The 72,089-nt window shown below is 39.5% G+C and overlaps 1 protein-coding gene and 1 pseudogene across 2 annotated transcripts; one reads left to right on the top strand and one right to left on the bottom strand.

Moving 5' to 3' along the window:
• Window positions 1-5,316: 5,316 nt before the first annotated feature.
• Window positions 5,317-6,675, top strand: LOC100999529 (annotated as a pseudogene). Its single transcript, XR_002520289.2, has one exon. The product of XR_002520289.2 is annotated as a prostate tumor-overexpressed gene 1 protein pseudogene (transcript).
• A 19,926-nt stretch (window positions 6,676-26,601) lies between these two features.
• LRRC58 (leucine rich repeat containing 58) lies at window positions 26,602-45,717 on the bottom strand. Its single transcript, XM_009200060.1, has 4 exons — window positions 45,099-45,717; window positions 31,344-31,472; window positions 30,382-30,659; window positions 26,602-26,987 (listed from the first exon to the last, which is right to left on the bottom strand). Exons 1-4 carry the CDS (start codon window positions 45,596-45,598, stop codon window positions 26,779-26,781), a joined length of 1,116 nt encoding a protein of 371 aa, XP_009198324.1. The 5' UTR covers window positions 45,599-45,717; the 3' UTR covers window positions 26,602-26,778.
• Between the last annotated feature and the right edge of the window lie 26,372 nt (window positions 45,718-72,089).

Genomic DNA, 72,089 nt, shown 5'->3' on the forward strand with positions numbered 1-72,089 from the left:
AATTTTTCACTATTAGAAACAACCTTGCAATAAACATGACTATAGCTAAATCTTGCATGCATGCTTACAATTTTTTCCTTAAGATGAATTCCTAGATATCAAATTGCCCCCTTAAGGAGTATGTATATTAAAAATAATAACTTTTATTGTTTTCTTCTTATTACAGAAATAATACCTGGTTGGGTAATCCTAGATTAGAAAATATAGATAGGCAAGAAAATGAAACGTGCATTACTTTACCACCCAGAGATAACCACTGGTAATATTGTGGAGGTGATCATTCATAACCTATACTGTTTGTATACTTTTTTTACATGAATGCAAATACAGAACACATGTTGCTTTAAACTGCCTGTAATCAGTGTATTTTTATATCTGTTATCATTTAAAATATCTGCATAGTCTTATATCTTATAAATGTACCAAAATTTATTTGCACAGTCCTTATTGCTGAGCATTTAGTTTGTTAATGTACGTACTTTGAAAACTTCTCAGGTTGTTAATGTACGTACTTTGAGAACTTTTCAGGTGAGTGCTGTACACATGGAGGGAATCGTCTCACTGTTAAGGAGCCCAGAACAAAAGGCTCCTGCCTCTTTATAGACCTGAGAGACAGGGGGAGAAGGTCTAGGAGTAGAAAGGTACTGAGTCAAAGTGGGAAAAAGTGCCTCAGCAAAGCCCCCAGTAAGGAGGGCGGTGAATGAAGGCACCAGGGCCAGGATTGTGAATAGGCATGGCTGGTTGGGGTGGGGAGAAGAAGGGTTGAGTTCTTGACTGCAACTCCCTTCACAAAGCTACAATGCACTGACAGTGCAAGTGTGGTATGGGGAGGCAGCTTCTCCTCAATCAGGCCTGCCAGACAAAGCCCAGTAATTGCTTATGATCAGGCCTGAAAGATCACACATAGGATTTTGACCTGGAGCTGGACTCCTTAATAAATAATAACAAATTGCCAAGACTTGTTCAGTCTCCCTCCCTACCAGAGTACACAACAGTGCCAGTAGAAATGGAAATGTGTCAGGGATCCCAGAGAAAAGACTAAAATGATTTCTTTTGGGGTGTGTAAACTGACAACTGAGGGCAGGTCAAAGAGTTCCAACATGACTGGGCAACTGAATGAGCCTCAGCGTATCCTAAGCAGGCTGAGCCAAGTCTGGTGTAATCTCCTTTCAGGAGATGAGACTGAGTCATTGCCATTTATCTCCTCTGAGGCCTCTACTTCTGGAGTGAATCCTAAGCACATATTGTACAAATGCTTGATTCTGCTCTATGACCTCAGAAAGTTATGATAAATTTCCTGAATCTTTATTTTTCCTTAATAAATTGTCTATTTTAGTTTGTATTTCTTGAGTTTCCTTTAAACCCTTTTGATATTTGCAGTTTGCACTATTTCACAGTCTGTTATCCACTGTGTGTACTGCTTGCGTTAAATTTTCCAGCTCTGGGTTGCCTCCGTTACACTTTCCACGATTTCATAAACTGTCATCACATTTCCTTTCTATCTTTATTGTTTTGGCTTGACCTTTTCTTTTTTAACCCATAAGATAGGTGATTCTCAAGCCCTTTGACCATATGTGGACCTTCCTGAGTTCTATTAAATTATTGTTACTGGCCAGGTGTGGTGGCTCATGCTTATAATCTCAACACTTTGGGAGGCCAAGGAGGGCAGATTGCCTGAGCTCAGGAGTTTGAGACCAGCCTGGACAACATGGCAAAACCCATCTCTGGAAAAAAAACCAAACAACAACAACAACAAAAAAAACAGCTGGGTGTGGTGGTGCATGCCTGTAGTCCCAGCTACTTGGGGGGCTGAGGCAGGAGGATAACTTGAGCCTGGGGGGTCATTGCTGCAGAGAGCTGAGATTGCACCACTGCACTCCAGGCTGGGTGACAAAGTGAGACACCATCTCTGTAAGAAAAATAAAATAAAATAATTATTACTACTACTACTATTACTACTATTATTATTTTAATTATCTATCATAGGGAAGCACTCTTGTAGGTTCTCAGAGAGGGACAAAAAGTTGAATAACTTACAACCCTTGATGAAACTATTAACTTCCCTTGGCCTATAGAAGTAGCCTATCAGGCCAAGTCTTTAGAACAGAGATATCAAAGAACATTCCAGAAGGACAGTCCATTTGCTAATTCACAGAGTTGCTCAAGTCTTTAGTAATGAGCATGAATGGAAATTAATTTTCTTAACCCTTTGTGTCATAGAACTAGACTCTCCCCAAAGGTAGGGGTGACTGGACCTCACAGTCCCAACTTCTGCCTAGAGATTCTCCTTCCCTATGAGTTCTAACACCAACTACCAGAGTTAGGCCAAACTGCCCTCACTTCAGGCAGTATCTGCTAGTTTAAGGTCCCCAGGTAACCCTCACCTCTGACCAGTTGGCTACAAAGAATTCAGGAAAGCACTCTACTTACAATCACAGTTGTATTATAGAAAAAGGACACAAATGCACGTCTCCTTTATTCTTGCAATCCCACAGTTAAGAATTGAGACTACAGATGTAATAGCTAATATATGACAAATTGTATTTTCAAGGATGGTATTTGTAATAGAAAAACCAAATGTAGCAAAAAAAAAAAAAAAGCCACAGAAAAACTGAAAAAAAATAACACAATAGGATACCTGTTAAATTATCTCATAATCACGCATTTAAAAACAATGAAAAGAATGAGATAGAGCTGTGTGTGTTGACATAGAAACAGCTCCAAAATATTTTATTAAATGTAAAAAGCAAGAGGCGACACAATGTGTATAAATCTTTAAAAATGAAAACTGCCTGTGTAAATACAAAACAGCACACACATATATATTAATTGCTGGAAGCATCCACAAGAAACTTGAATAATTTCCTTAGGAAAGAACGACTGGGAGACCTTCAGTTTTCATTTGATACCTTTAGAAAATATTTGCATTTGTTACTAAGGGCATATAATTTTGTTAATGGAAAAAGTAAATAGGTTGCACACCAATGTGAATGTGCTTAATGCCACTGAACCGGACACTTAAAAATGGTTAAAATGGTAAATTTGAGGTTATGTATATTTTTCCATTTAATTTTTTTAGTAAACAAATATATGTAAATTTATTTTAAATAAAAGAAATATCAAGAGGGGAATCAAGAAGTCACGGGAACAGAGTGTCTGAGTGCGTGAGAAGCTGCAGGGTGGCAGTAGAAACAGGCTCAAGGCTCTGCCTGTTGACTCCCTGAAGGCGATTTGCGTAGGAGGCCTACCTAGGCTTGGGTTCAGAAAGGAGCCAGGACATGCATATTTGTCTGAAACAGGTTGGGGAGGGGAACCTGGTAATGTTTTATTTCTATTCAAGCTGTTGATTAGACTCTGCACTGTGTGAAATTAGAGAGCAGGAGGATTTATTGGGCAGTGTGACCAGTTTTCTACCTGAGTAACCAAGGTCGGACTTGTACAGATCCTATATAAAACCTGAGATGGATTCTTCTTGGTAGTTGAGAAACTGTCCTAGACTCATGGACTCCTTGAATATCAGAGCTGAAAAGAACCTTGGGGAGGTTCTCCTTTTACTTGAAGACACAGGACCAAGGAATGACTTGTACTGGTCCAAGTCACATGGATGGTACGTGACTAAGCCAGGATTGTAACTCGGGTCTCCAGGCAAATACTGTTTTTCTAAAAAAAAAAAAAAAAAAAAAAAAAAAAAAGGCGACACCACCAGCAATGTTCTAGGCATGGCTTCATTACCTTCACTCAGTTTCTCTTCCTGTTAACTGCCCAACTGCTTCTCAAATACCAAAGTCTGGGTATTTGGTCATTATTCTTTAGACACATTGCAGGGTTCCAGTTGCTAATATCTTATCTAGGATGATTGTGCCTGTACTCTATGTGTGAGGTTAATCTATAATTTTCTGGTAGTGTACTACTATATTTCACTGATTCCATGATGCATATTTTTTTCACATTTTAACATCTCTGAAATCAGGATAAGGCGGATGATTGCCGTTGGCCAGGGCCGTCATGACAGTTATCATCACCTGTGCCTGTACCTGTGCCTGTGTGAACTTGCCTGGAACCTTCCATTGACACCTGCTGGCAATAACAAGAAAGCTACAGCATCAAAACTTGCCAACGGAATGTCAGAAGTTTGGAAAAAATCACAGAGACGATAATGGACGCTTCTTTTGGAAAAGGTCATATTACTCATGATTTTTGGTGCAGAGAACAGTATTACATAGAGAAACGCTGACATCAGCAGCTTTGACTTGAAAAGTGATCCAAAAGAACAAAACTCTGAGCATGAAGCTATTTCCTTTTTTATAAATGCAGAAGAATGAGGTCGGGCGTTTTGGCTCACGCCTGTAATCCCAGCACTTTGGGAGGCCGAGGCGGGCGCATCACCCGAGACCAGGGGTTCGAGACCAGCCTGGCCAACATGATGAAACCCCGTCTCTGCTTAAAATACAAAAAAAAAAAAAAAAAAAAAAAAAATTAGCCAGACGTGGTGGCACATTCCTGTAATCCCAGCTGAGGCAAGAGAATTGCTTGAACTGGGAGGCACAGGTTGCAGTAAGCCGAGAACATGCCACTGCACTCCAGCCTGGATGACGGGAGTGAGACTGTTTCAAAAAAATAAAAAAATAAAAAATGCTGAGGAATGATAGATGTTCAAAAATCTCTTAAAATAAGCCCAAAGCAGGGCGCGGTGGCTCACGCCTGTAATCCCAGGCAGGCGGATCATGAGGTCAGGAGATCGAGACCATCCTGTCTAACACGGTGAAATCCCGTCTCCACTAAAAATACAAAAAATTAGCAGGGCGTGGTGGCGGGTGCCTGTAGTCCCAGCTACTCGGGAGGCTGAGGCAGGAGAATGGCGTGAACCCGGGAGGTGGAGCTTGCAGTGAGCGGAGATTGCGCCACTGCACTCCAGCCTGGGCGACAGAGCGCGACTCTGTCTCAAAAAAAGCCCAAAGCAGTGCTTTCGGTAAACTTAAAAATAAATATTCTAAGTGCTAAGAAGTGTAATGGTACATAATGTGAATTTTATAATCATTGGCAGATTAGATGAACTATGTTAACTATATTAATATTAAACTATGAAATGAATCGAGGAAAGTCCCTTTTTTTTTTCTAGGCCTTGACCATTTAAAATAACATTATAATTCAGTAAAAGTTGCAGTGGTTGGGTCGCGGCTACCGCTCTCCGGCGGCGCGTCTCCCACGCTTGGTACGGCTCAGCCCGTCTGCCCCGAAGCCGCGAGCCCGCAGCCCCCTGTGTGGCCCGCGGCAGCTCCCCGCCCGCTCGCCGCTCGCCCCTCGCCCGCGCCGGCCATGGTCAGTCCGCGCCGGGCCCCGTACCGCTCTGGAGCCAGGGGCCCCCTAGGGGGTCACGGCTGCCCCGCGCGGCCCCTCGCAGTGCGCGCTGTCCGCTAGCGCTCCTGGCCGGCCAGCCCCCGAGGCCCGCAGCCTCTGCAGCTCCGGGCCTGCTCGGCCCCTCCCATGAAAAGTGCCCGGGTCTTCGGGGCGCTGGGTGCCACCGGTCCCTCCTCACCTGGGCTCACCCTCAGGGGTCTGACCGTGAGTGAGCACCGGCTCAGCAACAAGCTGCTGGCCTGGAGCGGCGTCCTCGAGTGACAGGAGAAGCGCAGACTCTACTCCGACTCCACTGTAAAGTTGAAGCGCGCCCTGCTCTGCCAAGCCTATGTGAACCTGGAGACCAACCAGTGGCAGCTGAAGCTGATCATGCAGCTGATCCCGCAGCAGCTGATGGCCACGCTGAGACCCCTGTTGCTTGCTCAACAGGCTCTGCCGCATCATGAGCAACGGCTTCGCGGGCTGCATGTCCTTTCCCCACATCTCCCCCTACAAGATGTGCGTGCTCATGTTCCTGTACTCTTCCAGGACGAAGATCTTCATGGGCTTCATCCCCTACGACCAGAGCGGCTTCGTCAGCGCCATCCGGCAGGTCATCACTACCCACAAGCAGGCAGTGGGACCTGGTGGTGTCAACTCAGGCCCAGTCAACAACAAGTTCCTGGCGTGGAGCGGCGTCATGGAGTGGCAGGAACCCAGGCCTGATCCCAACAGTCGGTCCAAGAGGTGGCTGCGGTCCCACGTCTACGTGAACCAGGGGAGATCCTGGGGACCGAGCAGTGGCCGAGGAAGCTGTACATGCAGCTCATTCCGCAGCAGCTGCTGACCACCCTGGTGCTGCTGTTGCAGAACTAGCGCCTGGTGCACTTCCACTTCACCAAGGACCTGGAGACGCTGAAGAGCCTGTGCCGGATCATGGACAATGGCTTCGCCGGGTGAGTGCACTTTTCCTACAAAGCGTCGTGCGAGATCCGTGTGCTCATGCTCCTGTACTCCTCTGAGACGAAAATCTTCATCGGCCTCATCCCCCAGGGCAACTTCCTCGATGGCATACTGCAAGTCATTGCCAACCAGTGCAGGTCCTGCAGTGGAACCTGGAACAGGAGCAGCAGCAGCAAGGAATGGGGGGTAGTGGCTACCCTGGATGGGCCCCTTCAGGAGTCACAGACTAGGCCCCCGCAGAGACTGGTGACACGCTTCTGAGCAGGGGCCCCGGGGAACTTCGACTGCCCAGCAACATGGAGGATGGCGTCCTGGGGCCTCCAAGGACGGTCTTCACCACTGTACGTTTCCCCAGTAAAGCCTTTTAAAAACCAAGAAAAAAAGAATTCAGTAAAAAGTCAACTAACACTCAGCTGTGAACCCATGTAATCGTGGGATCTTTCCCAATGCAAGACTTTTAAGGACAATTCCAAACTTTTCTGTGCTAATTGATCTATTTATACCATCCTTATTTCAGAGTCAATTTTGGTAATTTGTATTTTTACTAGGAAATCAGCTATTTTCTTTAGGATTCCAGTTTGTTGCCATGGGTTTCTCTTATTATAATTTTAATTTCTCCTCATTTGTAGTTTTCTACAGAATTCTTAATTTTATTCCTTTTGCTCAGTCTTTTTTCTTAATCAGAATAGATCTTTTTCATCTTTTGCAAAGGATTTTGTATTTATTTGTCCATTCTACTGTTTTCTATTAAATTAATTTTAGCTTTTGTCTTTATAAATCCTCTTTCTAATTTTTATTTTTATTTTTATTTTTTTTTGAGACAGAGTCTCACTGTCGCCCAGGCTGGAGTGCAGTGGTGCGATCTCGGCTCACTGCAACCTGCGCGTCCCAGGTTCAAGTGATTCTTCTGCCTCAGCCTCCAGAGTAGCTGGGACTGCAGGCGCCCACCACCATGCCCAGCTAATTTTTGTATTTTTTTTTTTAGTAGAGATGGAGTTTCACCATGTTGGCCAGGGTGGCCTCAAACTCTTCACCTTGTAATCTGCCCACCTCGGCCTCTCAAAGTGCTGGGATTACAGGCATGAGCCACTGTGCCCGGCCGTCTTTCTAATTTTTAAAAATTGACTTTGTTGCTCTTTTTTTAAAATTTCTTGAAATGAAATCTAACATTTTTTTATATTATTTTATGAAAAAATTAAGGTACACATTTTCTTCTGAGTAATTTCCACTGTGTCATTTGGATTTTGGTAAAAAGTCTTCTCTTTTTCGTTGCTCTATAGATATTTTATAACTTAAAACATTTTTTTCTGTGTATGGTTTCTTGCTATCTTTACATTATTTGTTTTCAATCTGTTGGCTTGAAATCAAGGAATGTGGTTTTTAGAGTCTGTTAAGGTTTTCTTCTTGGTCAAATATGACTGACTTTTGTAAATATTCTATCGGTACGAAAACATGTTTTCTTGTTGTTCGAGGGATGTTAGATCTTACACATAGATACCACATCATTTATTAATTGTATTATTTAATTCCTATGCCATCCCACATTTGCTATATACCAAATTTATCCAATTCTGAAAAAAAAATTTAAGTTTTCCAATATAATTTAATCAAATTTTTCTTGTATTTCTTACAGGTTTTGCTTCATATATTTAGCTATTATGTTGTTTCATATCTGCACTTATACATTCTCAGTCTGTGATTATCTAGACATATTTCATCTATATATGTCTTTATATTGACTTATTTGTTCTACATTTTGTTGCTCACTACTGAAGCAGTGTTGTTTGTCTGGGGTAATACTCGAGGTTCATTGCCTCACACCAAAGAAATCAAGGAAACAGACTAACAAGGAGTGAGTTTAAGAGTGAAAGTTTAATAGGCAAAAGAGAAAAGCTCCCTTGTGCAGCGGGAGGGGGTTCCAAATGGATCTCCTGGTACCTGGCAAGATGCGGCTGGTTTTACAGATGGGCTTGAGAAAGTGGTGTCTGATGTACATAGGGTGCAGAGAATTGGTTGGACCAGTGTGCCATTTGCATAGCATCCGAAGAGGCTGGCCACTGCACCCTAATCTTTTATTATGCAAATGAGTTTTCTACCTAGCTGGCACCATGTTCCCTGTTTCTTTACTGCACATGTGGTGACAAAGAAAATGGAAGATGGAGCTTCCATGTTGAACATGCCTGGCCCCCAGGTAGCCTTTTCCTCTTGACACAGCTGCCATCATTCACCTGTGCAAGCTTCCAGCTTGTTTATCTATGTCTGCAGCTCGATTTTACTGGCTGCTGTTTGTTAGAAAAGAAATGGTTTTGAGTGAAGCCTCACTGAGGACTCTCTTACCCTCACTAACTGCCTAAATAATTTCTTTTCAGCTCCTGTATCACTACCATTTCTTCCCTTCTTTATCATCTTGTAGTTTCTCTTATGGTTAATCTATCACCTGGCTAGAGCCACTTCTTAAGTATTTTCTTAAGGTGGGAAAATGTAGGCATTAGTCTTTGACTTCTTACATACCTACAAATAATTTCTTCCTATCACTCTGACAACTAAATGATTCTTTGGTTGGTCAATAAATTCTTGAGTTGGAGTCCATGCATTTCAGAAGTCTGCAGATATTCCACTAACTTCCAGCTGCTGCTGATGCACAAGAGGTCTGATTCGGTTTGCATTATAATTAATAAGGCAATTTATTTTTTCTGAGTGGAAAAGTTTGTAAAGACTTCTTTTTTTCCTTGGAGTTCCAGAATCTTTCCAGGGTATTGCTAAGGGTGTGTGTATGTGTGAATTTATCAATCCAGCCTGGAGCCTGGAACTTGGTGAATCCATTCAATCTGTAGATTCAAGTATTTCTTGGTCCAAAAATTTTTCTCCTTTCTTATGTTGCCTTTCCTTCTATGTGCCTTTTTCCCCATCTGGATCTCCCAATATAATATACTAAATTTCTTGGATCTATCCTCAAAATGTCATATCCTTTCTCTCACGATTTTAATTGCTTTTGTGAACCCAGAAAATCTGAGACAGGTCTCAGTTAATTTAGAAAGTTTATTTTGCCAAAGTTGAGGATGTGCCATGACACAGCCTCAGGAAGTCCTGGTGACACGTGCCCACAGTGGTCAGGGTAAAGGTTGGTTTCATACATTTGGGAAGACATGAGACATCAATCAATGTAGTTAAGAAGTACATTGGTTCAGTCTGAAAAAGCAGGACAACTTGAACTAAAGGCAGGAAGCAGGGAGGGAGCTTCCAGGTCACAGATAGGTGATACACAAATAGTTACACTCTTTTGAGTTTCTGATCAGCCTTTCCAAAGGAGGTAAGTCAGATATGCATCTATCTCAGTGAGCAGAGGAGTGACCTTGAATAAAATGGGAGGCAGGTTTGCCCTAAGCGGTTTCCAGCTTGAGTTTTCCTTAGTGATTTTGGGGGCCCAAGATATTTTCCTTTCACATTTCCCCCTTTTCCTTTTTAAAAATCTTTTGGAGAAAGCATTTTACAAGAAAACGGTCTCTGGTCTCAGGTTTCATCTGATCTCTCATGGCTAGGACAGTTTATTCCTAGCTGGGTAGTCCCAAAAGCTCATTTTTAGCAGGTTGTGAAGTCTCATGTCCTGTGAAGAGAAAATAGCAGGGAGGAAGAGAGAAAAAATAAAATAATCATCCTAGAAAAATCGGTATTGGCCATATTACTCTGAAGTCCATACATTAGTAGGCAGCTATGAAAGTGGCTTATGTATGTAAATAGTTTGCTGTTATTTTCTTCTGAAGTTCAAGTTGTCTGGCTTCAGTTCACAGGGTCTTAAGAAAGCACAGCTTAGTGTTCAGTGACTCCGAATTAGGAAAAACGGAAAAAAGAAGGAAAAAAATTGAAAGCATTATTTTGAAGACTTGTAGCCAAGAAAAATTGGAATTCAGTCTGAACTGTAGAGAATATTATAAATTGAAAAAAAATTAGGCAAGACTAGAATCTAACAATAGGTCTACTGAAGTTTTGAAACACAATTTTTCTCTCTCCAGTTTCCCATTTTTACTGAAGACAAATCATGGTAGGACTGGTTTTTTTTATTATTATTATACTTGGCTAATTATTTGTATACAGTGCAGGAAGAATAATTAGTTTTTACATAGGCCTTTAAATTGGCTTTGATGGAACTTTGTTCCATAGGAGGAATCTCAGATAAGACTTTTTAAAGCTGAGCCTAGCCATGGATTTGTGCCATAAAATAGCTATGATTTGGGTGAATTTTCTCTCCTCTTGAGGTTCCAAGATAAACCTGGGATTCTGCACCTGTCAGAAAGTGACATTCTTTACTTACCACAGGTCAGACTCCCTGTACAGGGCCTGTGTACACAAAATATGAGAACAGTTTTTTCAAGGGCTTTATTGGCTCCATAAGTTAAGTTTGATTCCTTAAAGGAAAGCACACCATTCCAGTCAAAGCCTTAGTAAAATAACCAGTTTCTCTAATTGTGGCCTATTGCAAAAGAAAACAGATTCTTATTGTACTTATTCAAATAACTATAATGCCATAAATTAAGAATACTCACAGAATAGTTTCCAAATTCTGGAGAAATCAGGTAGAGAGAAACAAATATGCTCCAAATTTTGTTCACAGGAGTATACTTTACTCAATTGTTAAAAGCTGTAAATAGCTTAAAAGAAAAGTTTTAACTATGCAAAACACACTTTCAGCAATGTTTTAAGCAAAAGGTCAAAAAGATTACTTCAGTTTTCTATTGGTTCAGTTAATTCAGTTAACTCCTCTTCTGTTTGATAGTCATGAACATTTCAGCTATCCATGAGAGTTCTGAAAGTTTTTTCCTTTATTCCAATGTCACAATTTCCAAAGTCATCAGAAAACTTGCATTTAAGTGCACCTGTTAGAGTCCTATAGCTGATTATAAACCAACCTTTTAAAGAAGATTTAAAACAAGACAAAACAAGACAATTGTCTGTGAATGAAAAAAATGTTTTAAGGCAGCCATAGTTAAAAGACACAATTGGTCACACACAGTGGCTCATGCCTGTAATCCCAGCACTTTGGGAGGGCAAGGTGGGCGGATCACCTGAGGTCGGGAGTCCGAGACCAGCCTCACCAACATGGAGAAACCCCATCTCTACTAAAAACACAAAATTAGCCAGGCATGGTGGCACATGCCTGTAATCCCAGCTACTCAGGAGGCTGAGGCAGGATAATCACTTGAACCTGGGAGGCGGAGGTTGCAGTGAGTCGAGATTGCACTGTTGCACTCCAGCCTCGGCAACAAGAGCAAAACTCTGTCTCAAAAAAAAAGACACAATTGACAAGGAAATTTGTTACCTCTGTGGCACAAAATAATTTTAACATAACAATTATGATTATTACTGATAATGTACACTAAGTTGTATCAGAATTACAGGAGTTTCCCATAATTTTGGAACACATACCAATAACATATTTATACAAACACAGTCCAAGAAAACCAAATGCCATTTCATATTTGACAATGCTTCCTATATAATTTTTATACCAAATAAGCCAAATTATGTCATTTTTGGACTTTAGAGAAACTAATATTGTAAAGGATTAATTAGGTTAGAAAAAGACATAATTTATAGTTTGATTTTGGAAAGTTTGTCAAATATAAAAGGTTTAAAACTCTTGATATTACAAAATAAGATTACAGGTCACTGTAAAGTCATTTATTTAACCAACATGATAATTCAAGCATTTTAAAAAAAGCGAAAAACTTCATTCTTTGAGAGAGGAGACTTAATTGTCTAAATAAGAAGCCCTAATAAAAATAGCATGAAGCCAATTATATTTGTTTTTCAAAATTTTGTAAACAATCTATAAAATTTAATCTTGATTATAAAATATAACTTCAATAAGCTTTTTATAACCTTTATTAAGAAGTTGGTTAATGCTTCAAAAAAACCTTGTTAATCTGACACAGGGGTCCATATACTGGTTTTGTATCAGTGTGCCTTTGACATTAGTCATTAATTTATAGAGAAACTGAACTTATTATATCTTTCAAAATTGGCCCTTACAATCTTACTCGCTCACCTCTTCTGTGATAGTTCCTGGGCCTTGAGGAGTTGAATAGCTTTAATTTCTTGCCCTGTGTCTCAGGAATGCAGTTTGTTTTGACTGGCATCTTCTATGGGGCCTGAAGATGAGGCTTTAATTGCTGTCAGTGTTTAAGATTTAGCAGGACTTGGTGTCCTTTTTCAGACCCAGGAGTTAAAGCCCTGTAACTCAGTGTTATAAGGACTTTAAAAGCACATACAGGAAAATACATGGATATAATAACCTTTGTTTTAAAAAAAATTTATCTCAATTTTTTTCCCTAAGCCAACCAAAACTTAATAATAATATGAGAACTTGATTATATAAAAGTTTTTGGTGTTTTTTTTTAATATATAAATCCTCTTATTGTGACTTACACTGACTGTTCATGACATGGTCGGACTTTCTGATTTGTTCTGAACATCCCTTCTTTTTAAACAACCAGTTATTTTATTTTAGGACTAAACTTACCATACAAGATTATTTGTTATATAAAATTATTTCTCTTTAAGCATTTTTACCTAAAATAAATAAATAAATAAATAAATATCACAGCTGGGCACGATGACTCACACCTGTAATCCCAGCACTTTGGGAGGCCGAGGCGGGCAGATCACAAGGTCAGGAGTTTGAGATGAGCCTGACCAACATGGTGAAACCCTGTTGGTACTAAAACTACAAAAATTAGCTGGGTGTGGTGGCACATGCCTGTAGTCCCAGCTACTCAGGAGTATGAGGCGGAAGAATCGCTTGAACCCGGGAGGTGAAGGTTGCAGTGAGCTGAGATCATGCTACCACACTCTAGCCTGGGCAACAGAGTGAGACTCCATCTCAAAAAAATTAAAAAAAAAAGCATCTTTATTTTTATAACTTTCTTTACATCTTTTTAAATTCCTGGTTCCTTTCCTCTTGTTTTATCCATAACCTTTAATAAGCTTTGAATTAGACAAAACTTCTTCACCTTTTTTTTAAAAAAAGGATATACTTTTCCTTTAGCAAGAGTGTTTTCCTACTATATATATATATGTTGGAAAATACCCAAATAATGAAATATCTATTCTCTAAGTTTATATTCTAAATTACGACTAGTTTGTCTATAAGTATTTATCCCCATTATATTTACCTAATTGTTTTAATTGTTTACCTGGATTATTTATGAAAACTGTGATAGTCATGATTTAAAGTTATTAAACTACCATTGCAAAATTATAACTGAGACAGTGAAGAAAAGATTTGACCTAACTGACTCCATATTGCTCTTAACCTCCAAGTTTTTCTTGTTTATTGCTGGGCATAGGTCAAACTAACTTTGGGAAGACCTTAGTTTATAGCTTAGCTTTGAAACAAAGATAACAGTCCTTTCCCAAAACAAATCTTATTGTCTGTGAACCCAGACTGTCTAAAGCCACAGGGTTAGATGTTATCGTAATCTTACTAAATTCAAGATGCAGCTATTTTCATTAAACCCTTATCAATGTCTTATTTATTAAAAATTACACAAGCGAAGATCATTCTGTTTTGGGCTGGGTATACAGTTTTGTAACCCTTATGCCAAATTTTGACACCTTATAGTATTTGGCAGGGATAATTATGAAATTGCTGGATTAATAAATGCAAACAAAAATGTATGCTGGGCAATTCTTAAGACACTTCTAATATTACTTTACCAATAATTTTAAAGGTAACTTGTTTATTAAAGATTTTACTTAAGTTACATAAGCTTGAAAAAGCATTTGATTAGTCTTTTTTTAGTACCTAATTTAAGCACTTTTTTTTAAAGCTAGTTAGAGCTTTTCATATATTTTTAGTAGTGAAACATTCTGTACACAACATATAAATACATATAAAAACATATTAGGTATGCCGATGAAAGTGCATTTTATAGATTTATAAAGACACCCCAACCCCCCTGCCTTTTCTTTCCTATCTTAGACTTTCAGATTCTTAAAACCCTGTTTCACAACCCTAGCCAGTTGTCAACTAAATAGCCTTAAATTTGCACATTAAAGGAAACAACTCAGGTGAAAATTAAACAGCAAAATATACATCATAAAGTACAGAGAGGAAAAAGTCTGGTGGGGCTAGAAGAAGACACGTTTATTTTAATTTGAGCCAAATTAAACATAAAATTAAACTACACTCTCTTAAAAACCCAAGAGTAGCGTCTGTTGCAATAACTATTTTAGAAAACAAACAAACAAACAAATCAGGTGAAAACAGAATTCGGTCAACTGAGAAAAATAAAAAACGAAAAAGACAACTTTGGCTCCAAAGAAAGACAAGGTCTTGGGAGAGAAAAACAAAAAAACCCCAAAACCATGAAGGCCTTTCAAATACAAACACGCACACATGCACACACTCATCTTGGATGTTAGTCTTTTAATTAAGCTGGCTTTTAACCATTGAGCTCCTTTAAAAAAAATTTTTTTTTAATCTTACTACCATATTTCAGCTAGGACAAAATGCTGCTAAACTAACAATGATCACACAAATTACACAATTTCTGAGGGCTCTAAGTAGCAGAAATTAACACCAGCTGGTTGTTAAATGCTAACTACAGTCCTTTAAAAGGAATTTGCAAGACAGAATCCCAAACCAGCTTTTTACCTAGCGATGGGTCTCAGGTTGTAGGCTGCTCTCTACCATCCTAGAAGCAGAAAAAAACAAAACAAAACAAAACCCATCTCTGTTGGAAGTGAACTCAAACTCCATAAAGGAGTTACCTGCTTTCCATCATCATGGAAGCAGGAAAACTTGCCTTCCTGTTGGAAGAAAGTAAAACTCCAATAAAAGAGGAGTTGTACAGCAAAATAAACTTTAGATCTCTACCAAATTTTGGGAGATCAGAGATTCTCTGGAAAGGGTGCTCTCAGACCTCAGCAAATTTTCCTATTGGTTTGAGCCATAAAGTTAGCTCATGCTGGTACCAAGCACCGACAGATATGTCAAAGGTCAGGGGCATCTTCACTCAGAATCCCCCCGTGGTTACCAAAATGTGAGCCCAGAAAATCTGAGACAGGTCTCAGTTAATTTAGAAAGTTTATTTTGCCAAAGTTGAGGATGTGCCATGACACAGCCTCAGGAAGTCCTGGTGACACGTGCCCACAGTGGTCAGGGCAAAGGTTGCTTTCATACATTTGGGGAGACATGAGACATCAATCAATGTAGGTAAGAAATACATTGGTTCAGTCTGGAAAGGCAGGACAACTTGAACTAAAGGCAGGAAGCAGGGAGGGAGCTTCCAGGTCACAGATAGGTGACACACAAATAGTTACATTTTTCTGAGTTTCTGATTAGCCTTTCCAAAGGAGGTAAGTCAGATATGCATCTATCTCAGTGAGCAGATGAGTGACTTTGAATAAAATGGGAGGCAGGTTTGCCCTAAGCAGTTTCCAGCTTGAGTTTTCCTTAGTGATTTTGGGGGCCCAAGATATTTTCCTTTTACATTTTATATCTTTCCTCCTTGTTCTAAGCTATTTTCCCCATTTGATCGTCTAGCCCACTGATTTGGGTCTCAACAGTGATCATCTCCCTTCACTGATGTAAGGAATTTTAAGTTGGAAAATCTTTTATTTCTTTTTTTTTCCATTAGATATTAATATATTGTTTTTTCTTTTGTTGACTCAGTCGGGCTCAGGATTTGTTGTGGAGTATCCTGAGAAGCAGGAGTCATAGTAAGGGAGGAGACCACCCCTCATATTGTCTTATGCCTAATTTCTGCCTCCAAAGAAAAAAGAAGTAAAAACTAAAAGGCAGAAATGAAATCCACAGGCAGACAGCCCGGCACCATGCCCTGGACCTAGTAGTTAAAAATCAACTCCTGACTTAACTGCTTGTGTTATCTACAGATTCCAGACATTGCATGGAAAAGCATCGTGAAAATCCCTGTCCTGTTCTGTTCCGTTCTGATTCCCAGTGCATGTAGCCCCCAGTCACATACCCTCTGCTTGCTCAATCGATCACGACCCTCTCACTCAGACCCCCTTAGAGTTGTAAGCCCTTAAAAGGGACAGGAATTGCTCATTTGGGGAGCTTGGTTTTTTGAGATGTAAGTCTGCTGACGCTCCCAGCTGAATAAAGCCCTTTCCTTCCTCAACTAGGTGTCTGAGGGGTTTTGTCTGCTGCTCGTCCTACTACAATAGATGTGATGGAAGGCAAAGTGGTCTCCTCTGTTTGAACTCATTGTGTAGAGATAAGCTTCAGTCTTCTACTGAAGCTGGGAGGAAGACACCTGGCTCCCTGCTCTTCGTAAATCCTCTCAGAGGTAGGGAGAACAAGGGCCACCATTCAGTTCCTTTTGTCTTTTTAGAACCAGAAGTCACATATTCATGTGGGGGTGAAATCAACCTTTACCCTTAGGATCCGTAAGATCTCAGAGAGCCAAGTTTTCCCTGGATCTACTGGTTTGTTCTTGCCCTGATTTCCAGTGATGGTGTATGTTGTAGGCTTTGGTGGGGGATCCTGGTACCCTTTCCTCTAGGACTGATTGAAAGCCCACAGCCTTATATTTATTCATAAATCCACAGGTCTTAGCTGTCTTTTGATTAAAGATTGGAGTCACTAATTGGAGGGAAGGAAACTATGTTTAAATTGCTGTCTTCTTAGTGTTCAAGTTCTCAACTACTTACTAAGCCCTTGGAAGACAAGACTGCTTCTTGTGTCCTCTATGTTTAATTCTGTCACTTATACATCATTATCATAATAAAAAAGAGGAAAAGAAGATTAAAAAAAGGCAGAGTGAGAGGGGGCAGAAAATAAGAGAAGAAGAAGAAAATGCAGGAAATCAATATAACAGTACCAAAAATCTTCAGTGATGCTGCTGTCTTTTAAAGATTGGTTTTTAGTACCAAGGGATTTCCTTTAATCAACATCTGCATCTAACATGACTTTCTAACCTTTCTAACAGCGTAGTTTTATTGGGTTGTGCACCTGTAGGGCTTGTATTTCTGGATCTGTTAGCATATGATTACTTCATCTTGTCTTGGTTCTCACTGTTACATAATAAAAGAGATTAGATGTGGACCTGGGGCTAAAGGACATGTACAGAAAATCATCTCCATCAGGGTAACAGGCTCATTAATTTTATGTACAATGACCAAACATCAATCTTTGGTCATACTTTCTGTGTGTAGTATGTATGTGTGTAGTATGTGCTCATGGGACTGCATAAATGATTTGGTTTTATCTTAATGTAAATATTGGTTTGACCCAGTTCAAGTTCCTTTCCTTAGTAGTACCTTGAAAAGATTATATTACCTGAGAATTCATAAAGATCACAAAGAATAAATAAAAGAGTGAATCTTCTCTTTGGGATAAGTTTATAATTAACATGTATGCATACATTTATGTGGCAATTTACAATCATATGCATATATAACTTCACTGTGGTTCAGGTATTAATCACCAACTTTCCTCGCTGGGGCAACCATGGTACACTCAGCCAAGAATGGCTGGGAAGTACCCTGTCTTTCTTTCCTCTTCTGGGATACATCAACTACACTAGTCTGGCTGCTTCTTAGTGTTGAAGTTGAAAGCTTCACAAAGGTGAAAGTCAAGAATTCCATTTTCTCAACTTATCACAGCTTAATGTCCATTCCTTATATTATTGGATTTATGTTTCAATTACATAAAGCTGATTCTGTTGTTCTCTCACTTTCTCTTCATGGTTGTTGCACAAACACTTAAAAGGTAGGAACTATTGGAAGTGTGACTCCTGTAAGGTTAGCCGAGAGAAAGGATGAGAGAGACTCAAGGTCAGGCAAGGAAGTTTATTAACCTGCCGGCTGCTCCACCACAGACAGGGGAGGCAGCCCCAAGCTTATAGAATGAGGGGTTTATATTGTGGAGGGAAGTTTGAGGGAGCTCTTTGGTACAGCCACATCCCGGGGTTGTTTGCTGGTTAATTTTGCCACATATCACCTTGTGACATTTATTACAGGAGGGTGTACGTAGTTTATGCTTCCCACGACTTCCCCCTGTGCGGTCCAGATGGTTTGTAATTGGGGTTTGCTTATTGCAGCAAGGTCTGATAAGTGAAGTCTGCTGGCTTCACTGCGGCACCTAGACAAGGGCTTAGAAATGTAGAGAGACTTGGGCGAAGGGTGGGCAGCACCAAGAAGCTTTCTTGGGGAAGTTTGTCCCTAACAACTCCTGTGTGCCTTGACGTTTATAGTCGTGGGAAGAATTGTGGATTGGGAGAAAGTGAGAGCAGCAAGATTTTAGAGCCAGACCAAGGTACAAAAATAATATAATGGGTAATGAGCGCACGTCTTAATGTCACTATGCTTCTCTGCTGACATAAACAATTTAAAAGTTATCTGCACGTCTAATATGGCTAGCACAAATCACCAGAACCTTAGAAAATACTTCCTTCAGCTGTGCACGGTGGCTCACGCCTGTAATCCTAGCACTTTGGGAGGCCGAGGTGGGCAGATCACCTGAGGTCAGGAGTTCGAGACCAGCTTGACCAACGTGGAGTAACCTCGTCACTACTAAAAATACAAAATTAGCCAGGCTTGGTGGCACATGCCTGTAATCCCAGCTACTTGGGAGGCTGAGGCAGGAGAATCGCTTGAACCTGGGAGGCGGAGGTTGCAGTGAGCCGAGATTGCACCACTGCACTCAGCTTGGCGGCTGAGGTGGGTGGATCACCTGAGGTCGGGAGTCCAACACCAGCCTGACCAACCTGGAGAAACCCCGTCTCTACTAAAAATACAAAAGTAGTTGGACGTGGTGGTGCATGCCTCTAATCCCAGCTACTCAGGAGGCTGAGGCAGAAGAATCACTTGAACCTGGGAGGCGGAGGTTGCAGTGAGCCAAGATCAGACCATTGCACTCCAGCCTGGGCAACAAGAGCGAAACTCCGTCTCAAAAAAAAAGGAAAGAGATCAGAATTACACTCTATGTGTTTTCTCTTCTCCCTCAAATTTCTTGGGCCATCTTTGCCAAGAAGTCATCTGTGTTAGTCCATTTTCATACTGCTATGAAGAAATACCCAAGACTGAGTAATTTATAAAGAAAAAGAGGTTTAATGGACTCACAGTTCCACATGGCTGGGGAGGCCTCACAATCACGGTGGAAAGCAAAGGAGGAGGAAAGGCACGTCTTATGTGGCAGCAGGCTTGTGCAGGAGAACTGCCCTTTTCACAACCATCAGATCTCATGAGACTTATTCACCATCACAAGGATAGCATGGGAAAACCCACCCCATGATTCAATTACCTCCCACTGGGTCCCTCCCACCGGGTCCCTCCCACCACACGTGGGATTATGGAAGCTACAATTCAAGATGAGATTTGGGTGGCGACACAGCCAAACCATCCTATATATTAACCAGGGAAATGCTGAGTTTCTTCCATCTTAGCACATTTGAAACATTAGCTGTTTTACAAAGCACATGTCCTTGCTATCCACTCTATTTACACCAGCTCATAACCACAGCATTTTTCCATATCCTGGAATCTAGAAAAATGTTAGGTGTTCTAATGTCACCAAACTAATGGCACTATAAAATATTGATATGAAGTGCTATGTCAATGTGCTCAGTTAGAACTGTATTACTCTGGGTTAAGACTGTGTGATTCTGTACTAAATGCAAGAAATAACTGGCCTTAGTCAGCAGGATGATGTCACCAATTTCTTATTAGAGCATGCATCCGTAAGTCTATTGAGACTGTGGAAGCAGAAGGAAGACTAGTAGACAAGTCTAATTTATCTTATCCATTGCATCTAGAACAGAGTCAATGTTAGTACATACTTAATGTATGTATTCAATGATATAACAAGTAATCAGGCAAATATCAACATTATAGAGACTTTAATATAGAAATGGATTCCAACAAAACAGTTTTATTAAAATAAGGCACAATGCTTGATATGGCGAAATTCACATAGAGGATTGGCTAATATAAGATCTTTTGTATGTCCTGGGGGAAGGGAAAGAAGGTGGTAGAATTGAAGTAGCCCAAATATTCTTTTAAGAACATTTAGCATTACAAGGCAATACATAAATTTGATATTAATATAATAAACGGTAACTTATCCTAAAAATAAAAACTGTTGAATCATGTTGCTGAATTACACTTATTTCTACCATTAAGTTTTAGTTATCTATTTATCTACAGATGTAGATACTCCAAATTTGCAAGATTTCAAATACAGAAAATTAAGAAATCAGATCATAAAAAGTAATTTGACCAAAGTAAAAGTATGTTTTCAGTATCCTTCGTTAATACTTTGACATCCCAAACTTTACAAAAACTTACAATGCTGGTTATTTAAAACTTTTCTCCCGTTATGTTTTTGTTTCTCATGAATACAAAGTGGGCTCAGAAATGCAAAAAAACCTCAACTGCAAGCACACAGGTCTTTACATGATTGTTGTAAAGTGACTGTTTAGGTTAATACTCTTTCTCAATATCACAATGTTAGCAATTTAAGTTAGTGAAAGGATTCTCTGAAACATAAGTGGTAGACATAATTAACCAATTTAGTCATTTTTGCAATACTGCAACAGCAATGTCAATCTTATCCCCACATCTTCCAATAGCTGGAACTTACAATAAAAAAGTCTTATCCAATTTATTCACAGTCAAAGGAACAAGTACATTCTGGTGAATGCAGATGCTCTTTCCACCATAGTTTTGTGGTATGACAGTATATAAATAACCTTCATTAAACTAATATAATACACTTTAATATTTACTGGACTGAATACTGTCCTTTACAACAACTACTGAGAAAGACTAATGTTAGGGAAAAGTCTGGTAGCACCCAAATCAATATTGCCCTATGAGTGTTCAATAATATGCAGAGTTCATTAGTGAACTGTTTTTTTTTAATAACAATTATTAGTAAATATAGACCAAGGGAGATAGAAAAAGAATGGGAGATATTCACATACAAAAGTATTCAAACATGTCTCACTTTCAACCTATATTACAAAGAAAACCAGTGGCAAAATACGCTAAGCCTTACAATATCTTCATATGATGCTATAAATATGAAGTTGGTTGGAAACTGCTGTCATTCTTTGGTGGCACCAGATAAATTTTTAAAATAATATATAAGAGAACGTATCTTTTCAGTGATTTTATTTCAGGGGACCCTGATTCTTATGGCTTTGACATTCTGGGACAGAATGCATGGTAGAGGTTCCCTCCCCAGAAGTCCTAGACTGATACACATTAGGCCATTTTATGAGAAGGAATCTTTCAGGATCACAGTCTTTTTCCCTCAAGTCAAATGAAAAAGGTAACAACACTGTCACAAACAACTTATTAAATAATACAGGTCTCCAAACTTTGGGTCTAGAGTAGAGGATTTAAGGCACATACTTCCTGACCACAACTGAAATCACTGATACCTTTAAAAAGATATGACTATGAAAATACAAAATTGCACATAATTTTTTATTTTTTTTATTTTTTGGGATATCGAGTCTTGCTCTGTCACCCAGGCTGGAGTGCAATGGCGCAATCTCGGCTCACTGCAACCTCCGCCTCCTGGGTTCAAGCGATTCTCCTGCCTCAGGCTCCTGAGTAGCTGTGACTACAGGCATGCGCCACCACACCCGGCTAATTTTTGTATTTTTAGTAGAGACATGATTTTGCCATGTTGGCCAGGCAGATCTCAAACTCCTGACCTCAGGTGATCTGCCTGCCTCTGCCTCCCAAAGTGCCAGGATTACAGGTGTGAGCCACCATGCCTGGCCCCAAATTGTACACTATTAAATTCATTAATGTTATACAGGGCATAACACTTAATATGGAAACAGGGACATTCAATATAGAAGGAATCAGAACTATGCCTTATAGGTCACATTGCATAAAAATCTACACAGTAGCTTTTACTATTGTTAAGTACCTGGCACAACTTAAAAAGCCCACTATTTTGGACTAAATGGAGAGTAATATTTATAGTGACATAATAAAATCTCTACTTTTGGATAAAAAAAGAATCATTTAGGTAAAAATTAAATGTTCCTAACTAAATGCAGCTTAACTAACCTTATATATACATACTATAACTGATAGTTTTGTCTACCAAGGGTCTTATGAAAATTTAGGAATAATAACCATTAACTTTTTATATATATAGCAACTGCTAAAATGCTTTAAAAGATCAAGTTTTATTTGCACTATTTGCTTACTGTTTTTTCTTTTTAACATAGTGAAAAGGTAAAACATTAACCAAGGCTACCTGTTATACCACAATTCCAGGTTAATGACGTATTACTTTCTCCCTTTGGGAACAGCAAGGTTGGCTGTAAGAAGATCCTATTACTTGCTGGCCCTTAATTATGGAGGGATATGGATGATCTCCCAATAGCAAACACTGAACAAATTTGGTGATAAAGGTTTTTGGATGGCAGTCAGTAGGCCACTCAATAACTTCATTTAAAAACAATTCACTATTACTTTAAAGGGCTTTCTTGGCCTAGGACTGTCCCTAGGTGTTTGGTGACTTCTCTTCTAGCCCTGTGGCTTCTAAAACACTCCAGAAATCAGCCTCTTCCTTCTCTTTTTTTGTTTAAATCTGATAGTTACAAAATCTGGTAAAACTGGTGTGCACTATTACAAAACATTATTGTGGATTGCTTTTTACTTTTATTTACACAAACACAAAAACTTCTCAAATTGAGGTACAATTTACAATGCAAATCTTTTTTTTTGTTTGAGACAGAGTCTCACTCTCACTCAGGCTGGAGTGCAGCAGAATGATCTCAGATCACTGCAACCACTGTCTTCCAAGTTCAAGTGATTCTCTTGTATTAGCCTCCAGAGTTAGCTGGGACTATGGGCGTGCGTCACCATGCCCGGCTAATTTTTGTATTTTTAGTAAAGATGAGGTTTCACCATGCTGGCCAGGCTGGTCGCAAATTCCTGACTGCATATGATCCACCTACTTCGGCCTCCCAAAGTGCTAAGATTACAGGTGTGTGCCACCGTGTCCAGCTAAGTCTTTACTTTTAAATGTGGTAACCTGAAGTTCTAAATATCAAGAATTTTTTAACAAAAGACACTTCAGCACACATTCAGAAGTAAAATATGACCAGTCGCCTTTGGATTTACCTCCACTACTCAAATACTAGAATACTGAGGACCCTGGCCAGCTGGTCCTTAATAGTAGTCAGCCAATCCCTGGCACCCTGGAATCCATGTATCATATTCACTAATCTTCCTATTGCCCAGAATCTTAGCACTTATTTCACCAACTCAGTTTGGTGATGCTAAGAGAATTGATTCTAGGGATAAAGACTACTAAGAATGCACAGTGTACTAATTCCAATTTAAAATACTAGTATTGAAGAATGCCATTCTAAATATGTTAATGTTATGCTTAAGCAGTTTTTTTTTTTTTTTGAGACAGAGTCTCGCGCTGTGTCACCCAGGCTGGAGTGCAGTGGCGCGATCTCGGCTCACTGCAAGCTCCGCCTCTCAGGTTCACGCCATTCTCCTGCCTCAGCCTCCGAGTAGCTGGGACTACAGGCGCCCGCCACCACGCCCGGCTAGTTTTTTGTATTTTTAGTAGAGACGGGGTTTCACCATGTTAGCCAGGATGGTCTCGATCTCCTGACCTCGTGATCCACCCGCCTCGGCCTCCCAAAGTGCTGGGATTACAGGCTTGAGCCACCGCGCCCGGCCGCTTAAGCAGTTTTATCTGTAGTTTTGGTCACTAGAATTGTCCAAGTAGAGCAACATCAAAAACTTATTTCATTATAAAAATTAGACTTCGCTAATTCTGTCTTTTAAAAACCCCAATTAAAGATTATTTACCGTAATTAAACACAAGTATATGACTTAGGAACTAAAGCGACAGACTGTTATTTTAAATACATAGTTAGCTATATGACTTGGGAGCTGATTATCTGGTTTCTAGATTATCAAGTCCCTTGAATCTGACTTCTGGTTAATTTCCCTAATCAGTTACGAGAAAAGGAAAGGTAGGAAAAAGAAACAGGGAAAATCTTAGAAATTATTAGCTGCTCTTATAAAACGTTAGGTCAAAGATTTACGAAAGATAAAACCGACAGCTAAACGTATACTTCATTAAAAATTACCAAAAGACAACGGTACACTGATCATAGATTTTTCAACTATACATAGAACCATAACATTTTGTTGAAATAATACTGTGATATACATCTATATTCTTATATGCAAAGGCCAGAAACTCTCTGGTTGGACCTATTTACATCTGTAAAAGATGAAGCAGTAGACCTTCTTTCTAGGAAGTTGGAAAGGCTATGTAAGATTATATATTTACATACCTATCCATTTATTTTACGAAGACTAACTCTTAGAAGACTACTCAAGCAGTTGCTCAAGTCAAGTTGGTAATTGATTAGGAAGTAGGCATAAGCATTCAGGCCAAAAAAAGTTGGTCCTATCAATTCGAGTATTTTACTATGAACATCATTTTCTATGAAAATATCTTATGTATCTTAGCTAAGTCACTTATTTACAAAACATTTTACATTTGTCACTTAGGCACAGCCTAAGTCATCTTTACCTTTCATAATTGTACACTCTGCAGTTTGCTGTGGCTCACATGGAGAAGTAAGCAAAGACTTTATACCTCTATTCTTTATACCTCTATTTTATGATATAATCACCCATGTATTACTCTTCTAGCCAGTAGGAACATATTAGATTACTTCTATAGACACAGAAAATTTCTGAATGAAAAGGAAAACAAAATCTTACTACATTATAACAGGGTAAAGGTAAAGGGATTCATTCTATAGCAGCGTTTCACATCTGCAGTTCATGAAACTCTCATGTTTCATGAATTAATATACAAATAAACACATAAATCCTAAATTATGCTAGTTTCTTCTAAAATAAAATATATATATATGAAAAAACCCCTAATACATGTATATGTTATTATACAACAATCTGCTTTTAAGAAATGGTGTGCCATGAATGCCAGAAATCAGAAAAGGTATCACCTGATGTTCTAATGCCTATCTGACCTGTATATTTGACATTTCTTACTGCATGTTTAACATTTAACAAGTGATGTTATTAGTTATTTAATGATTACCAGTAAGCATTTACTTTATATCAACTTATATTGTACTTAAATTGTACTTAAAATTCAATTTGTATTGCATATTAAACTAGTTAATAAAAATTTGGTAATTTCTAATAGCAATTAATTTGTGAAACTATTTTCCTGCTATACATTAAGGATATAATATATTAATAAGTTTTTTCTATTTTATTACTACTTTATTTTTGAAAATGCTTCCACAATTAAAGTAGTTCTGGAAACTGTTTTATTAGGTATAAGGACAATGACAACTTTTCCCCATTTTTATTTGGCTTGTTGTGATATTTTTCTAGTTTTATTAGTTTTTCTTTAAAAAGTAGAGAAAGATGGTTCAGTACGTGACATGGGCAAGAGTCATATTTTTTCCCTACCCATTTAATGCAAGATATACAGAAGCTTTCCTAGCTTATATCTCTTTTAGAATTTTTTGTTAAAAATTCTTACTCTGTCTTACGATGACCAGACTGATCAAGACTATGGCCTACCATTAAGTGTAAAAGTAATGTGCTTATAAGGGATGAGTGCACATTTAAACAAAAAAATATTAAGAGGGCCATGGATATCAGACATACAGTTATTTACCTAGTTCTGCTAAAGAATATTTTTAAATGTTCTGCATGGTATGTCAGGTTATATGTTGCTCTGGCATTATTTCTTGAATACATTTTTATATCCTTGCTGGATTAAGGCACTATAACAATCATTGCTAGATTATATAAGGTTAATGGCAATCCTATAGAACAAAGGAAAAGAATGAAAAAGTTTTAATATCCCACTTAACCGTTATATGCCTTACTTCACCAGTTAGTTTGTCAGAAAGGTTTACGTCCTATGTAACCATCTGTGAGCTTCTCTGAACTAATCTAGACATACAGGCAATAAAAAAAGGGAGGGTTAATCCTGTTTATGGCATATAATACATATATATATGGCACATATAGTATATATGGTATATAGTGTTCTACCTAAACCCAAGGGCAACTCTGGCAATTATAGCTTTGATTATTTCTCATTTTCTCCATCTCAACTGCCAAAAGGTATACTACTTATGGCTTATTGTAGAACTGCTCTTCAAAAGGTACCATTCTGCTTTCTGATTCAGGCAAAACTTGAGTGAAAACTGCAAACCATCAGCCAAATGTGGAACTATCATTCATAATAAATTATGTTAAAAGAATCCAAACATGGGACTGGACTCATTCCTGCTGAATGGGTAGATGAAACACAAAATGTTTTATATCATCCCAGACTCTTTCATGAACACTTAAGATGAAGATAAGGTTTCTAGTGAACAGCGAACTTCAAGCTCTGTTTTCTTATCTAATCGCCTTTGCTCAGTTTTTTAAGTATTTCACACCAGTGTGCACTCCTATTCAACCAAGAAGAACTTTCTGCATTCTGCGTGCAGCAACACTAGCTTCATCTTCTGAGTCAGATTCACTCTGGGATGTGGAGCTGTGAGAGGCAGAACTGCAAGGGGAAGAGCATTCTGGGGAACACAAGTAGTGCATCAGTGGGAGGCGATACTTCCCACAGAAGTCCACAAATTTAATTTGTCTGACACAGCAGTCAAAGTAGACTCCTAAAGAGAAGAAGGAATACAAAGTAATCATTACAAAGCAAGGAACCAATTTCTTTTTCAGCCCTTTCTCCAGTGTTCTGGAGAAACGTCACATACCATTTTCTGTTATGAATTTTAAGCAGAAATAGTACTTGCTCGTATAGCTGTCTACAAGCCTCCTGGAAGGTCTTAAAGGTAGAATCTGGGTATAAAGAGGTAAACAGGAAATTTATCTTAAAGGGAGCAGGTACAGAAAGGACACTGTGTACCTAGCTTCTTTTCTCTGGGAGACTTGGGGCAATGGCTGATGGAGATTTTAGGATACCTGAGGTGCCTTTTCTCTATTACCCAAGCCACCCCCTTGGTACTACCCTACAGTCACAGACTAAAACAAAACAACATAAAAACTCCTTTAATAATTATCTTAAAGAATTAGTATACAAAAAATTTTCAGAAAGGGGATGACTTTTGGTACTCCTATTCTTATGTACTGGGAAGGAAAAATTGAAAGAAATAAAATGTCATTTTACATTTCCAAAGACTGTAAATCTTCAGGCCTCAGATCTGTTTCACTGATGATCTCACTTGATTCTCATACAATTACACACCTTCAGGTAAACTGAAAGTAATATCTGACCCTTTTTATTCCTAGGTTAGTGCTCCTCGACTGTGGCCCTTCGGTTAAGTAAAAACAGAGCTAGAGCCGAGAGGAAAGCAGATGTTGCTGTGCCTCTGGATTCTAGTTGGTCCTTAAAATGATACTGCAAATCTCTAACAGACAAAGACTGTCACAATGGTTGCAGTATAACCAGAACATCTAGAATTTTGGTCCAACCACCTCTCTGGAGAGGAATCTCAAGCTCTATACTCTGCCTAAGTTTCTTCTGGCACCAAATACTGTGTGTTTATCACACAAGGGACCAAAATTAAAAGATGTGATCCAAGCAAAGGAAAAACAATGAATTCTACTGCTATTTTTTTTCCTGATATCTCAACTAACCATGTATTTTTTTTGATCTTGTAGTAAATATAAAAAAGGGGAAATTTGTGGTATATTACTTGGAATGATTTAGGAAAGTAGATACATTCAGTAAGCTGGTCAATCAAAAACCGATACTAAATCCCCCAAAAGTAGATACATTCAATAAGTTGGTCAATCAAAAACCGATAATAAATCCCCCAAAATGTGTTAGCTTCTCGAAAACAGATGAAAGAAATAAAATAAAGCATTATGGGAGATACGATGAACTAAAGCAGTATAATACTATCTTGTGATTTATAAGATTTCAGATTATACAAAGAGAAAAATATCTCTGAGAATATAAAAGTACTTTTAAGTTAGTTTAATAACTAACAAATTTGAGGGGGAAAATGTCTAACAGATTATCTCAAATTTTAAACTGATAATTTTTTTTTTTTTTTAAAGAGACAGGGTTTCACTCTGTCACCCAGGCTAGAGTACAGTGACATGATCACAGCTCATGGGAGCCTTGAACTCCTGGACCCAAGCCATCCTCTTACCTTAGCCTCCTGAGTAGCTGGGACCACAGGTACATGCCACTATGCCCAACTAATGTTTTTATTTTTTGTAGAGATGGGGTCTCGTTATGCTGCCTAGGCTGGTCTCAAACTCCTGGGCTTAGGAGATCCTCCTGCCTCAGCCTCCCAAAGTGATGGAATTACAGACAGGCATGAGCCACCACACTCGGTCTTAAGCTGTTAATTTTTAAAGCATTTTTGTTCCTAAGATAAATGGCACACCAGTATACTAAAGAAGTCATTAAGGAAATATTTAAGAGAGAAAAGAGAATTCCTGTAGAGGTCCATTTCCAGAAAAGCATGAATTCAAAGAAGAGATTTAGACTTTCAGGCCTGAGGGTCTGGTGTGAATGCTGCCCTATGTGTTTTCCTCTGTCACTGTGAAAGCTAATTCAGGAATGGAGAATCACAGAGAAAAGCGTAAGCACTTTGAACTTGGCACAGTGCTGCAATCTCTACTTCTAAGAGTGGGTGGCCAGAAATGACCCAGAGCATTATCTTTTTTAAACTCAAAGTGTCTTTTTTATCTTTTAACAATCTTTGAATAATTTGATAATTTTCTCCCTTTTAATGTTGTAATAGCTTCAAGACAAGATCGGACTGCCAGAGAAAGTCTCACCTGGTTTTGAACATCATTACACAGCATTTCCTCAGTACCTACTGGATTTTTTAAAAGTAGTCTTTTATGAAGGAGCCAAAGTAAAAAATGACCTACTATCAGTCAGTAATTCTCACCCACACACCCTGGCACTTCAGGCTCTTCACAACCTGGACTCAACGTAGCTTTCCACTCTCATTACTCCCCTAACCTTACATTTGGGGCAAATTACTACTCATCCAACAGTCTGCCCCATACTCTTCCGTCTCCACTTTGTATTCTCCATCTGAAAAATTTCCTATCCTCAATCTTACCCTATCAAAATCTAATTCATACCTCAATAATTAGCTCATTGTTTCCAGATCTAATTAAATGTACTCTCCCCCTCCTTTGATTTCCAGAAGCATTTTGAATTCCTTGGGATACTTACCTGACTCTGCCTTACATCATTTGCATAATTCTCTCCAAATGCTCTAAACTCAAGACATTTTGAACCATGGACTTAAAGTAACATAAAGTTTTGTGTGCAATCTGTAACTGGCACACATTCAGCCCATTCTCATACATCTTGAATCATACCCTATTAAATCTGATACAGGGAATGGTGGGTCTAAGAAAATACCCTTCAAATAAATATAAAAGGTGTCCAAACATTTTAGGAACAGTTTTTAAACAATTAGAACTGTTTATACTTCCTTGAGTTTCCTCTCATTTTACCATCTTGATTTATTATCTTGTGACAAGACAGGATGAGACTTCCCGGGTATGTTCCTTATGTATGAATCCTAAAATATTATGAAAAATAATTCTTGGCCGGGCGCGGTGGCTCAAGCCTGTAATCCCAGCACTTTGGGAGGCCGAGGCGGGTGGATCACGAGGTCAGGAGATCGAGACAATCCTGGCTAACATGGTGAAACCCCGTCTCTACTAAAAATACAAAAAAAACTAGCCGGGCGTGGTGGCGGGCGCCTGTAGTCTCAGCTACTTGGGAGGCTGAGGCGGGAGAATGGCATGAACCCGGGAGGCGGAGCTTGCAGTGAGCCGAGATCACGCCACTGCACTCCAGCCTGGGAGCACAGCGAGACTCCGTCTCAAAAAAAAAAAAAAAAAAAAAAAAAAAGAAAAATAATTCTTAAAAAAAACCCAGAGTGAAATGTCTTTTTCATAAATGAGTGAAAAAATAAAGGGAACAGAAATAGAGACAGCTTTTGTCTGACAGAAGACTTAATTTTAAAAAGAGCTAAATGAGTGGGAAACATGAATACTGAATTAACTTACCTCCACATTTTGGGTTTGGGCAATTGCTGGCTGAACCCAAGTATCTAAGAAGATTCCCAGGAAGATCATAGGGAGTGTAGGAAATATTTCGGATCTTAATGGTCCGTGCAGCTAATTCCAGGAGAGTTGGAGGATCATAGGTTAGATCTCTAACAAAACGAACAACCAATGGATTTCCTCGTAAACTCAACTCTTCCAAATGAATAAGGTTGAGGATCTCCCGTGGCAGATATGTCAGCAAGTTATTGTGAAGACTTAGGGAACGAAGTGAATGCAACCTAGAATAAATGCAGTATAAAAACCAATGGCAGTAAGCAACATAACTATCAAAAATATTGAATATATGTGTATATACAGAACTTGATTTCCCCTTAAGAATGAGCAATTAATATTATGGTCAACTGAAGTAAAACAAAAAGGTGCTGAAACTAGATCAAAGTGCAGATTTGTAAATGTCATGAAGGACTTTTGTCCTTAGAATCTTGGCGAATTTAGAATACTTAGAGAGTGTTCTGATGTGCTAACTGCTATAAAAGCTAGATTTGAAGATTAGGGGTGGGCAGTGGGCATGCTTTTTCATTTAGATAACTAAAAAAGGAAAGATTTCAAATGCAACAGAAATTAAGCTCCTTCACATTATAAAGCCTAATTAGGATATAAATGTTTCATATCAAATGTAAAATCACTAAAAGTCCCATAAAACCTAGGGAAATAAATGCTAATGCTCAATTCTTTGATTACAGAAAATAGACTGAATAAATATTTTGAGGAATAAACCAGAGCATTTAAAAGTGAAATTTTAAAAACCCAGCTCGCAGCAAACCTCAGAGCTATAATTAACATGTATCACTTACTTTGAGAATATCTAATTCTTTTCTACATATAAAACATGTGAGTGAATACAAGACAATAATTACTAAGCACAGATGTCTGTGTATATACAAATGCCTGGAACTACTCACTGTGAAAGCTGAGGAGGTACACTTTGGATTTTGTTGTCACATAATACCAAGTAATTCAGAGAAGGCAGATTTCCTAATTCTGGTGGGATTTCTTTAATGAAATTTCCTCCAAGATATAAGCACTCTAAACTGCAAAAATAAATGAACAAAACCAAAAAAGTAAATAAAGTTGAAAAAGATACCCCATTGTGTCTACTACAATAAACACATTTCATCTATTTATTCAGCAAATGTTTTACTTAAGATTTGCTATGTTCTATCCAGTCTCTAGAGAAACAATGCAATTTTCAGGCAGCTTATACTATAGCTAAGCAGACAAGACAGACCAATGTTAGATAACTTTACAATGAAACACAAAACAAGGCCAAAAATAGGCATTACAATACCAAAATAAGAGGGACAAACCATAAATGGCATTAGGAGTTGAATGAAAAGGAAGATAAAAGTTTTAAAAAGGCCACAGTAGTTCTGAATGGAATAGGCTTCCCCAAAGGGCTGTGACTTCAGCTGGGCTATGGACTTAGCCCATTTAGATGAGAAGAGAGAGTACACTTCAGGTTGGAGCAGAGGGCTTGTTAGGCACAATGAATATACCTTTTAATAGAAGAGAATTCATCTTGAGGAATCAAAGATTAAGGTTGTAGAGAGACCAGATTACAAGAACCCTGAATTCTATGTTAGTATGCTTGGATTTGATTGATGCCCTGACAGGCAACGGGAAAACCACTACCTTGTTTTTGAACAGACTTTAAAACTATGAAGCCTCTACATTTCTTCTTTGCTCTTATTATAGCAATTACATACCTCAGAGGCTGTGTAAATTGCCCACTACTATAAAATCAAAGTTCCAGGTAATTATACTGTTTTCCAACAATAGGTTAACATTTTAGACATGGCATATATTGCACCAAAATAGAAAAAAAGAGAGTACTCTTTGATGATTACTGTCGAAAGGCTTCCTTCAAAAGATTTTTGCAGGGGGTAGCACGATCAGTTCTATATATATACACACACACACGCATATACATACACATATATAGTATACAAACACATACAGATTTCTTCTCCCAATACTGTATTACTTTTATCTTCCTGTTAAATCTGCTAACTCAGTAGAACCACTGTTTTTTCAAAACACCTTTAAATGTGGGAGAAAACAGCCTACTAAAGTATTACCTAAACTTCCACAGTAAGAATTCCCTATGATATTTTTAAAGCTATGGAGTCCTGATCCCATCCAGATGCACTAAATCAGAGTCTCCCTCCCTTGAATTGCCTGTGAAGTGGCAGATTTTAGAATATAAGGTGTAATTTTAACAGATAAAGCCAAGTTACCTTGTGCAGTCATGGCTATTTACAAATCCATAATTGGCATTTAAGAGCACTCTTTAACCTACAACTTTGCCAACACCTAGTATTATCACCAGCATTTGTTTATTTATTTACTATTTAATGGTATAAAAAATGGTACCATTCTGTGTTTTTAATCTGCAAATCTGTAGGTCCCTAACTATTAGTGAAGTTTAGCATCTTTTTATAGTTTTAGACATTTGTATATCTTTAGAGAATTACCTATTCATATCATTTACCTATTTTTCTCACGAATTATACAGCTTTATCTCACTGATTTGTTGGGAGCTCTGCTGTTGTTAAATACACATATTCTGCATAACTTTGTTCCTTTGTGGCCTCGAGCATGGTCTATTTTCATTCATGTATTATATGTACAAAAAGAACATGCAGCTATTATGATTGAGCTCTTAACTGAGTAAATTTTTTTCTCTTGTTATTTTGCCTTCTAGCTCTGGTGGTTAGTCTCCTACTATAAACATGATTTTCCTTCTTCCCGTAGAGTCCTGTCAATCTTTGCTTTCTTTCCCATTAATATACAGAAATTATACTACAGATACATTCAAGCTCATGACTGCTAAAAACTTCCTGAAGTGAGCCTTAATTCATATGAAGCATTTCTATTTGTTCTTTTTTTTTTTTTTTCTTTTTTTTTTGAGACAGACTCTCACTCTGTTGCCCAGGCTGGAGTGCACTGGCATGATCTCAGCTCACTGCAACCTCCGTCTCCCAAGTTAGGTCAAGCAATTCTCCTGCCTCAGCCTCTCGAGGAGCTGGGATTACAGGTCCCTGCCACCATACCTGACTAATTTTCACCACGCCTGACTAATTTTTGTATTTTTAGTAGAGACGGGGTTTCACCATGTTAGCCAGACTGTTCTCGAATTCCTGACCTCAGGTGATCTGCTCACCTCAGCCTCCCAAAGTGCTGGGATTACGGGCGTGAATCACCGTGCCCGGCCTCTATTTGTTCTTTTAAATACATTTTGCCCTGAAATCTATGTCCTCTGATTATCAACACTGCTTACCAGTTTTATTTTTATTGGTATTTATTTCATTCAATTATTTCATTCAATCCTAGCTCCACAACTTACCAGTATAAAAATTTGGACCAGTTACTTAATCTTGCAGCATATTATTCTTTTAAAAATGGAATAATATTATCTATCATATAAAATGTCCAGTTAACAAATATGAACTAACACCCACAATGTGCCAGGCACCATTCTAGGGAATAGAATGCAAATAAGTTCAAGTTCTTGACCTGAATAAGTTTACATTTTAGTGAGAAGACAGACAATAAATTGATAACATGTCTATTATGCCAGATAGTTTTCAGAGTCACAAAGAAAAAGGGGGAACAATCAGATAGTGATAGAAGTGACACTCTAGAGAGGGTGGTCAGAAAAAGTTTCTCTTAGGAGATGACATCTGAACGAGATCTAAATGAAATGACTGAGTACAAACCCCAATGGAAAAGTGATTGGTGTGTTGTGAAACAGCAACACAGCCAGTTTGAGTAGACGAGTAGATTAGAGTGACTGAGGTGGGACTGTGGTCATCAAAGAGATCAGGGAGGTAGTCTAGGAAGGCCACATCACTGAATGCCCTTTGGGCCTCTGTAAGAGCATTTTGAAAAAACAGTTCTGAAGAAAGCCTAGTCATTTAACTTGACTTTTTAGAAGGATCACTTTGGCTTTTGAGTGGCAAACAACTGGAGAAGTGGCTAGGGGAGCACTGTGGGCAGGAGTAGAAGGAGGAAAAGCAGATTGGAGCCTAATCCAGTACTTCAGAAGAGAAATGACAGATTTGCCTGGTACATCATTTCCTATCCCTTTCCTTATAACTTATTGGTGTAATTTTATTTTAAGTGTAAATCTTTATAAATGGAGCATAACTTGATGATTGATGTTCGGACTTGTGTTTTCTATTATCATGGTGTCTCCACTTGTGTTTTCTATTATCATGGTATCTCCACATACTTTTTCCCTTTAGTTCTGCTTCTTATTGTGCTCCTCAAGTTTCTTTTTGTTCTTTTCCCTCTACTTCTACTGTTTTGAACTGTATATACTATTTCTATTTTGCTAGGAGTTACCTCCTTCACTTTTCTTTGTACTCTCTCTCACTCTCAAACACATACCCATGCTCTCTTCTGTCCTTCTCTTCGTATGATCTTCTAGAATTAGTTCTACTCTGATTTTCTACTAATTTATTTTATTTCCAATCAGTAATTGATTCAGATTTATCAATATGTTTTACCAATTTGTTCATCATTTTTTTTTTTTGAGGCTTATTTCTTTTAAGGTTTTTCTTGGAGTGTATCCTTTAGAAGTTCTTTCAGCAAGAACTCATGATTGTTAATCTTTGAGTCCTTTGTCTCCGGCATTTTAATTTTTCCCCCTCACTCTTGAGCAACAGTTTAGCTGGGTATAAAATTTTAGGTTGGCAGTTACTTTTCCTCGGCACTACGAAGATGCTGCTCCATTATCTTATTACAGCCAATATTACTATTGTTTCTTTGCAGGTAATATTTTTTTTTTCTTTCTTCAATAGGAGTAAGGATTTTTTCTTATTCACCTTTAATGTTCTAAAGTTTTACTATGACATGTTAAGATATCAGTTTAGAGAGCTCCCTTTCTTTGTGGGAAATTTCAGCCATTATCACTTCACACATTGTCTTTCTTTCATTGTCTTTCTAGAATTGCTCTTAGCAGTTTATTTTTTATTTTTTTTATTTTTATTTTTTGAGATAGAGTCTTGCTCTGTCACCTAGGCTGGAGTGCAGTGGCACGATCTCGACTCACTGCAACCTCTGCCTCCCGGGTTCAAGCAATTCTCCTGCCTCAGCCTCCCGAGTAGTTGGGATTACAGGTGCCCGTCACCAGGCCTGGCTAATGTTTGTATTTTTAGTAGAGACGGGGTTTCACCATGTTGGCCAAGCTGGTCTCAAACTCCTGACCTCATGATCTGCCTGCCTCGGCCTCGCAAAGTGCTGGGATTACAGGCATGGGCCACCGCACCCGGCTGCTCTTAGCAGTTTTAACTTCAGGATCTATCCTCTATGTCTTAATATTTCTTTCTTTTTTTTTTTTTTTTGAGACGGAGTCTCGCTCTGTCCCCCAGGCTGGAGTGCAGTGGCCGGATCTCAGCTCACTGCAAGCTCCGCCTCCCGGGTTTACACCATTCTCCGGCCTCAGCCTCCTGAGTAGCTGGGACTACAGGCGCCCGCCACCTCGCCCGGCTAGTTTTTTGTATTTCTTAATAGAGACGGGGTTTCACCGTGTTAGCCAGGATGGTCTCGATCTCCTGACCTCGTGATCCGCCCGTCTCGGCCTCCCAAAGTGCTGGGATTACAGGCTTGAGCCACCGCGCCCGGCCTTAATATTTCTTTCATACTTTTTATTTCTTTATCTCTTTAAGCTGAATTCCAGGAAAATAACTCAGTAAAATCATTCAGCTTATGGATTCATTCTTCAGCTGACTTCTGTTCACCTTTTAGTCTAGTTAGTTAGTTAGTTAATAATTATATTTTTTCATTTCTAGAAACTCCAATTGCGGTTTTCCTAATTGTCAGTTTTAAAACTCCCTATTCTTGCTTCACGGATGAAGTTCCTTCCTTTACCTCTCTGAAATTAGTAAATGTACTTAAAAATTCGTTGCAGATTGCCTTATTACAGATATTTTCTCAAGTATAATTTTTCTTTCATAATCTCAGCCTTCCTTGATGTGTGGTTATTCAAAATGCCAACTTGAATCAAATATTTTGTCTTTTTAAAAAATACATTAGGCCAGGTGCGGTGGCTTACACCTAATCCCAGCACTGTGGGAGGCTGAGGCAGGCGGATTACTTGAGGTCAGGAGTTCGAGACCAGCTTGGCTAACTGGTAAAATACCATCTCTACTTAAAAAACAAAAAACAAAAAACAAATTAGCCAGGCGAGGTGGCAGGCACCTGTAATCCCAGCTACTCAGGAGGCTGAGGCAGGAGAATCACTTAAACCTGGGAGGCAGAGGTTGCAGTGAGCTGAGGTCGCACCACTGCACTCCAGCCTGGGTGACAAAGTGAGACTGTGTCTCAAACAAACAAATATATGTATTAATGAGACTTTAAAAAAACATATTTCTGATCGTGTAAAGCTTTTCAAAATTCCATTTCCCTCTTTAGACTTAAAATGTTTAGAAAAAGTAAGCTGATAACTTTGATTTTATGTTATTTTCTTTCTCTTTCAAAGATTATCTTGCAGCAAAAGTCAACTGGTTACAAGATTGAATTCTCCTACTGCAAGTGCTTAAGCATTGGTGAAAGAAGCTCCTAGGCAGGGTTTTAAAAATTCTACTAAGTATGGCATAAGTTACTGCCCAGTTACTCAGAAATCCCTATTTTTCAATGATGATAGTTACTTGAATAGAATAGAATGGAACAGAAAGGAATAGAATATTTGGAGTTCAAATAACAGAAACTACTAGGTTCCTGGAAAAGGAACTATTTCAGTGAGAAGACTGAGAGAAAAAAACTGAGCAAACTTCGAAGTCCTTTTTTACAAAGGATTTGATAGCTAAATAATAACTTGCAATATAGTTTAGAGAGGGAGGTAAAAAAGTGAAAAAAAGGAAGAGTGAGTCTGAGGGCAAGTGTAAATGTTATCCTTTCTATTTGCTTAGGTCAGTGTTACGGATTGAATGCCTGTGCCCTCCCAACATTCATGTTGAAACCCTAACTCCTTAATGTTAGGGTATTAAAAAGTGGTGTCTTTGGGTGGTAACTAAAGGATTAGATAAGGTCAAGAGGGTGGAGCCCTCATTAATGGGATTAGTGTCCTTCCAAGAGTCCCAAGGGAACTTGCTTCCTCTCTCCATCATGTTGATGTAGCAGGGAGGCACAGCTGGGGCTGCACATTCCATGGAGTTGGGGGGCGCCCTGCCCCTTCTGTGTTGGGACCTGAGCTCCCCAGGGGCAACTGTGGTGGCCCAACCTGCAGCTGCAGACCCAGGCCTCCTGCTCTATAGAGCAGGGAAAAGTCCCACCCTCCTGGGTGGGGCTACAGCCACCTAAACTGCAGCTGTGGATCCCAGCCTCCCTGTGCTCTTGGCGGAGGGCTAGGAGCAGGCAGAATCTGCCTTCCTGCGAGCGGCTGCAGCTGTCCTCCCAGATGCAGGAGCTGGGTATCTCTGCAGCCTGCACCCTTGGGGGTCCCAGGAAGGATCCCCCCCAATCCCTGCAGGCTAAAGAGTGTCTTCTCCAGCTGCCTGGCCTCTCTCCAGCCCCTGCTCCAAGATGGGAGTGGGAGCTGGGGCTGAGCCAGGGGTCCCATGAATGGCAGCAGGAGGCAGATTGATTCCTGGGCAGAAGAGGGTGGGTCCCCAGTAAGGCCCCACCTTTGGGTCAGGGAGGGCCTGCAGGCTGGTGGCCAAGCTGCCAGTTGGGCACACAGGAGTTGGGACTCCTGGTGCCTCTTCCCGCCCACCCATGGTCACCCATGGACTAATCAGCATGTACTTCCTCCCCTCTGAGGTCCACAAAAGCCCTGGGCTCAGCCAGAACAGGGCAGAAGAGGCAGAGGACAGAGAGAAGATGGGATGGGGTGACCAACTGCAGAGAGAAGTATCCTCTCAGCTGAGCACTGCAGAGACGACCTGTCGGGAGAGAGGAACTGCCCTCTCTGCTGAGAGCTTCAGAGACCTCCAAGAGCTTCAGAGACCTGCAGAGACATTCAAATGACTTGCCTGAGGAGAGGGGCCACCCTCTCCCGCGCCTCTTCTCTGCTGAGAGCTGAACACTTGAAGGGACGACCTGCCTACAGAGAGGAGCTACTCACTCCTCTGAGCTGTTCTAACACTAAATAATACTCTTCTTCTTCACCCTTCACTTGTCTGCGTATCTCATTCTTTCCGGATGCAGGACAAGAACTTGGGCAAAAGTGCCATGGCCACAGAGGTTTCCGGCCAGAAAAATCAACACCCCAGAGATCCCATAACAATGTGAGGCCACAGTCAGAAGATTGCAGTCTATGAACCAGGAAGAAAGCCCTCACCAGACATCAAATCTGCCACCACCTTGATCTTGGAACTCCCAGCCTCCAGAACTGTGATACATAAATTTGTATTGTTTATAAGTCACTAGTTTATGTCTTCTTATAGTCAGTCAGGAACCAAGAAAAACTAGTCTCTGGTGGTCATTTGCTACTCAATGTCTTCTTTCAATGCTTTGGAAGTGGACGGGGAAGGTAGACGGAAAGGATGCCAAACATTAGTAGTTACCTTGACTTTGGCAGAAAAGGATTTGATGTTCTAAAATGTAACTAAGGCCATGATTTTGCAATTACGTAAATTCTCTTTTGCAATTGATGAATAACACTAATCAAATTACATAACCACCATATTAAATTTACAGTTTCAGGCTTATTTTTTACTTTCTAACTCAAATAATTTCCAAATTGCTAGGGACTTGACACCTTTTGATGATTTGTGGGAATCAAATTTCTATAACATACTCTACTGTTTCCAAATACACTTTTCTGTAAGAAGGAAACTGTTGCTGAATTTGTAGCAAAACTGTAGGGTTTAAGTTCTTGTGGTTATCAACATTGCAACTCTGTTAATTAGGGTTGGAACAATTCTATTCTTTCAGTACTTGAGGAATACAGAAAACAAGAAAAGTACTCACTGAATTTATGGAACGAATTATTCCTTTCCTGTTTAGCATTAATATATTGACCTTAAAATTGTCTCTTGAAAAATAAGTCACGTTTCCAATCCTTAGGGATACTGCAGTGGATGCCTTTTCTCTATCAAGTACAATGACCCACTGAAAAAACAGGCTAGCACAGGTAAAATTAGAAAATGCTTTCTGCTTCTCCAATCAAATAAAAATGACACCGAACATCATAAAAATATACATTAAGCTGGGCACAATGGTTCATGTCTCTAATCCCAGTACTTTTGGAAGTTGAGGCAGGCGGATCTCTTGAGGTCAGGAGTTCGAGACCAGCCTGGCCAACATGGTGAAACCCTGTTTCTACTAAAAACAAAACAAAACAAAATTAGCCGGGTATAGTGGCAGGTGCCTGTAATCCCAGGTACTTGGGAGGCTGAGGCAGGAGAATCACTTGAACCTGGGAGGCAGAGGCTGCAGTGGGTGAGATCACGCCATTGCACTCCAGCTTGGTGGACAGGGTGAGACTCTGACTCTAAAAAAAAAAAAAGAAACAACAACAACAAAAAACAACCAAATAACAACAACAAAAAAACCCAAAAAACAAACAAACAAAAAAGTACATTAATCCTATCTTACATGGTTGGTTAAAGGGAGATGGAATTAAAGTAAGATAGGAATGTACAAAGAGGTAGAAAACAGAAAGGAAAAGAAGCAGAAAGATAAGAACATCTGTAGATAAAGAATGTTTTCTTGAAGTAGCATCTTTGTATTAAATGATTTTCAAATACTAACACCACAGGATTTTAAGGTACCTATATGTTCAAAAGCAGACACACAAATAGATGCATCATCTCTTTTTTTTTTTTTTATACTTTAAGTTCTAGGGTACATGTGCACAACATGCAGGTTTGTTACATATGTATACATGTGCCATGTTGGTGTGCTGCACCCATTAACTCATCATTTACATTAGGTATATCTCCTAATGCTATCCCTCCCCCCTCCCAGATGCATCATCTCTTGATACTTGCCCCAAATTAAGGCAATAAAAAACGTCAGAGGGATGATGTTGAGAGCCAGTGAAAAACTCAGTATGTGACCCTAAATGTGGAAAAGTGTTTTCATTTAAACTTTACTGCATTCTATCATCTGGCTGAGTCATCTATCTCTTTCCTAAGATATCAACCTACTGTACACTAACTTCAAAACATTCCAGAGCATTAACTTTTAGCTTTCGTTTTGTCACACCCTCCTATTTCAATCTTTCAAAACCACATCAAACAGATGGTGAGAGGCATCATGAACAGAAAAAGGAAGGCATTACTTAAGAAGAAATGATTGTAGAAGAGTACTAATGAAACTCAGTTGTGCTCAAACCTACTCTCCAAATATCTAACATACTGGATTTGCCAAACAATCCTGAAGTTTTGTTTACTTAAATAAAGTTTATTGGCCATTGAGTGATAAGCTATTAAGCTCTTCCTCAATTAATGTCTAAGCTGAGAAGAATAAAAGGTATGATTCAGAAAAATAAGTCAGAATATGAATTATACCTACTTTTTCAGCATTATGTAACAAAAACAAATTTGCCTATATACTACAGCCAAACAATTATATTTATTTGCTGAAGATTAAACATATTTTGATGGAAAGTATCTACATCCACAACTGCACGGTTCACACTGATAGCCTAATTTACTCCAGGAGAATGAAGTTAATCATAAAAATAAGTAAGATTTTCAACATCTACTTATTTGTTATACTTTGAAAGTGATCCTTCAGAAAATGTTAAAAAAAAAAAAAAAAAAAAAAAAAAAGATTTTGCCACTAGGGGAAAGAATCAATAGGGTATAGAAAACATAGATACCCTGCTAAATCTGGAGAGGTCAATTACACCAATTAAGCCATGAGTATTCATTTGTTAATTCTTTCCTTAAATGATGAAGAGTGGAAGGAGTAGGGGAGTTTTCATGGATTATATAGTCTGTACTATTTTAATAATTGCTCTTGGCCGGGTGCGGTGGCTCAAGCCTGTAATCCCAGCACTTTGGGAGGCCGAGGCGGGTGGATCACGAGGTCAGGAGATCGAGACCATCCTGGCTAACATGGTGAAACCCCGTCTCTACTAAAAATACAAAAAACTAGCCGGGCGTGGTGGCGGGCGCCTGTAGTCCCAGCTACTCGGAGGCTGAGGCAGGAGAATGGCGTGAACCTGGGAGGCGGAGCTTGCAGTGAGCCGAGATCGCGCCACTGCACTCCAGCCTGGGTGACACAGCGCGAGACTCTGTCTCAAAAAAAAAAATAATAATAATAATAATTGCTCTTACAGAGGACATGTATATTCTTAATGTGCCAAAACACTAGATCTGGTTTAAAAAGCAGCATGGCATACAGTATACAATATAAATCAGAGCAACCAATGAAGTCTAGAGAATCCACAGATTTTTTAAGAGAAGATGGTATTCTTGGACAGGTAGTTTAAGAGACTAAACCTCCACCTCTACATTTTTGAAGCTTTAATGCATCATATTAGTAGTGAATAGTTAGCAGTGTTTGAGGGTTGAACCACATAACTCTTACTTGTCACTATCTGGCCTCAAGCAAAGTCACTGATAATAAATCTCAGTCTCCTCATCTGTAAATAGAAGGGGACGAATCGGCTCATTGCCAAGGCTTTTTCGAGCTCAGAGTATATTTCTACACAACCCTTTTAACTTACACTCAAGTTTACATTTGGAGCATAGCCTAAACCTTTACCGATTCTTAGCAGTAAAGAGAAATAAAGCATGTAACTGAAAAATGAAAACAGTGATGTTAAAGATATCATACATTACTGGAGTCAAAGACACAATGAACAATAAACACAGATAGCACAGGTGTTAGCCCAGAAAATTGAGTCAGAAAATCAGTCAACTATGTGAATGACTTTGACAAATCCTCCTGATCACAAATCCAACAGTACAGAAGTCCAAAGATTCAAGTTCTAGGGTGGGTGCAGTGGCTCATACCTGTAATCCTAACACTTTGAGAGGCAGATGGGTGGATCACTTGAAGTCAGAAGTTTGAGAACAGCCTGGCCAACATGGTGAAACTGTCTCTACTAAAAATACAAAATTAGCTGGCGTGATGGCACGTTCCTGTAGTCGCAGATACTTGGGAGGCGGAGGCAAGAGAATCACTTGAACCCAGGAAGCAGAGATTACAGTGAGCCCAGATCATGCCATTGCACTCCAGCCTGGGCAACAGACTGAAACTCTGCCTCAAAAAAAACCAAAAACCAAAACAAAACAAAAAAAACCCACGACCCTCCAACCCGTCGACAAAGATTCGGGTTCTAGTACTCTGCCACTGTGCAGAATTCAAGGGTCTGGAGTCATAGACCACAGAGGTCAAATACAGTTCCAACCCTCAGTAGCCTTGTAATCTTGTGACTTAATTTCTCTGAGCCTCAGTTTCTGCCTCTGAAAAATGGGAGCACATTATCTCATGGGATCATTGTGAGAATTAAAAAGCATATTTAGCACCTATGACAGGATCTACCGCATTGTAAGTATTAAATAAATGGGATTTTTGCCTACTTTTCTCTCCATAAGATGGAAATAATACTTTCCCGGCCGGGCGCGGTGGCTCAAGCCTGTAATCCCAGCACTTTGGGAGGCTGAGACGGGCGGATCACGAGGTCAGGAGATCGAGACCATCCTGGCTGACGCAGTGAAACCCCGTCTCTACTAAAAAATAAAAAAAACTAGCCGGGCGTGGTGGCGGGCTCCTGTAGTCCCAGCTACTCGGGAGGCTGAGGCAGGAGAATGGCGCAAACCCGGGAGGCGGAGCTTGCAGTGAGCTGAGATCCGGCCACTGCACTCCAGCCTGAGCGACAGCGCGAGACTCCGTCTGTCTCAAAATAAATAAATAAATAAATAAATAAATAAATAAATAAATAAAATACTTTCCCTAGGTTCCTGTTAGTATATTAACAAAATTCCAAAGCTGGAATTATGTAACATTAAGATTAGAAGGAACCAAGGGCTGTCAATTTTACCTCTAAATCTTTTCTCCATATCTTCCATTTCTTATCATTTACCCTAGTATCACCCTGGTATAAGCTACCATCATCTCTCGTCCTACTACAATGACCTCCTTCAAACCAGCCCTCAAAATCTCTTATCTCTTCACCCTCTCCTCACTCCATTCCTGCACAGCAACAAGCCACATGCTTCAAACTCTCTCACGTGCACTCAGAATAAAATCCAAACTTTATGGTAGCCTTCAAGACCTGACATGGGCTGACTTGCCCGAATTTATATTTGCCACTTTCCCTCTTGCTCACTTCCCAGTACAATGTCCTTCTTTCAGAATTTTAGTAGTTACCCTCCTTGCCTCTGGGCTTTCCCATGTGCCTCTGTCATTTGTCTCAAGGCATTCTGTAGGTCTTCATAGAACTCATAACCACTGTAATTAAATAATGAGGTTCACAGTTAGTTGTTTAACGTCTGTCTCCTGGATCATGTTCACCATTGTATCCCCAATACTTGGGACAGTGCCTGACACAGGGCAGGTATTCAGTAAATATCTATTGAAGAGTAAACAAAGAGACATCTTAACCAAATGCTTCATTTTGTAGATTAGAAAGCTACAGTTAGGATATGCTACAGTTAGGATACAAGTGACTTGCCTAAGGCTGAGGCACCAAGAGTTCTTTTTTCTCAGGCCAATATTCTTTTGCTACACTTAACTCTGAGGTCCCTTCTACCTTTAACATTCTATTATCTCTGAAAATACAATAAAGTGTGAAAATATCTTACAGATGGAAGAGACCTCTTTTTCATTTCGTACAATACATTTCGCTCTATTTCCCACTCCGCCACCGGGCACTTTTATTATCCTGTTTCTCTGCTTCCTCCTAAAGTTAAATTTAACATATTTACTACATAATCTAGTAGGCGAAGCAGATAATTCCTGTAAACAAGGAATTATATCCAATAAGGTAAATGCAACGGCAGGATGAATGAAGCACAGAGAAAGTACAGTATAGGCTGTATTTTTTTGTGCAGGGAGTAGTAAAGAAAAAAATTGTTGTGCAGGGAGTAGTAAAAAAGGAATTACAGAGATGATAACTTGAGATAGCTTTTGAAGGATGATAGGCGTTTGCCAGGTGAAGGAAACATTCCAAGCAAGGGAAACAGCACGTGTACAGAGGCACCGCATCCATTCAACACATACTGAGTGCCTACCAGCAACTCCAAGCTGCTTTCTCTACGGGGAAAATGGATAGGTCACTGAACTCCACAAATGGTAGTTGGTACTGCCACAGAGAAGACGAAGCTGCAAATGTAGTGGAAAGCAAGGGTCAGGTCCGAGCACCTTGTATGCCATGCTCAAAGGCATGTACTGTGATCTATAGAGATGGAAAACCACGGAAGACTTTTGAGCAAAGAAGTGACAAACTCTGATTTACATCTGTTTTGAGTTCCCACTCAGTTCGGATTACGCCCCAGATTCAATAAGGAAGACAGAAAAAATGCCTCGAGAATCCGCATAGGCCAAACACAACATACCAAACGGCCACACAAACGATCATACTAGATATTTACAACAACTTGCTGAGATGGTTGGGCAGAACTCACTACCGCACAGTTAAAGACAAAGCTTGGAAATAGTTACGTGACTAATGTGAGGCGTCCAGGCCCGGCGCCCCAGGGTTCCCGAACACCGCCCGAGGCCTCGCCACCCTCCGGCACACACCCGCTCACCTCTGCAAGTTCTCGATCTCAGCCGGGATGCTCTGCAGCTGGTTGCCGCCCAGGCTCAGGGTCTGCAGCGCACGCAGCTCTAAGAGCGAGGCAGGCACCTCCTGGAAACAGTTGCCGCTGAGGTTGAGTACCTGGAGGCTGCGGCAGAGCGGCGACTGGGCCAGGCCCTTGGGCAGCGCACTGGGCCCGCCGAGCCGGTTGTTCTTGGCCAGCAGCGTGCGCAGGCCGCGCAGCGCGAGCAGCTCCGGGCCGAGAGCGGTCAACGCGTTGCCGCTCACGTCCAGCAGCTGGAGGTGCGGAAAGCCGCTGCCCAGCGCCCGCGGCAGCGACACTAGACGATTGTGAGGCAGCAGCAGCCGCAGCAGTGCCTCCCGCGCGCCGCGCCGCTCCTCGCCCCGCGCCTCCAGCTCAGACTCCAGCGTCTCAGTGGACACGCTGAGGCGGGACCAGTTCAGTTCGGCCTCCCCGGCCGTGACCACCGCCGCTCCGGCCTCCTCCATCCTAGCCACCGCACGGCGCTTGGCGCTGGATCCCCCAGAGCGCCGCGCGGCGTCCACAGGCCGGGAGCTCCGCGGCGCCCCGGAACCTGAACCAAGAGCTGAGTCGGAAGTGGCGCGGGCGGGCGCTAACCCTGCGCGCCTCGGCCGAGTCACGCGACGCGAGGCCGTGGGGTGCGCGCGCCGCTCCGGGGCGGGCTCTGCCTCACGAGGCGCGGGGCGCGGAGTGGCAAGAGCGTAGCGTGGGCTGCGCGGAGCTGAGGCCGAGACCCAGAGGCTGCCAAATTGTCATCAGAGCCGGGCTGGGTTTCGGCGGCCGCGCTTTATAGTCGCTGGAGCCTGGTGACCTATTCCAGGGCTCCAAGACTGCCTCGGCAACAGCCCAAGGATGTTCGGTTATTTGGCCTTGAGGGTTCGCGCGTCACGTGCCCCTTCCCCGCCCCCCGCTTGTTTTTCAGTTTAAAAGTGGGGCCGGTGTCTGCAGGACTCTGTGAGCACACAGGAATTTAGTGATGATTTATCTCCATGACAGAAAACCCCAGAAATTTAAAGTCCGAGGATTAACAAAACCGACTTCGAAGTGTGAAACCAGCTGGACTAGACATCAGAACCCCCGATCCTTACTGGGGGTTCCGCTGTTAAATAGCCTAGGGCAGGGATTTGATTTCAGCTGCCCCATGCATAAAATATGGGTAATACCCGCACTACTTGCCCCACAGAATTATTTTTTTCTTTTTTAAAGCATAAATGTATATCAAGTAAGGACGTTTTGCCCGTTTTAATTATAGAAGCACATACGTGGTTTTTGGTCTAAGTTGTGTCTAGGAGTGAATTTGGAAGTCTTGGAGGCAGTTCCATGACTTGAGATAGCTCAAATTAATGAGTTTAAAAACTCAGAAAGCATTGAGTTTGTACTGCAGGTCAAAACTACAGTTTGGGAAAATCCTGATCTGGTACTAATTTAGTAATTCTAATTAACATATTTTTCATCCTTGTCCCAAACTCAATCTTTTCTGAAATTACTTTTTATGATTTTTGAAAAGTCATGAATAGAAATGAGAAAAAATGCTTAGCTTTTTTTTTTTTTTAACAAAGCTTATACATAAGAAAGTTAAGTGGTTGTGTATAATCAACGACATTAAATTGCTTTCCTCCTTTGAAAAAGAGGAAAGTCGTTTTTTTCTTGCCAGTCATTTATCTGTCTGAGAAACTATGCCTTTACTCTGCAGTCAAACTTTAATTTCTGATTGAGTTGTAGTTATAGAAGGACATACTTTGTATGTTTAACCTGATGGTGGAATGTTTTGTAAAACTGATGAGTCATATGTTTTGGAAGAGGCCTTTTAAGAACAGACTTTATTTTGGGTCAAGCCAGCATTCTAACAGTAGTCCTAATGTCTGAAAATTACAAATATTTAAAATAATAGGGGTTTTTTTGCTTTAAAATATTTATCTGGGATTTTAAAAAGTGATAGGAATGTAATGTAAAATGGGAAAAAGAAAGGATTCAAACATAATTCAGAAATAAGAGTTGGCCAGGTGCCATGGCTCGTGCCTGTAATCCCCGCGCTTTGGCCCAGATCAGCAGATCGCTGAGGTCGGAGTTCCAGACCAGCCTGGCCAAGATGGGGAAACCCCGTCTCTACAAAAAATACAAAAATTAGCCGGGCCTAGTGGCACTCACCTGTGTTCCCAACTACTCCACAGGCTACTGGGAGGATTGTTGCAGCCTAAGCGGTAGACGTTGCAGAGAGCCATGATTGTGCCACTGCCCTGCACCTTTTTTTTTTTTTTTTTTTGGTCTCAAGAAAAATAAAATAAGAGGTAAGATTACAAATCAGTGGAATTAAAGGGAGAAGATAACCTCAATAATAGCAAATGAGGCTTCCTAGTAGAAAGTTTGGAAAAAAATACTTAGGATGGGAACTCCACATTGTATAGAATAAAGGAAAGGATAGAAAAACAGTGGTGTAGGTAAAGAAATGAGTAACCTGACAAATTTTGAAAACCTGCTTGCAATGCTGTACTGGGAGCTATTTTAATTTAATAAAGTCTCCAAATACTTCATTGTTGAATTTAGGATAAATGTAACTAGACCATCGAGCAGTTGAGATAACTGAGAAACTGCTTTCTAAAAGTTGAAAATTGTGTTTCTGCCTCTTTGAAGCTATTGGCAAGAAAACTGTAAATTTCAGTGTAAAATGCATATCTCATGTCCAATTAGAGTAGGTTCTTACTTACATAGAATGACTATCTTTATTCATCTTTGGATTCTCCCTCACACCACCGCCATCCCCCATTGCCTAGCATGATTTCTTGCAAATAATTTGGATTGATTGAGTTGGATATATCTCTTAGTTAGTGGACTTATTTTTTGAATAATTAGATTAAATTGTAAAGTCCTTGAAAAAAACTATTTTATTATTATATACTCATCCCCTAACAGTGCCTGGTCCATAGGAGGTACAAGTACTCTATATCTTTTGAAACACTGAATATATTTGTAAATATTAAGTTTTAGTTGAAAAGGAACTTTTATTTATCAAACACCTACTTTTATCACAAACCTTAAAAAATGTAATTCTACTTATGGCCACATTTATAAAAAATAATGTTTATCCTCATTTTAGAAATGAGGGAACTCAAGCTCAAAAATGATGAGTAAAGTTTGCTATCACAGAGAGTGAAAGACTAATTAGAAATTCAGCCTTAGGGTTGTGTGGCTCCAAAGTCCACATTCTTTCCATTACACTACACTGCTCTCTTGAGCTTAGTTTGGTTTTTTTTTTTGTTTTTTTTTTTTAATGATTCAAAGCAATAAGATCTTGCAAATAGTGTCAGTATTACAAGTGGCATTTATCCATTGATGGTTCTTTGAAATATTGTGATTGTTGGAATTATACGGCGCTTGTCTTAAGGATTGGGGGTTTAGTGGGCTTCATACACAAAACTGGAGCAGAAGCACCTGAACCAAACATAATTTGGGTTGCCATCCTTGTATCATATGACCTCGCTTCAGAACCTATGTTGATTAGAGCCAAAGTGGACATCTGACCAAGGTAAGCCCATCAACAGACTACCTGGTGGCCTATCACTTACAAGGCACTGCCCAAACAGAAGCAGTTAAGATTTTTTTTTCTCACTCTCCCAGGAATTTAATCCAAAGAACCCAGAGGGAAATTGCAGTTGGTGGCAGATGAGAAAGAAATCACAGTTGAATCAGAAAGAAGCAGACATGGGGAGTGTCACTAATTTTTTGTCAATTGTGGAACATAAGTGCAAAGATTCATAAAATACTGCTGCTGAAATCTAGGACTGCCTTATATCCAGAGTAACGCACCAGGGGCAGCTTCACTGAGGCCAACTTGTTAACAGCTGGATTAAATGTGAGCATCTCATTACTGCCCAGTATAATAACCCTTCTCTATCTTAGATAATGTGGATGTATCTCTTTTCACTGCAGCCAGATGGGTTTAAATGAAGCAGCATCCCCCAATCCTACAGTGGCCCTTGAAACCATCCAGTCAGCCTGGAGAATACTGAAAACTTTCTGGGAGGTAAAAGAGCTATGGTGGCTTGTGAGCCCCCCACAGTGATGGGGTTCATCTGTGGCTAGCTGAAAGAGATGCCCGAGAGGGGAGTGGGGGCACTGGAGAAGGTAAAGGACAGAGGAGACAACAGAATATGTTACATAGGGAAAGGAACATGGGTTACAGGGAACTGGGAAAGTACATGGCCTGTTTGTCCACTTACCAGAACTTCACCATTGTGTCATGGTTGGTCAAATTGAATACATTTCAGGATGAGTCTCTTGACTGGAATAGTATTGGACATTTAGGAGACCAAATGACTTGTCCTCCTCCTTCAGCTTCCTTGTCTAGGCTTCCTGAAGGCAGGAACTGCATCTGTTTACCATGGTATCCCCCAAGATGTCGTAGGTAGTAAATAGTGAGTGAATAAAATAAATGCATGAATAGTTTTTGATATACCTGACTTAAATAGGCCCTGTTGACCTACTGACTGCAGAAAAAAACAAATAGTCTAAGTAGAGAATCCTTTCATAAGCCATTCCAGTTAGGAGGCAGCATACTGATGCAGTTAAAAGAGTGGGCTTTGGTTTTTATCAGATATAGGTTTCAAAACCCACCTCTAGAAATCAGATTTCTCTTACTTAATCTTGATTTTGTTACTTAATTTCTGTAAGGCTTGATTTTATCATCTGTGTTATAAAGTATATGGTCTGTTTCATAGGGTCATTGTAAGGTGTAAATCTAAAGTGCTTAGCATAGTACCTAGCACAAAGTCAATACTCTGTAAGTAGTGGCAATTATTATTATCAGCTGTAATAGTTGTTATTGTTATAACTATTGCTCTCTGCCACTTGTTATATCATGATCAGGGTTGAAAAACAAAATTGAGAACAGTCTTTACTCATGATTTCACAATTTTCTACATAAACCATGGTCCTCTGCTCTGGGCCATTCCATGTCTTAGAGATTAGGATTTGGGAGGTTGGTCTGAACTCTATTGCCCGAGATTTATGCTTATTGTCTTTTTTGTCTTCAAGGTATATCAGGACTTCATGCCTCCTAAACCCACTCTTACCTTTATTTTAACCACCTATGATTCAGACTATCCTTTCTAAAGCACTGCTCTCATGATTTCAATCCATCTCTTCTCCTGCCTTTACCCCATGTTTCCTCATTGCTTATCAGATGAAGGCCAGTTGCTTAGGCTAGCATGCAAGGTTTTGATTTATTTCCACTGCTAAATCCCTCTCAGTCTGGTTTATCCATATTGGCCTAGGATGGTTTAAAGTTCTGCCATCTTCCTGCCAGTTGTCCAAATCTCAAAAAACCAGTTACTGTATGTTTAGGGCAGCGTTAAAAGTAGAGGGAGCTATAGTCTTTCAGTCGATCCTGAGGAGGAGTTGGCTTCTATATTTCTAGGGACCAAGAGTAAGTCTTCAGCCAGTTTTGTGGTATAAGGTCAGCAGTTTGATTTTCAGCAGTTCTTCCTCTGCCACAGTTTGCTCTTGCTGTAGAATTGATAGATTAAAATGCCTCCTTAAATATGTCTCCAGGCTTCTTTATTGAAGTTTAGGCCCTTTTATTTTGAAGATTCAAATAATAACATGACATCTTTGGATATCTTTGGAGTCTTAGACTAAGCATTTTTAGAGCTATAAAAGCATCTTCATGGCTACTCCCATTGAATTCACTCCGTTTAGGGGTTTATCTTAGACCTGGTGCAGTGTTTTCCTTATTGATTGTTTTGGGAGTTGGAGTGACTATCATTTAAATTTTACCCACTTGCTCAGCCTATATTGATTCCATATTGGCTTGTTTGACCTTTTCATAGATAGCTAGTCATAACTACAACTATAAATGAGCTAAAATAATTTTAATCCCTAGTTAATTCATTCACATATAGACACTGAGTCCCTACTGTATGTAAGAAACTGTACTATATATTGCAAGGCATAAAAACTAGTAAGAATAATAGGTAATGTTTATTGGTTATTTTATAAGTGCCAGGCACTGTCCTAGGGGCTCTGTAGTCATTATTTTTATTTAATCCTCACATCCCTTCTATAAGGTACATATTATTATCATCATTCTTCAGACAAGAAAACTGAGATGTGGGAAAATTAACTTGCCAAGTCACGTATTTATGGTGTGCTGGATAACAACATAGTAGAATGTTCATGATTTTGTTCACATACAATCACTGCCTTCAAGAGATTTACTGTATGGTAACAGAGATTAAACATGAACCTATAAAAAATCCAAGTTAAAAAGGGCAAAAGATCTGAGTAGACATTTCTCCAAAAAAGATATAAAAATCACTGATAAGCACATGAAAAGATGATCAACATCATTAGCCATCCAGGGAAATACAAATTAAAATCACAGTGAGCTGCTGTGACATACCCACTAAGACGGCTAAAATATAAAAGACAACTAATAAGTGATGGTGCAGATGTAGAGAAATTGGAACCCTTATAGACCAATACTGGTGATGAAAAAGTGGTGCAGCCACTTTGGAAAATAGTCTGGCTGTTCTTCAAAAGGTTAAAAAAAATAGTTAACATATGACCCAGCAGTTCTACTCCCAGGTATACACCCAAGAGAAATGAAAACATACGTCCTCACAAAAACTTACACATGACTGTTCTTACAAGCATTTTTCATCATAACCAAAAAGTAGAATCAAACCAAATCTCTACCAACTGACAAAGGATAAATAAAATGTGGTATTTACATACAATAGAACATTATTCAGCAACAAAAAGAAATGAAGTGCTGATACATGTTACGACATGGATGAATCTTGGAAACGTTATTCTGACACATAAGTGAAAGAAACCAGTCATAAAAAAACACCTACTGTATGATTCTATTGCTATGAAATCCTCCAAAATAGGCAAATCTGTAGAGATAGAAAGTAGATTTGTGGTTGCCAAGAGCTAGAGGGAAGGGAGAATGGGTAGTGGTTGCTAATGAGTACAGGGTTTCTTTTTGGCAGGATGAAATTGTTTTAAATTCATTGTGATGATGGTTGTACAACTATGAATATACTAAAAAGCCATTGAACTATACACTTTAAGTCAGTAAATTGAATGATAGGAAAATATATGAAGTATATATCAATAAAGTTATTTTTAAAAACATGAACCCAAAGTAACTAAAATATAAAGTAGCATTTGGTAACTCATACAGAAACATAACCAAAAGCTATCAAAGTTCAGAGGAAAAAGACCATTTAGGCTACCACAGTTAGGGTAGCCTTCAGAAGACAATGGGATTTGGATGGAGCTGGGATGAGATATACAAAATTGAAGGAAAGAAGAAAAATATTTCTTAGAAAGCATAGCAAAAAGAAGGAAAAAAATTACAGCATATATTTGGGAAATGGTACGGGGTCTGGTTTGGCTGGCATGCTTAGTGCTGGTGGTTAGAATAGACAAGTATTGATATGCTTTAGATAATTATGGGAGAAAATATTTAAAATTTTAACTTTGCCCCTCAAAATCTAAGGTGTGTTGTCAAGATACAGTACAGAGGAAGAGTAGTAGACTTTGAAATGATAGGTTTGTCTAGACCTTGGAGAAAGAGGTATGAATACTAGGTAGGAAATCACCTCTGATTCTGCCCTCACTGGAAGCTCCAGATCCCATTTCCTTATTAGCTCGTGTTTCCTTATTAGCCTTGCAGTCTTGGGAGAGTCTGTGGATTGTGGCACCTGTAGAAATAGTCTTATATCTGAGTACAAAGTATTCCTCATGGTTTCTTTTTTTTTTTTTTTTTTTTGAGACGGAGTCTTTGCTCTGTCGCCCAGGCTGGAGTGCAGTGGCGCCCACTCGGCTCACTACAAGCTCCGCCTCCTGGGTTTACGCCATTCTCCTGCCTCAGCCTCCCGATTAGCTGGGACTACAGGCGCCCGCCACCTCGCCCGGCTGGTTTTTTGTACTTTTAGTAGAGACGGGGTTTCACCGTGTCAGCCAGGATGGTCTCGATCTCCTGACCTTGTGATCCGCCCGTCTCGGCCTCCCAAACTGCTGGGATTACAGGCGTGAGCCACCGCGCCCGGCTCTCATGGTTTCTCAATACTGTGCTGGCATCAAGATATTCCTCCTCTGCTTCAGGTGAAAGTCAAATGTAAGTCAAGCCTCAGCCCCCATAGCATGAATTCGAGAAGTGACACAAACTGGTCATAATTATTTCATTCCATTACATTCCAATTGTTTTCTTGAGAGCCTACTATGTTAAAAAAAATTGTAGTAGATGCTGTTGGGGCTAAACAAAAACAAAACTGAAACAAAAATTCCTCAACAGGTTGTGTTAATGGATATAGCTTTATTTTGAAACTGCATAGGTGTTTCCTTCACTCAGCCACTGATTAGAGAAACTGAGAGGTTCTGGAGACGCAAAACCAGGAGCTAACTGCTTCATTCATAGTCTGATGGGGCGAGGAACTTAGGGAAAAGCTCCCTTTTGCACCCATTCCCAGCAACAGGCCTCCTATTCTTGTCTTCTTCTTATTTACCCTGTTGTAATAAGTATATTTACCAAGGGAAGTGTTCCTTCAAACCCTTCTCTATCGTTTACCTGGACTGTGCTGAATGTCAGGACTAGGTCAACCCAGCTCAGACCCAGATGTAACCCATGTGCTGTGGGGTTGGAGAGAGAACGGTTCCCTAACAAAGAATTGGCCACTACTGAACTTGAGCCTCAAGGGTAATGGAAAAGGCTTCAAACAGGAGATACAAACCACGCTTATGCCTAAGAGGTGGAGAGTAAAGAACAAATCTCACTCTCTCCTTCCTGTACTGTCACTCACTGTACCACATTGTATGTGGTCTCTTCATTTCTTAATTTTTTCAATTATAAAGTATTTATTGTAATGTAAATGTAAAAGGTCACTTTAGAAAATTCAGAGATATGAAATGAAAACAACTGAAATCACACACAATCTCATCATCCAGAAACAACTATGGTTTACATTTTGGCGTATTTCTTTCTTTTCCTATATGAACATATTTCTTCCCACAAAGTTGAAATCATACATATATGTATATGTATATTAAGTTTTATATTTTTATTTTTTTACCAACAGTTGAATAGTAAGCATTATTCTCATGTTATTTAATTATTCTTCAAACATGTTACTTGGAACAAATAGGTTGCAGAATAATTCCCCAACATTGAAAAATTATGGAGTTCCTTTTGATCCACTCTTCTACCATAATAGCTTGCAAACACTTTTTTTTTTTTAGCTAACAAATACAGCCATTGAAATATTAAGTCTCATGGAACTCTTTGCTGAGCTTTTGTAGCAACGTTTGGTAATAACAGTATCACCAAGCACGTTCCCTGGGGATAGCAACAGGTGTCCCTTCAAAGACATGCTGACTCCACCTCACTTGCTTCTCACCTGGTTGATCAGAGGAACCAGCTGTAATACAGGTAAGCTCTTTTGATAAAGAGACTATTTATTTGGGAGAAATTGTTGACTGTGTTTGTAAACTGCAGAGTCAAATGATGGATAATGTGACTGAAGTGTTGAGGTATCTACATTCCCTTGACACTTTGTTGACACCTAGAGCTGGTTCATTAGAGTTCTCATTGTTCTTCTACAAACCAGAGGTGAAAAGGGTACAATGCAAAATCTGTGTGCACTGCTAGAATTTTCTGTTTTGGGATAGTTTATACTTGTCTTTAGTAGTATATGATTTTTTTTTTCTGTCTTTGTTGTTTTTCTTTCTTCTTCCTGGTTTTTGTTTTGTTTTATTTTGTCTTATTTGTTTGTTTGGTTTCTTTAGATGGAGTTTCATTCTTGTTGCCCCGGCTGGAGTGCAATGGTGCAATCTCGGCTCACTGCAACCTCCACCTCCCGGGTTCAAGCAATTCTCCTGCCTCAGCCTCCTGAGTAGTTGATATTACAAGTGCCCATCACCATGCACGCCTGGCTAATTTTTTGTATTTTTAGTAGAGATGGGGTTTCACCATGTTGGCCAGGCTGGTCTCAAACTCCTGACCTCAGGAGATCCATCTGCCTCGGCCTCCCAAAGTGCTGGGATTACAGGTGTGAGCCACCATGCCCGGCCTCTTGTTCCTGTTATAAAGTGAAACTTTGTAAGAATCTTACACCAAATTCAATTCGATTCAGTTAATTCAACAAATACTTACTGGGTGCCTACAACTTGTAGAACACCATGATGGATATATGAAAGACAAAGAGAACCTAGCCATGCGCTTAGGAAACTTACAGTCTAGCAGGGCTGATTAGATAGGCATATAAATAACTGCAAGACAAAGAAGACCAGGCTATAAGAATATTTAATGAAGGAGAAATACTCACATGTCATGAGGAAAATTAAACTAGTCACTGAACTGTATATACAAATTGAGTTTTCTGAAAAACTACACATATAAAAAACTGAAATACTCTAAAATGGTAGTAGTGGCTGTCTGGGTGATGAATTAAAAGTGATTTTAATGTTCTTTATTCTTTTCTATTTTTTCAAAAAATTATTTACAGGGAAACTGTGCTACTATTAGGATAATTAAAAATAAGCTTTACTAAGTGAGAGTGTTATGCAACAATAGAAAATGTAGTGCAAGTGGTGAGGAGCAAAGATTATAACTGACTGGGGTGGGGGAATTAGAAAGGCTTTAGGATTTATGTCTCATAATGATGAAAAACTTTTTTTTTTTTTTAATCTCCCTCTGTCACCAGGCTGGAGTGCAGTGGCACGATCTCAGCTCACTGCAACCTCCGCCTCCCTGGTTCAAGTGATTCTGTTGCCTCAGCTTCCCAAGTAGCTGGGACTACAGGCACGTGCCACCACTCCCAGCTGATTTTTGTATTTTTAGTAGAGATGGGGTTTTACCATGTTGGCCAGGATGGTCTCGATCTCTTGACCTTGTGATCCATCTGCCTCGGCCTCCCAAAGTGCTGGGATTTTTTCGCTTGTTTGATTTCTTTTTTTGAGACAGAGTTTTGCTCTTGTTGCCCAGGCAGAAGTGCAATGGCATGATCTTGGCTCACTGCAACCTCTGCCTCCTGGGTTCAAGTGATTCTCCTCTCTCAGCCTCCTGAGTAGCTGGGATTACAGGCGTGCACCACCATGCCTGGCTAATTTTTTGTATGTTTAGTAGAGATGCAGTTTCACCATGTTGACCAGGCTGGTCTCGAACTCCTGACCTCAGGTGTTCCACCCACCTCGGCCTCCTGAAGTGTTGGGATTATAGGCTTGAGTCACTGCGCCTGGCCGAAAAGCTTCTATATCTTAGAAATAGTAATAAAGTTTTACTGAATTGAAAAGACATTATATTTCTACAATTTTTTTCCCATGGCATTTGACTATAGTCTCTGTCTCCATTAATGATAGGCTGGGTGTAGTGGTTCATGCCTGTAATCCCAGCACTTTGGGAGGCTGAGGTGGGCAGATCACTTGAGCCAGGAGTTCAAGACCAGCCTGGACAACATGGTGAAACCCCATCTCTACTAAAAATTACAAAAATTAGCTGGGCGTGGTGGCATACACCTGTAATCCCAGCTACTGGGGAGGCCAAGGCAGGAGAATCACTTGAATCCTGGATATGGAGGTTGCAGTGAGCCGCAATTGTGCCACTGCACTCCAGCCTGGGCAACAGAGCAAGACTCTGTCTCAAACAACAACAACAACAACAACAACAAAACCTATAGCTCTAGTAGGTGCTATCTGCCATAGTATCTTTTAAAATTTATATTATTTTAGATATGTCTTTAAAATATTTTACTACGTACCATGAAGAGATATTTTCTAAATCAGAAGATGATGTCAATCACTAATCAGATTTATAGAGTATATAGACTTGGCAAATAATCTTACCACTTGTTCCGCTGAACCTAGAAATGCTTTATTTGGTCATTGGCTGGAATGGCTACTCCTTTGTCCTCCTTTTCTTCTGTATTTCAGATTTCTGTATCTGTTACTGTTCAACCCACAGAGCACATATTTTTCAGTGTCTAATAGGCTCTAGAAAGAGTTCCTAAATATTCTGCAAGTCATCTGCTTCATCAGCCCATGAGCGTCCTGTTTTGTTGGATGCCCTGGGTGATGTGGCTTCCCATGGTGTGCGGGTGACATAGCAGAGGTTTGTCAGGTCAGAGTTTAGGTGGAATGTACAGGCCTCAGCTAACCTACAGAGTGAGAGTCTTGTCTCTGTGTAACCTGGATGAATTATTTATTTTCCCTCTGCCTTAGTTTCTCACTTATAAAATGAAGATAATAATAGTACCTACTTTATAGGCTCATTTTATAGATTAAATTTGGCATTTGTAAACATTTGATGTAAAGTTGCTATGATGATGATGATGTATCATAGATAGACTTGAAGGACTGTGGTAGAATTTTTTTTTTATCCTAAATAGATAACAGGAAGAAGAGGAGAAACTAACATATGCTGAGCAAGTACAATTATGTTATCTTTGTTTTCTTGGAAATAGTGAGGGGCCAAAGAACAAGTAAAGAAATAATTGCCATGCAGTATGAATCACGCAGCAATAAAAGTATGTTCAAAATAAAGAAGAAGAAATGATGAACTGCATATGGGTCCGGGAATGCTTTGAGAAGTGCTACTTGGGCAGAGTTGCTTTTTGTTTTGTTTTGTTTTGTTTTGTTGAGACAGGTCTCGCTGTGTCACCCATGCTGGAGTGCAGTGGTGCGATCTCAGCTTACTGCAACCTCTGCCTACTGGGTTCAAGCGATTTTCATGCTTCAGCCTCCTGAGTAGCTGGGATTACAGGCGTGCACCACCACGACCCAGCTCATTTTTTGTATTTTTATTAGAGATGGGGTTTCGCTATGTTGGCCAGACTGGTCTCAGATTCCCGGCCTCAAGTGATCTGCCTGCTTTGGCCTTCTAAAATGCTGGGATTACAAGCATGAGCCACCGAGCCCAGCCTTAGGCAGAGTTTTGAATAAGTGAGTAGTTGGGGAGTGGATGAGGGCAGTGGTGATAAGGGATATGCCAGGCACGGAGGATTTGGACAGCACCATAACTTTGGGATGGTAGGTGGAACGTAAAGTACAGGGGAATAGTGAGAGATAAGGTCAGAGAGGGAGGCTGGATTCTGTCTGTGAGAATCAGTGACTTTACCTGTATGTAGATGTGCATTTATGTCAGAGTTTCTCGAAAGGGCTGAGTGTTCCTAATTCCTTTATTACACCCCTTCCAAAGCTATCCTAAGCTTTTTAATGCCATTCCTATTAAACTGCGGCCCTGGCTGGGCAGACTCATTTAGTACTGTCTCTTGGTTATTTTTCTCCATTTGGGAAGCATTGCAACAGGACTTCTAAGATACACTTGTAAAATCTGCTAGTTAAATGTCCTCCACTTTGGACTTGCACCAGCAACATCCAGAAAGGCCAGTAAGCATGGCTTGGGAAGCATGGGAAACTGTCTTTTGTCGCTCATACATCTTCAGGGCTGACTTCAGATCCAAATGACTTCAACTGTGACTCACTTAGAGAGGCAGATTTTCATATTATAGAAAGAGAGTTCCTGGTTCATGCAGCAAAACAAACAAACCTGCACAGGATTAGCCTGTGTGAACTTGACTCAGTAGACATTCCCACATGGGGTACTGAGGTGCTGGAAGCCTGTCTACTAAAGTTGCACTGGTGGGCGTGGAATCTAAAGGGGTGTCTGTGAGGGCCATCCTGGGTCCCAGCAGCAGGTGGCTCCATGGTTATGCTGCCCCACACTTTCTTGGCTGAAGCAAATTTTCTGCCTTTCATTTTGTTCCTTACAGAATGTCCTTCTTTTTGGTGACTGCTAACATACTTCTTCACAGTGCAGGTGAGTCATTTTTCAAAAAACTTTGTGGGCTTTTATGAAATAGCTTTGGGGATAGTGAGGAAAACAGTTGTTTGAAGATAAACGACATAATCTCTCTGAACCTCATTCTTTTCATTTGTTAAATGAAAATAAATTTATTTTTTATAGGAAAAATTATATTTATTTAAAAAATCTATATTTACTTCACAGGAAATGGTTAAGAGCAGATGGGAGAAAATAACAGACGCATATTGTAAATCATTATTGTTTACTCTGCTTTCTTTTTTTAGTGAGAAAAACTTCCATCCCACCCCCCAATTTGGTTTGTCCATTTGAAGCTGTATCTGAATCTCATTCATATCTATAGTATGAACCTCCCAACCAAACCAAACCAAACAATACTAGACGCCCACTTTCAAGTGACTCTGACAAGTGCCAATTTATATAAAGTGCAGTATCCAAAATACTTGAAATAAGGTCTGTCCTGAAAAATCTGGATGGGCAGCCAACAAAGGGTTTATGTAACTCTTTTTGTACTCAAATCTTCAAATCTCTTGGTCACAAACAATATACAGATGTTGGAAATGTTAATATGATTCAACTAACCAAAAGTCCATAAGCAAAAGTTTTTTTAAAAAAAATACCGTGTATTCCAAACCTGGCTGTATAACTACTCCGTAAAGTGATCAAACACATTTACAGTCTTCAGGCTTATGCCATCTTCCAGAGACCTGCAGCAGTTCTGTCAGTCCCTTAAAGGTGGCAGCAACTTGAAGGCATCCTCAGGCTCCAGAGTTCAATTTCAGGAGTTAGTACAAGGCCTGGTCAACCCAGGTTACATTTGCTGGCTCTTTTCTCTTGATGTTTGATTATTCTGTGTGTGTGAGTGTGTGTATGTGGTGGGGAGGAGGGCAGGGGTGCCTGGATATGTGTGTGTGTGTGTGTGTGTGTGTGTGTGTGTGTGTGTGTGTGTGGGTAGGGGAGAGCAGTAAGCAAAGTAAGGTGGTAATCCACTCATAGTTACGAGAAACTCAACCAAATAAAGGAATAGGTATGTATGTAGGCAAGAAAGGGAACGATCTATTGGTTCTAATCTCACATTTTGTAGTAATATTAAGAACTTAATACTATGTGCTAGGTACCATGGCAGGTGCTTTAGACAGTATCTTTCTACATTTTTCTAAGTGTTTCCCCACATTATTAGCCTTTTCCTGAGCTTTTGCCTTGGCCTCTTAAGCCTTGGGAAGCTAAAGACACATGGTCTAGAAATAACATAGATTGAAATTGACAAAGGAGTTACTCAGATTCGAGCAGGGCCATCTGCAGACATATCAGTTAGAAATTGTCTTTTATACCAGTCACATTAGCAGGAAGTTGTGTTTCATGATGCATTGGCCAGAGCCTTTGAATTCCTGAGTTTGAGACACCTTCCCCTGGGCCAGAAAGGGTACAGCTGTAGCAAGAACTCCTGAGTATAACTGGAGAAGCTAGAATCAAGGACCACTCACGGGTAAACTACATATTCTTGTGAGAGACGTTGGGGTGGGGGAACAGCTTACTAAAGTGTCCACTCATCTACTGTACTCCTGTCCCTCTGAAAAATGACTGAGCCATGTCATATAAAAACAGTCCCTAAGATCCCATGGTATTTCATTAACACCTGGGGCAGGTGTTATCATTCTAATTATACACAAGGAAACTATAACTCAGAGAGATTAAGTGCCTTTCCTGATGCCAAATGATTAGTAAGGGGACACTTAGAACTAGAACTTGGATTTACAATTGGTCAGACCAGGATTTTCCTAAAAAAAAAAAAAAAAAAAAAAAAAAAAATCCCTCAAAAACTATAATTAAACACTGCTTTTTGGTGATTACCACTTCAGAAAAATAATTTGAGCAAGAAAGCACTTCGTGTTTTTACTTGCAAATCAATCCTTCTAAAGGTTATGCAGGTTATTTCTCTTTGCCTTCTTTCCATCCTGTCTTGTAGTCATTCATTTAATTCGTCACTGATCCATTCATCAAACTTTGAACCAGTCCCTACTATTAGGAGACGAAAGAGCACATTTCAATTGGAGAGCTTTGGAGTCAGACTGCCTGGTATTGAATGATAGCTCTACTACTCACTATCTGTGTATCTTTGAGTAACTTACTTCACCCACTGTGCCTTGGTTTTTTCAGTAGTATATTGGGGATAATAACACTACCTGCCTCAGTGTTAGTATCAGATTAAATGAATTAATGCCAGAAAAGCTCCTAGAATATGTTTAGAACATTGTAAATACTTGATAAATGTTACCTGATATAGTCAGAGTTCTCCAGAGAAACAGAACAAACTGGAGAAAGGGGTGGGGGGGGGGGTTGCGGAGGCAGGGAGAGAGAGAGAGAGAGAAAGAGAGAGAGAAAGTCTGATTTTTTTTGAAGGAATTGGATCATGGAGCTCTGCTGTGGAGGTTGAGAAGTCCCAAGATCTGCAGGCAGCGAGCTGGAGGTGCAGAACAGCCTATGGTACAGTTCTAGTCTGAATCTGAAGGCAGGAAAAGACTGGTCAAGCAGTAAAAGCAGGAGTTCCCTCTTACTTGAAGGAGGGTTGGCTTTTTTGTTCTATATAGGACTTCAACTGATTAGATGAGGGCACCTACATTAGGGAAGACAATCTGCTTTACTCAGTCTGTCCATTCAAATGTTAATCTTATCCAGAAACACCCTCATAGACACATTCAGAATAATGTTTGACCAAATATCTGGGCACCTCCATCAACAGCCACGTGGTTGTCACTACTGGAATGAGCAGATTATATCTATCATTCACCTGGAATGTTCCCTACTACATGTCTCTTGGGCTGCTCTTTGCTGGGCTGATGGCTTGGAAGCTTCCTTGTCTACTAACTTACCATTTGAATTTGCTCTTGATGCATAACCTATTTTGTCTTCTATTTCATCTCACCTTGATGAAATTATATCATTATATCATTTGATATAATGAGGTGAGATGAAATATCAAACAGTATTCTTATTTAGGCTCACACTGACCAACTCTTCTGTCTTTCCACTGCTTGTTTGTTACCTGCATAGTGTCTCTAGGAGGAAAAAAATTGCCTTCTTATTGGAGTCCTTATTTTCACAATGTTTAAGTCTCATTATTCTCTCTTACTCAAGCTGAAAATTTGATTAGTCTTTTATGTTCAAAGGTTTGGTAACCATGACCCTAATGGTCCTTTTTAAACTCTGAGAGGTCTTATTTCTTTCTGAAGTGGTACTAGTATCTTACTTTGTGACCTTAAGCAATTTTGCTTCCTGTGAATCAGTTTTGTCTTTTAGTAGCAGAGACATTTTACAAAAGAATTCGATTTGGAAGCCTAATTCATAAAGTAAATTAGAGAGGGATTGTTCTGATTGAAGTGTTAAGGCAGTGGAGATCTCACTGATTTGGTCTTCACCTGGTCATCAGTGGAAACCTATGAGGTGGGCTTGGGGAAAATAGTTCAAAAACATTGAATCAGAGAATTTGTAAGCTCTCTTGCAAATATAACACACCAGCATTCTATTCCATGCCATTATTCTATGAATATACATAGTGCATGGCTATATTCCCTGTAGCCCTCAGGTCCTGCTATTGATAGCTCTACCCAGATATTTGTGGCAGGTAGAATACACTTACTTACTAAACATCTTTTTCTGCCTTTCTGATGTGCATTCCTGGATTGCTGAAACTGGAGAGTAAAACATATTTCCAAGATTCCTTTGCAGTTAGGGTTCCGGGAATGACTTAGAGTGTGCCAATCAGATACATTTTCTCAAGAATTAAATGGCAACTGATTGAAGTGGGGAGAAAGGTGATAGTGCATGAGGCATCCTTTCTTTGCAGTGCAATCTAGCAGGTGCAGATTGGCTATGGAGGCAACACCTGTGCTGATGACTGCCTGCATCACCAGCTTCTTGTTAAGGCAGAGGCAACTGTTCTTCCAGAAGACTACTGCAGTATTGTTGAGTCTAGCATAATATGAGGGAGGACAGACACACGTATTACACGTCTCACCTTCCATGCCCTTCTTTGGGCTCATTTCTTCAGCCTTCCAATGATTTTGTAAATGTCTAGTTCTCTGTACTAAATCCCCTCTGCATGAAATAGCTAGAGTGATTTCTTTTATCGCTTACTAAATCTCACCAGATGCAGTGCTCATTGGTCTTTACTAACTTCATTTCTTTGACATTCTCAGTGTCTACAGAGGAGCTGCAGGCCCATCCATTCACTGATGTTACCCTCTCCTGTCGTTTCTCCTTTGTGAAGGGCACTGAAAATCCTGAGTTTTCTTGGGAAAGAGAAGACATCAAAGAGGAATATGAGGTAGAGGATGATAAAGAAAATTACCTCTTTTTCAAGTACTATGATTTTTTTTTAAGTTTTCTCGAAGTGGTTTACCAGTTTCACAATAACACAGAGCAACTGGAAGATCAAAACTCCTTGTATGAGGGAAGAGTATCTGTGGATCAGGCTGAAATTTCTGAGGGGACTCTATCACTTTTACTAATAAATGTGGATTTCATGGATGAAGCTATCTACAAGTGCTCAGCCATCACACCAGATGGAAGAGGTGAAAGTACAATTAAGCTAATGGTAGAAGGTAAGGAAATTTATTGAATGAACTTGATTTCAAGCTCTGTTTCTATTCATAAGTTATAATAGCAACAACTTATCTAGTTCCCTCACTTTTCCCCTTTTACTCAAATTATTATAAACTCTTCTTATTCCTATCATGTCAATTCATCTTAGCTAAAAATATTGCCCTGAGCAAAAGATGCCGTATCTATACCTATGTACATCATTCATTCACACAAACAAACAAAACATTAACAAAAACAACAACCACAACAACAACAAGCACTGGTCTATCAAAAACTCTACAAACAAGTTGTAACAGTGAAAAATCAAAATATGATATAACGTAACAGTCTTACATGAAAACACTGAGATATGACATGTGGTTTAGTGAGAAGAGCCCTGCCTTGGGAGTCAGGAGGCCCATATTCTAATTTTGGATGACTTTGGGCAACTCATTTAGCGTTTCTAGGCTTCACTTTTTCTCATTATTAAAATGTAGGTTGGACTGGGTCAGTGGATCTCCGTAGTGATCCAGGGGTCCATACCCTTCACAGGATTGCATGAAGAGCTTTTTCCCCATCAGAGACTTTCGGGGACTGGGGAAGGCATGGCAGAATTCCTCCAGGATAAGAGTTGGAAGACATGAGAAGGTGGTGGTGGTAAGACTAATTCGTTATCTTCTGTGTTTCTCAGCAGGGTATCTGGAGTTCAGTGGAGAAACTGGAATGAATCCACTCAAAGAGGGGAAGTTTCCAAAAACTAAAGACAGCAGTGATAGATAAGAACTGAAAGGCAGGAGCATACATGTGTCCTGTTCTTCTCTTACTATGCTTGGATCAAAATTTTAACTACAGTGAACCTCAAGGTATGTTGCCTACTTAAGGGGTTAATGTAAAAAGCGAGAGCATGTTTTCTGCTAGCCTGAGCCTCTTGGGGCTGAAATAAAAGAGGAACTAATTGTTTTGTTATTTTTTCCGATCAGACTCTGAAATGCCCCAGGTGCAGTTTGACAGGATTGATGATGAGGATGTGGCCACATGCATCTCAAAAGGACTGGTACCTCACGCCCATTGTGACATGGCTGGACCGGGCAGGGAGGGACCTGAGCAACCACAGCATCGTGGAAATCCTGGAGGAGCAGATGAATGGCTTCTGCAGGGTGTTCCCCATCCTGAAATACCTTGTCAAGTTAAATGAGAAATATGTCTTCACATAACAGAGACAGATGTGAACAACCAGCTCTTCAGAATCATCCACAAGTACCCAAGTAAGTGCAAATCTGAAAGGAACAGTGAAAGTGGGGTGCATTTCACCACAAAAAAAGTCACCATTCATTAATATTTACTGAATGTCAAATATATCAGGCATGCCTTGGCACTTTGGGGATTTAAAGAAGCATCATGAACATATGCTTGGAGGCTTGGGCAAGATAAGATGGTGAAGTGGAGTCTCTTTGGGTTTGAAAAAAGAACATGCTTCAGGGACTGACAGCTTTCTCCTGATAGATGTGACTTTTACTATTGATGAGGCTTCTTTTCCTCTGCACAGAGCATCAGCTTTATGACACGGCAGGCTGAGTAGTCATAGTGCCCATTTATTAGCCTCTCACTGTGTGCCTGGCACTTTACACATGTCATTTTAATCTTTACCTGCATTTTAATTGTTATTACTGTCCCCCTTCTATATGAGAAAACCGACAAGTTAAATAATTTGGCTAAGGACATAGATAACAAGCACAAGTATCAGGATTCAAACCCATTCTTTCTGAATCTAAAGTTCATGCACTTCATTTTTCTTATACATATACCACACTGCACTTACAGATCTAAGACTATAGACTGCATGAATAGATCTAAGTCATATAAGTTCAGAGAAAGGGAGTCCCTGTGTAATAAGCAAGGAGGCAAGAAATGGAGTCACTGCTCCCACTCATAAATCCTGGCCTGTCTTTAAGTTGCCATATCAAAGGCTGTCTACATTCTGGGGAATCTTAATAGAGTCCTCCAGAGAAAATTTGATGGATACATTTTCGTGTAGCTATTCTGTTCCTTCTAAACCATCTAAACTTTTTCAAGTCAGGAATTTGAACACACACACACACACACACACACAAAGCATGTTAAGAAAAGAACAGGTACTTGCTGAACACATACCATATGCTAGGGGGGACCCAGGTACTTTTGCATAAGGTATTTAACCTCACAATGACCTCTGAGTTGAATACTAATATTACACTATTTAGCAGAGAAGGAAACCAAGGCTGAGAGAAGGTTAAAGTATTTACCAAAGGCTACACAGCTGGCAGTCTTAGAACCCAGGACTTGAACTCTCGTCTAATTATTAACAAAAGCTTGGGCACATTCCACTGTGTGGTTGACTCGTGGGCCTTAAGTTCCTCATGTTAAAGTATCCGTAGCTTCAGGCAGAGGTCATTGATTTATTCTGCCACGTGTGACCTCACCTGCCTCTCCGTCAAGAAGGAAGGGATGGTGATGAATAAACTTGCATGGTGAGCTAATTCCGTCTACTTACCTGTATCTCTGACTTAGAGACCCTTACTAAGACTTCTTTGGAGGGTTAGCTCTGGCAGGGACTTTAGCCATCATCTACCAATCACAGCATGTAGGGGTGAGGAAACAGAAGTCCAGAGAGGTGAATAATTGGCCAAGGTAATACAGCCTCTATACAAGAAGTATTAAGGGAGTCTGACTTCATGCAAAGGTTGGGCAGTTACCTTTCAGGTCTAGTCTGTATGGGCCTGGCAATTAATCAAAGCATTCAAAACACTATTGCAATCCTGGATCTCCCAGTAACTAGCCGTAAATATTTACAACCATTAAGAGTATTTATTTAAATTTTTAGTGACTTGGGAAAATACCCACACTATCATGTTAAAATTTTAAAAAGCAAAATAGTAGCTTGTATGTGTAGCATGAGCCCAAGTTGTTTAACTATATGGAGATGTAAATGATAGGATGTATTATTATTATTATTATCATAATATGAACAGTAATTACTGGTAACCTCTGCATGATAGGATGTAGGCATTTTTTGTTTTCGCTTTTGTGCTTGTGTTTTATGCAACATTCTATAATGAACATACATTATTTTTAGTCCAAAAAAGCTATATTTTTAAATATTTAAAAAATGTCTTTATGAAAAATGGTTTACATGCCATAAAATTCACCCATTTGAAGTGTACAATTTAATTGTTTTTGTATATTTATAAAATTGTGAAATCATCACCACTATATCATTTAGAACATTTTAATTGCCCTAAAAGTAAACCCCATGCTCATTCACAGTCATTCCCCATATCTCTCAGTCCTAGGCAACCACTAACTACTTTCTGATTTGCCTATTTTACATCTTTCCTATAACTGAATTTATACAATATGTGGTCTTTTTAAACTGGCTTCTTTTACTTGGCGTAATGTTTTAAAGGTTCATCCATGTTGTAGTGTATGTCAGCACTTCATTTCTTTTTATTTCTGGATAATAGTTTATTCCATTGTATGGCTATTACCACATTTTATTTATCTATTCATCAGTTGATGAAGATTTGGGTTGATTTCACTTTTTGGCTCTGATGAATGATGTTGCTGCGAACATTCACATATACGTTTTTATGTGGAAATCTATGTTAAATTTCATTTATCTTGGGTATATACCTAGAAGTGGAATTGCTGGGTTATATGGTAACTATTTTTTAACCCTTTGAGGAACCACCAGACTATTTTCCAAAGCGGCGGCACAATTTTACATTCCTACCAGCAATGTGTGAGGTTACTGATTTGTCAACATCCTTGCCAGCACTCATGATCTTTTTTATTCTAGTCATTCTAGTGAGTGACATTTGAGGTTTTGATTTGTATCTCTCTGGTGGCTAATCTTGGGCATCTTTTAATATGATTACTGTTGCAATCCTGGATCTCCCAGTAACATCTTCTTTTGAGAAATGTCTATTCAAATTCTTTGTCCATTAAAAATTGATTATTTATCTTTTTATTATTGAGGTGTAAGAGTTGATATATTTTGAATACCACTCCCTTATCAAATATTTGACTTGCAGAAATTTTCTGCCCTTCTGAGTTGTTTTTTCACTTCTTGATGATGTCATTTGAAGCAGTAAATTTTCTGATTTTGATGAAGTCCAATTTATCTTTTTTTTGTCACTTGTGCCTTTGGTGTTATATCTAAAAAATTATTGCCTAATCTAAGGTCACAAAAATTTACTTGTATGTTTTCTTCCAAGAGTTTTATAATGTTAGTTCCTACCTTCAGGCATATGATCCCTTTAAATTAATTTTTTATGTGGCATGAGATAGGTGTCCAACATCCCAGGACCATTTGTTCAAAAGGCTATTCTTTCCTCCATGGAATTGTCTTGATGGCCTTATTGAAAATCAAATTACTATAAATGTAAAGGTTTATTTCTGGGCTTTCAATTGTATTCCATTGATCTATGTATCTGTACTTATGCCAGTACCACACTGTCTTGACTACTATAGCTTTTTAGTAAGTTTTGTCACAGAGGAGTGTGTTCTTTTAACTTTGTTCTTCTTTTTGAAGATTGCTTTGACTATTCATATTTTGGCATTTTCATATGAATTTTAGGATGAACTTGTCAATTTCTGCCAAAAAGGCACCTGGGGTTTCAATAAGGAATGTATGGAATCTGTAGATTCCTTTTGGGAGTATTGGCATTTTAATGATTTTTAGTCTTCCATCTATGAACACAGATGTTTTTCCATTTGTTTAGGTCTTTTTAAGTTATCTTCAGTGATGTTTGGCAGTTTTCGATGTATAAGTCTTATAATTCTTTTGTTAAATTTATTCCTAAATATTTTATTCTTTTTCATGCTTTGGAAATGTAATTGTTTTCTTAATTTCATTTTAGAATGTTTATTGCTAATATAAAGAAATACAGTAGATTTTTGTGGATCCCTTCATATTTTCTATATAGAAGACCATGTTATCTATGAATAGAAATAGTTTTACTTCTTCCTTTGCAATCTTGATTACTTGTATTTAATTTTCTTTCTAATTGCCCTGGCTAGAACCTCCAGTACAATGCTGAATAGAAAAAGTAAGAGTAGATCTCTGGGAGAAAGCATTCCATCTTTCATCATTAAGTATGATATGAGCTGTAGGTTGTTGTTACTGTAAATGGATAATATCGGGTTGAGAAAGTTCTCTTCTGTTGCTTGTTTTCTGAGTGTTTTTATCATGAATAAATTTAGGATTTTGCCAAATGCATTTTCTGCGTCTGTTGAGATGATCATGTGGGCTTTATCCTTTATTCTATTAATATGATATATTGCACTAATTAATTTTTGTATATTGAGCCAACTTTGTATTCCTGGGATAAGCCCTACTTGGTCATGGTATGTAAGCCTTTTTCTATGTTGGTAGATTCAGTTTGGTAGTATTTTGTTGAAGCTTTTTGCATCTGTATTCATTTGTAAGAGATATTGGTCTGTAGTTTTATTTTCTTGTGATGTCTTGGTCTGGTTTGGTATGAGGATAATATTGGTCTCATAGGGTGAGTTGAAATATGTCCCTTATCTTCTGTTTTTTGGAAAAGGTTGTGCAGGATTGGTGTTAATTTTTCTTTTAATTCTTTAACTTTTGGTTTTATTTTCCCTATTTTTCTATTCTCTATTTCGTTTATTTCCATTCTAGCCTTTGTTATTTCCTTCCTTCTACTTGCCTTCGGTTTAGTTTTATTTTCTTTTTCTAGTAATTTCATTTGAAAGATTAGGTTATTGCTTTGAGATCTTTCTTCTTTTTTAATATAGCCATTTCCGGCTGTAAATTTCCCCCTGAGCACTAGTTTAGTTGTATCCATAAGTTCTGGTATGTTGGTATGTTGTGTTTTCATTTTCAATCATTGCAAAATATTTTCTAATTTCTTTTGAGATTTCTTCTTCGGCCCATTGGTTACTTAGGAGTGTATTATTTAACTTCCACATATCTGTGTGTTTCCTAAATTTCATTCTGTTATTAATTTCAAATTTCATCTCATTTTTGAAAATTGGAAGTGTGAATTCTTCAACTTTGTTATTTCTCAGAAATTTTCTGAATATTCTGTATCTTTTGCATTTTCATATGAATTTTATGGTCAGTTTTTTCAACTTCTGGTCAAAAGCAAACTGGGATTTTAATAGGTATTATGTTGAATCTACAGACCAATTTAGATAGTACTGTCATTGGGTTAGTCTGTTTTGCATTGTTATAAAGGAATACCTGAGGCTGGATTACTTATAAAGAAAAGAGGTTTATTTGGCTCAAGGTTTTGCAGACTGTACAAGCATGGCACCAGCATTTGCTCAGCTCTGGTGAGGCCTCAGGAAGCTTTTATTTGTGGCAGAAGGCAAAGGGGGAGCAGGCATGTCACATGGTGAGAGAAGGAATGAGAGAGAGGGAGGGGTGCCATGCTCTTTTAAAAAACCAGCTCTCACATTAATGAATAGAACAAGAACTCATTCATTATAGCCATGAGGGCACCAAGTCATTCATGAGACATCTGCCTCCATGATCCAACACCTCCCATTAGGCCCCACCTTCAACATTGGGGGTTACAGTTCAGCGTGAGATTTGGAGAGGACAAACATCCAAACTATATTAGTCATCCTAACAATATTAAGTCTTTTGACCCATGAACATGTAATGTCTTTCTATTTATTTGGCAGGTTGTGTCTTAACTCCGTCTCTGTCACATTTCCATTTATTCAATATTTCATTCATTCACTCATCAAATACTTGTTTTATGATACTCAAACTGTGCTAGATACTCTCTTAGGCACTGGAGATGCAGCAGCGAACAAAACAAATTTCTGCCCTCAAGAAGCTTACATCCTAGTAGTGGGGAGAAATAGGCAGCCAATCAAAAGATAATTAAAATATACAGTATGTCACTGTATGCATCCATTTACATGAAATACAAAAACAGAAAAAATTAATCTATGCTGTTAGAAGTCAGGATGGTGGTTACCCTTGGAGTATGGGAGGAGGACAGAAACTGGAAGATAGCACGAAGAGACTCCTGGGATGATGATAATATTCTGTTTCTTGATCTGGATGCTGGGTACATGGTTGTATTCAGTTTGTGAAAATTAATTGGGCTGGACACATAAATGTACTTTTCTGCATGTATATTATAAAGTAAAACATATTTCATATATCAGATGATGAATAGTCATACAGAGGAAAATAAAGCAGAGAAGGCAGAATAGAAAGAGGGGAGTGGGGTAGGGAGGGTTGTAATTTTTATTTTATTTTATTTTATTTTATTTCATTTTATTTTTGAGACAGAGTCTTGCTCTGTCACCCAGGCTGGAATGTGGTGCCATGATCTTGGCTTACTGCAATGTCCACCTCCTGGATTTAAATGATTCTCGTGCCTCAGCCTCCTGAGTTGCTGGGATTACAGGTATCTGCTACCATGCCTGGCTAATTTTTGTATTTTCAGTAGAGACATGGTTTCACCATGTTGGATGGGCTGGTCTTGAACTCCTGACCTCAAGTGATCCACCGCATTGACCTCCCAAAGTGCTGGGATTAGAGGCATGAGCTACTGCACCTAGCCTGAGAGTTGTAATTTTAAATAGACTGTCCAGAAAAAGCTCATTGAGGTTAAATTTTAACAAAGATTTGAAGGAGGTGAGGGAGCTGGGCCTTGAGGTGGGCAATGGCTGGTGGATTTTGGGCAAGGGCTGGTGGATTTGAGGAACAGCCAGGAGGCCAGTGGCTGCAATGAAGAGAGTTCATGAGACAGTGTAGGAGTTCAGATCAGAAAGATAACAGGAGGCTAGATTGCGTGGCATCATAAAGGCCATTGTAAGGGTTTTGGCTTTTGCTCATACTGTGGGAAGAGATGGAAGAAAGCCATTGGAGGGTTTTGAACAGAGGAGTGAAATGATGTGACTTATATTTTATAAGGATCTTAATGGGTGCGTTTGAGAGGATAGTGTCTTGGTTCAATGTGTTAGTAGTGGAATTAGTGAGAAGAGATTGGATTATGTATACATTTTTGAAGGTAGAGCAAATATGATTTGCTGACAAATTAGATGATGGGTATAAGGGAGAGAAGTCAAGTGATGACTAAAGCTTTTGCCCTGAGCCACTGGAAGTTAGAACCACCATTTATTCTGATTAAGACGTCCTGGAACTTGGTTTGGGACATATTACATTAGAGATGCCCATTTGAAACATTTGAGAGGAAATGCTGAGTGGGTAATTAGATATAAAACTGGAGTTTAGGAGAGAGGTCTAAGCTTGAAACATAAACCTGGGAGATGTCAACCTATAGGTGGTTTTTCAAATTATGAGACTAGATGGGCTTATCAAGAGAGTAGACATAGATGAAGAAGAGTAGAGGTTCAGGAAATGAGCCCTGGAACCCTTCAACATTTATAGTCAGAGACACAAAGAGAAACCAGTGAAGAAGATTGAGGAGTTGACCGTAAAGTAGAAGAAAAACTAGGAGAAGTGTCATGACCTGAAAGCAAATGAAGAAAGCATTTCAGGAAGGAAGGAGTGTTTGACTGTGTTGAAG

This window comes from Papio anubis, chromosome 2 (assembly GCF_008728515.1).
Source record: "Papio anubis isolate 15944 chromosome 2, Panubis1.0, whole genome shotgun sequence".
Lineage (NCBI taxonomy): Eukaryota > Metazoa > Chordata > Mammalia > Primates > Cercopithecidae > Papio > Papio anubis.

Coding starts and splice junctions, on each gene's coding strand:
- LRRC58 (XM_009200060.1), bottom strand. CDS start 45,598: ATGGAGGAGGCCGGAGCGGCGGTGGTCACGGCCGGGGAGGCCGAACTG. Junction 31,473..45,098: donor GAGATCGAGAACTTGCAGAG/GTGAGCGGGTGT, acceptor TTATTTTTGCAG/TTTAGAGTGCTTATATCTTG. Junction 30,660..31,343: donor GTACCTCCTCAGCTTTCACA/GTGAGTAGTTCC, acceptor CATTTATTCTAG/GTTGCATTCACTTCGTTCCC.